Source organism: Rhododendron vialii, chromosome 2a (assembly GCF_030253575.1).
Source record: "Rhododendron vialii isolate Sample 1 chromosome 2a, ASM3025357v1".
Taxonomy (NCBI): domain Eukaryota; kingdom Viridiplantae; phylum Streptophyta; class Magnoliopsida; order Ericales; family Ericaceae; genus Rhododendron; species Rhododendron vialii.
The window spans coordinates 45,036,105-45,108,193 of record NC_080558.1 but is presented as its reverse complement, the minus strand read 5'-3'; the positions used below and the strand labels follow the sequence as shown (position 1 = coordinate 45,108,193).

The window sequence follows — 72,089 nt, the reverse complement described above, 5'->3', positions numbered from 1 at the left end:
AGTAAGAGTAATTGAACAAAACTTCTAATAAAAATTAAAAGGAGAAAGAAATTCAGAACCAAACTCTGCTCGCCAGCCCCCGTCCTTTTCTTCTCCTTTTCCACGGCAGGTGCTAGAATAACCTAAAGTCAATTGGGTAAAGTGTTTATATTGGAATTGAAAACCTTTATCACATAAAGGCCCTTGAACTTCAAGAAATAATAAATGAACCACTCGATTTTGGATCATTTCGCATTTTAACCCTAAACTTCTTTAAAATCTTCTTTTTATCCAAAGTCTCAGACAACGGGCTCGAACAACCTATAAACAACAAAAGAACAAAATAAAAATCAATTAACCAAAATAAATGACTAACAAATATAGTTTGGAGGGCCAAAATATGTATATTTTGGCACTTATCAGCATGAAAAAAAATTTGTGGGTTTGTTTGTGGGATTTTTAGGCTTTTTAGTTTTTGTTCATATTCAATTTTTTCATGCAGGCTTATTTGTGAGATTTTTAGGCTTTTTAATTTTTGTTTATATTTGAATTTTTTTCGTATTTGCTAGTTTTGCATTAAATTTTTATGAATTATTAGTTTGTCCCAATGAGAGGAATCAAAAGAGTATAAAATTATTACTTTTACCCCAAATATTAAATTTCTCAAAATATTTGATAAAAGTCTTTAACTTTTTACTTTTTTCAATTCCTCTTATCAAGATAAACCAATAATTCACAAGAGTTTGACAGAAAATTAAAAAATATGAATCTTTTTAAATAAGGACAAAATCTCAAAGTGAAACGAGCACAAAGTGTAAAGATGTTTGTATTTTATATTTTATAAATGAGAGAGGTAAAGAGTCTAGTGATGGTAGTATAGATATTGTAAAAAGTATAGTACAATGACATCACCTTCTCCATCCATTTTCTAACGGGCAGGTAACGGCGGGGGGGTCTCTTGATATTGTCAGGTAAAAGAGGGAAGGACAGTGTCATTTTAGAAACCTCAGGGGAGGTTTCTGTTCGTGTCAGAAACCTCAGGGGAGGTCAGTGAAATTTGCCCTTTTTTTTTTAAACGTGTAAACTGAAACACACTATCCTCTGCAACTTTGACAATCCGTACTTGAAATTATATGATGAGTTACTTGAATGATGGAAAAAGCAAAAACAAGTCAACTTCAGAAATTCTCAAAAAACAAAAAAGATAAGGAAGAGAAAAGATGTAGTCCCGCTACACACAGTAGATCTGTGCACAGATTTCGTTGTGGGACCCACCACGGGTCCCACACAAATCATCCGAGTCGTTCATTAAATGTAAAATATTTTTTCAAGGGTCCCGGTAAAAAATAAACTCAATCTGATACCTATATATGCTTCATCCAACCATCTAACTTTTCATTCAGATTTATGGATAATGAAAAGTTATATGGTTGAATCGAGCACCTATAAGTATCGGATTGAGCTTATTTTTTTAAGGGACCCTTGAAAAAATGTTGTACATTTAATGAACGGCTCGAATAATTTGTATGAAATCCGTGATGAGCCCCACAATAACATCTGTGCACAGATCAGCTGTGTGTGTAGACTTTCTGGAAAAGATGTGCGAAAAATCTATGAGTACCGACCATTGGGGGAGAGAAAACGTACCGACGGCCGCCGGCGGGCCGTCTCCGGCCACCGGACGGCCGATCCGAGCCGTTCAAAAATGTGTGTACATATATACACGAAAAAAGGGTGCTTTGATCAAGCACCCTAAACACCTCGGATGCCCTTGATTCCCGCGTTGACCCCCTCGGTTTTATTTTTTAGAATTTTTGAACGGCTCGGATCGGCCGTCCGGTGGCCGGAGACGGCCCGCCGGCGGCCGTCGGTACGTTTTCCCTCCCCGTGGTCGGTACATATAGCAACACTCAAAGATGTGCTATAGCATTTGCAACTGGAGTGCATCGGTACATGACTCCACCACCATCTGCACAAAGGGTTGTTTGGTATAGGTTTTGAAGGAGGTTTTGGAGTAATGAGTTGAAAGAGGTTTTGGAGTAGATAGGAAGACCGGGGGTGGTAGGTGGAGAGAAATTTTTAAGGAACTGTGCAGAAAGTGAGACAGAGGTTCTAGGAACCCAAACCAAGAGAACAAAGCCTAATTAAGAGACACAAACAGTATATGTGGAGTTCAATGCTGGGGTTCAAGTCTCCGGAACGAGTGATTATTCAATGCCCCAGGCCCCAGGGGCGTTACCAAGTGATGCCCCAACTATCTATCTATCACGCATTTATGTGGGCTTCATACACTTTGTGGTCCAGACCACATAAATGTGTGATGAAGAGAAAGTTTAGGCACCATGTGGCAATATTCCAAGAGCATTGAACAAATTTTCCAACCGTAGGGGGCTAAACACACTCTTTGGTCCACGAAATGGAATCTTAGCTAGGGGCAGGGGATTGGGGATCACACATGTTTTTTTATCGGCAATCGGGGATCACGCATGCACAATCAAGAGACACAAACACAAAGATATGTGTGGTTTCCCCTTCGTTATGGGTACATCGACGAAAAGATTATCGGTTTTCACTATTCGGAAAACTAAATTTATACGAGGAAACTCTTCAAACTCTATCACCCTCTGGTTTTCACTCTCTTTTCCACGCATCTCTCAGTCAATACAAGCATATATAGAGAGAGCAGGAGAGGGAAATTATTTCAACGCATTCTCTGGCGATTGGATGGCCAAATCCGGCACTAGATTCGGTGCCTAATTCTAGGGTTGTCGGCAGCTGATCTTGGGTCCATGGGTTACTCTCAATGGGGCCTGTCTCTCAAAAATGGGGGAAAATCCAACACTAGGGCCCCGACATATGTGCATGAGCTCGGCAATACTCCCCGCTGGAGTGCTGGATATGTGAAGTGAACTATCAACATATGCGTTATATTGTACCAAGAAAAGAGCACATGACTTACAAAAACATAGGAGGGGCGTCAGAAGGCTTTCTGGCATTTGGCCTTGTCAACAGTAAATAAAAGTTTCAATTTCTTAACCAACATAGAGACTGGTCAGTAAGAAATGTAATACAAATAAAAGACATTTAGATCGCGCAGCAATTATCAGTTCCGGGTTTCTATGAACAGATTGGTGAGAACATAAATACGTAAATTAGTATAATTGTTATAGCACAAAGATACTACTCTCCCCGCCTCGATGTACCCTTTTGAGTTTCTAATATAGTACTCTCTTTTTGCTGAGGAAAAAAAATAAAAAACACTGCAAAATCCCTTTGATTCATTTCTCACCCAACAGATTTTGCCAAACCTTGTCCAACATAACAAATCTTCATGGTGAATCCTCATCTATGGCATTTCAGGTTTTCTATTAAGATTAGGTATTCTTATTTTGTCTAGCTATCTGTCATACCATGCACAGTAGAACTAGTGTCTTACTCACAGTCACAAGAGAGTTTGGCATTTAATGGTCCTAAACTGCATCAAGTTAATCTAATACCTAGTATTCGTGCCCAAATTTCAGACATCGTGTTGCACTTCTATTTTTGCAAACTTTGCTAACTATACAATAATACTAGTAACTTCAGAAATTTTATCTGATCTGACACTTGACTTCTATTAGTACATTTACGTCTCGACAAACACTTCCCAGGTTTTACATGAAAGTTTTCCATCTCTCCCATTCTGCAAACACTCTTACAGGATGTTGGCGTTTCCAACCACTAAATAATACGATACCCCAGAACGTCCAGATGATCTGAGGCACTTCCAAACCCACGCATCCCCCAACCCCAGTGTGCACAGGTTGTACTCATCTTTTCCTTTGCGCAAAAATTCATACCAAAGAGTACTAAGTAAACAAGTTCAGCGCATGCAGCCGAAGAGGATGTTAGGCTTGATGGAGATTTTACTGTGAAAAAAGTGGCTTTAGCGGATTACATTACCAGAATCTATCTACAAAGTGGCATCTTATGATGTATGGAAATAATCAGTTATAATTCCATGAATGTTACGCAAAGCACTTACCGTTGTCCCCACAAAACGGACACTACACTTTCCTTGAGCTTTCTTCATTCTCAGAGACGCTTGAATTGAAATTGTGGGGAGATAGCTGTATCTGGCCATCAAGCAGGGAAACAAATCATCAACAGGAAAGTGTTATCAAGGGAACTAGCAACAATGGTGAAATTGTTATTTGAAACTTGAAATTACTATTTCAAAGATTCCAGTGTATGTGTGCGTTTGTGCCAAGTAAGGGTTTAAACAACGCTGCACAGATGACAAGCATGGTCAACATGTTCAACCCTTCCATACATCTGTGTAGAATGAACCACAAGATGCAAAGAAATTTCGAGACCTTTCAACTAACAGAGAAAATTTGGGTAAAATTTTGAAGTATCTTTCTTTCTGCGACCTGTGGGAAGATATACTTTGGAGCTTGACTGCTTGAGATTCACTGTTCAAGTAAATCAATTTGTTTTACCAACAAACAACAAAAGGGCAAACATCCTATCTCTTTCTGTGTTGAGAAGGGTTAACTTGTATCTTGCAACACAAAGGCATCATCTACTGAAAGTGACAAAATGCTGCCTTGGCAAGGAGCTCATGGCTTTTGTTTCAATGTTGCTCTCAGTCCCGCCCAAACCAATACATATTCAAGTAGCTAATCATGTTCAGTTTGGCTAGACACAGCTTTAAGCCTTGAAAGAAATACAATTGATGCACTATCAAATCTATGCATGATGCAGAAGTCTTCCGCTTACAATAGATTTTAAGCAATTTTACCTGAGGAGACCGTTAACCATGTAGCATATCAGAAACTCAAACAGAGACACTCCAAAGTCCAAACGTTTGAGCCACATGCTGAGGCATCTAAATACAAATATAGATAACTCTACAAAACTGTTTTGGCTGTGTATTAATGAAAGGACGACAAAGGTATTATACCTTAATGTAACTCGTCAATAAGAAAAACCTAGCTAACAAATTTCACGTAGAACCATTTTGTGGATTATATAAAGTAGTGTGGTTAGGCTCATCCAAACAAATTGGGGCAAGTGGGACCTGAAATGAATAGAATATATCAATGAACCAATAAAAAAGGAGCAACCTAGTACTCCAGTGATCATTTAAATAACATCAAGACAGTTCTATATCACTTCATATGCCAAACCGAAAAGATAACAGAACAAGGAAAGACAAAAAACATAATAAGCCACCTTTATAATTTCCAGTAACCAATTCACAAACTTGAACATTTGCTTTAAACGTTAAATAAACATCAGAACGGGCTGCAATGCCGTTCTACAAATCATTTTTCTCCAACCATTGTCATTAGATAATTCAGCTTTCAGTGCAACGAAACTGCAGCTATGTACATTTTCTTCAAAGAAATGTAAAGAAAAGGCTTGTGCTTTTAACAGAACACTATACATAACACAACAAAACAAGATTACATATACTGACAATGAGGTGAATGCTTCAAACCATCTTCATGGCTTAAGATCTCTACCTCTCTGAAAACAATCCATCCATCATATATATATATATATATATATATATATATATATATATATATATATATATATATATATATATGATGTAGGCTCCAATTTTACCCCATTTCTTTAACACCCATGGACAGATGAAGCCCTAGATACTAGAAACAACAAAACAAAATTGCAAAATAAGTCAGACCCATTTGCTCTATATGAAAGCAGACCCATTGCCATTACATAATTCAACTTTATGTGCAATGAAAGCTGCTATGTACATTTTCTACAAAAGAGAGAGAACATAAAAGGCTTGTGGTTTTCTTTTAACAAATACATAACAAAACAGAACAAGATTACAATTAACAAAAAATGCAGTGAATGCTTCAGACCATCTTCATGGCTTAAGCTGTTTTACTTCTCTAGATGTGATGTAGGCTCCATTTTACCCGTTTGCCCTCAACAACCATGGACACATGATGCCCTAGAAACTACAAACTTCAAAAACAACAAACGAAAATTGCAAAACAAATCAGACCCATTAGCTCTATATGTACAAAGAGCAATTACCACAACTCAAATTTGGAAAATAAATCCGACCCATTTGCTCTATATGTACAAAGAGCAATTACCCAATTCAATATGAAATTGGAGTGTTCAATTTACCAACTTGCTCAAGCACGTCAAGCACCTCAGCCCTGCTCCTCACAATCCTATGAAACACCTCCCTCACTTGTAACTGCAACGGCACCAAACCCTCCTCCATCCTCCGGCAAACCTCCGCCATCTCTGCCACCATCCCCGCAACCTCCTCCGCCGCCTCCTCCCCCACCGGAAACTTAAAAGACTCTGCGAATTCAACCAACGATAAAGAAACCCTCTCCATCCTCTGCACCTCCTCCAGCAACCCACAACACCCTTTCTTCTCCTTCTTCTTCCACTCCTCCCCGATCTTCTCCTGCAGCCCAATCACCGGCCCGGCCCAGCTCAGATTCTTCTGGACCGGAAAATGCGCCGTCAGCCCGGCCCTCTCCTGGCACGGCACCGCCGCCACCAACGCCCACGCCACGAAAACCAAAACCGTACTTATAATATAAACCGGCAAGGCCAACCCAGTTGGCTCGCCTCCCCGTGGCGCCACCAGATTGGCTGACATCGCCTGCACCTGTTGAGAATATAAATAATGAAGTCAGCCTCTATCTAATCGCTTAAGCTTTTAGATCAATTTTTGAAAATATAAATAATCAAGTCAGCCTCAATTTAACAGCTTTAAGTTTTTAAGATGGGTTGATGGCTAAGAATCTAACAATACCTGTTTCGCCGCGGACCACGACCTCGCCACGCTCCACTTCCCGCCCCCAGCCGCGGCGGCTTTTTTCGCGCGTCCGAAGGACCAATTCCTCTCCGTGGATTTCCCGTGGTGATTGTTACTATTACTGTTATTACTGTTATTTTCCTTGTCGTCGTAGGCCATGGAGGTTAAGAGCGAGGTGAGGGCTTTCTTGGCGCGCCTGACGTGGCCTTCTGTGATCGGGTTCTGGTTGAGGGCGGTGACGGCGATTTCGGCGAGGCTCTGCCAGGTCCGGACGAGGTCGAGGCCGTGGGTGACGGCATTGCAGATGTCGAGGGCCTTGACGCCGCGGTCGAGGAGGTCGGGGATGAGGCGGTCCAAGGGGGGTTTGGCGAACTGGGCCGGGTCGCGGCCCATGACGAGGACGGCCTTGAACTCGGCCTCGCAGCAGAGGAAGGCGTCGAGGAGGTTTCGGAGCCAGGCGATGGAGAGGAGGGGGGAGGAGGAGAGAGAGGGGGAGGAGAGAGATGGGGAGGAAGGGGAGGGGGGTTGCTGGAGGAGGTCGGAGAAGCGGTCGGCGACGTGTTTCTGGAAGAGGTCGAGGTCCTCGAGCTCCTGCTCGTGGTTGTTGTCCATGGAGACCACCTGGTTGCGGCGGATGCTGATGCGGTTCAGGAATGAACCCTGGTTGTCCGTCGCCGGCATAATTGATGCTGATTTTCTAGAGAGAGAGAGAGAGAGAGAGAGAAAGGAAAAGTTGCAATTGGAGAAAGAGAGAGAGAGAGAGAGAATGTGGGAAGAAGAAGAAAATGAAAGGTGTAAAGGCAGGGGGGTCAGTTTTGGCAGTTATGTATACGTCGTTATTATTGGATCAGATGGGAATAAAAGTAGGTTTGCGGGAAAAAAAAAAATGGTAAATTTTACTGACATCTCTGAGATTTGCTTTAATGACAGATATTCCTTTCGGTTTGTTGGTTTCGATATTCATTTCATTGATACCCAATAGAGAATGGTTGGATGAAACATGGGATGAAATTAGCCAAAAGTGTCTTGTATTGATAAATTTACCCTTTCAATCATAAAATAAATAACAAAAAGATCACATCTGTTCAAAATGTAATAAATTTGTCATTTATGCGCAAAAAGAAAAAAGGTTCTTTCGAACAATAAAAGATGGAGTACATAATTTCTTATAAATTTTACCCTTTATGATGCCAAAATAAGGGAGACTTGATAGTCTCTTATGGTACTTTTTATTGTCAGAACGAGTGAATCTTCATCATGTATTTGGACAAGCTATTGTCGATTTGGGAAAGTGGTGAAATGCACATAGAAACCACAAGGAATGAGTTGAGTTTTGTTCACTCTCCACTTAAGAGAGTGAACATATCTTCCTTCCTACTGAATTGAAATGGTGTGGATCCCACCACAAAGTGATGTCATGCTTATCAAAAAGTGCATTGTATGGTAAGCATGATATCACTTTGTGGTAGAGTCCACACTATTTCAACCAATAAGAGAAAGGGTAATGTTTCACCTTCTTTTAAGGAGGGTAAACAAAATTGCACTCGCAAAAAGTTCATTGTAATTTCTCATAAGTAAGGGAGGTTCATCATTAAGACAAACCTCGGGGATGTTAGTAAAATATACCCAATTAACGGAGCAATGGATGGTCATAAGCTTGTGAAGAACAATACAGACTTCCTTCTTCTTTTTTATAGCCGGATATCCAGGTCAGTTTGCACATACTTCAATTAATTATGGGATCTTGAAGGTAACAACAGGGCATGACCTCCAGTGGTCCTAAGGTTTGGAATGTTTAACTTCTATAAGAATATAACGTATAACCTCATGGAAGAGCACTTATTGCTTTTTGATAACCACTTGGCCAAATTTTTTAGAATTTTAATTTTGCTTAGCAAAAAGAATTGTACTAATCAATGCAAATGATTATAAAGATTAAACGGAGCAGTGGCACTCCAACCGAAAGCCACTCAAGACCAAACAAGTACGGTAAAATGCCAACTAAAACAACTAGAGAAAACCAATTTCTTGGAGTTTACCTTCTCCCTTCCTTGTCTTGGAGTCTTGGACGATGTCTTTGTTTCTTTTTCTAAAGGTAGAAAACTATAAAAAAAATAAAAATAATTATTATTAGATTATCCATACAGAATATTCATAATTATGTGACACTGAGATTAAACAGTTGTTTTTTAGAAAGGCCGATTAAACAATTGTGAGCCACAAAATTGAATAGTACGGAGTATTTTGGTCCGGTCTAGTTTCTCACCTGGAGTATATCTTTTCTGGGATTGGACCGTACCGTTGGATTTTTGGGGTCCCTTTTCATGATTGCTTAACGGAATCTTAGTCCCAAAATAATGAGTCGTTCCAAGTGTAGAATTGAGACCGATATAGCACAATAATCAATAAAATCAGAGTCAAATCTACAAAGACGGCGATGTGTGCTGACAAAAACTCTGATTATTACTGTTTAAACTGGTTCTTAGATGCCATCCCTTGCGTTTGATTGCTGAGGTTAACTAAATTTAAGAAATTGTTTGGTTTTTAAATAATTAAAAAGGAGGTACGATAGCAGAGTTCATAATACTCGCAATCAGTCCTGGACTTGCTCCATTTGGTGTTCTTAAAAACGTTTGACTTCAGAGAGAAAAAGCTACCTCGGAAGATGCGAACCTTTATGGGCGCCGTTTACCCATGCGAGCGGAGAACAAGTTTTGGTCCCTCGTTCCCCCATTCACATGGGCTCCTACGCTGCCTAGGTTCGTCCAACGGAAGTAGTTTACTAACCTAAAATTGCCTTTTCATTTTTATTTCAAACACAGGAGCAAAATGTGTCCGACCTCATGTCCGACCTGGCCACGGTGTGTTAATCACCTCGCGACTCTATCTATACGATTAATCACTCATCATTAAGCAAGACACAAAAGAAAACCTAATTTAAAACATGCTTCTGAAAATGAAATAAACAAAAGATATAAATTAAACAAGTACCAACGAACAACTTTAATGAATAACAAAAATCAGTACGAGTTACCGAAGTGCGAGTACTTGAACAAAATGTAAGAAACATTCGGCAGCCTAACGACGTAGAGAAAGTTTAACTTCCCTAATGCTAGGAAACTTCAACTAGCTCTCAGGTGAATTGAACGAAAGTTCTGAATGAATTGAGAAGTAGAGAGGTAAAGGGTTTATATAGAGTGAATTCATGGAGGAAAAACGTTGAGTTTTCGATGTGAGATTGCAGAAAAATACAAAAAAAAACACAAAAATCGAGGCGGCGGGGCAAAACGGTGCCGTAGCCGACACACAAAGGCCGGCCAGACCTTATGGGGAAGCTGGCCCGACCCCGGTCCAATTTATTGGGCTCCGGGCAAGCCTCCCTTGGTGCTTGCCCAGTTTGGGTCCATTTCGATGCGTTCCGGGTTGATTTCGGGCTAAAAACAGCAACGATTCTTCCCATGGCGACGTGTAACTCGGCCTCAAGGGCTCGCAATCCAACCGTGGCGCTAAATCTGCCTTATTTCCTGCGAAACTAAAAAGGACACAAAAAACAAAACAAAGTACGGCATCAAGCGAAAAATGAGATAAAAGGCACCTCTAATACGCTAACTTGCCCTACTTAGGCGCTCATATCTACGATATTGCGCGCCTATCAATGATCAAATCATTTTATTATTGAATCCCTTGAGACAATCAGGCATGTCAAAAATTACGTTGATTGAATATCAAATAGTATATTTTCGAGTACATTTATGTTAAAACAACAATAACCAAAAAAAATTAGAATAGACGTTGAACTAGGGAACTCAAATTAGAATTAGTTAGGGTGAGTTGAAGCAATATTTTTTTAATCTTCAGACTAATGTCTAAATATCACTTGTTTTCGCTAAAAATAACAAAAATACGATTTAATCCATTCAAATAAGTGCTATCCATTCTTGTGGGGTTCATAAGATACTTTAATTTACCTCAAATTTAAATAGCCCATCGCCAGTGGAAAGTTGGAGTGGTCTTTATGTATTAGTTGATATGTTTTTACAATGGCAGAAACACCTTGAGGCTCCATTTTTTCTAAATTTTTGTCTAAAATTTTTTTTACTAATTTTTATTTCTCATTACTTTTTGTTTAGATTTTCTTCATAATTTTTGAGGGTAACCATTCATCTCGACGAGATGAATAAGAAAAAATATAAAAAATGTGAACTGATGTCGAAAAAATATAAAAATGTGAACTGATGTCGAAAAAATTTCGTATAAAACGATACTTTAAACCAAAAAGACACTTGTTTCGTATTTTTTTTTCGTTTTTAGTGAACTTTTGTTTTCTTTTAGTCATAATTATTTTACTTTTTAAACTCATCAAGAGACAGATAATTAATAAAAAAATATAATGCAAATCTAGCAAAATTTCAAAAAAGACGAACAAAGCACAAAAAAAACAAAAAAGTTAAAGAGCATGAAGCCTGAGTCATAAAAACTATAATCAATGTGCCCATGAGTGCGCAACTCAGGGGTTTTTCTTGGGGAGCACAAGTGTTATACGGTGGAAAGTGGAAACCCAAAAGGGTGATAACCTACAAATTCATGGCCGTGTTTACAAGCTTTTTGGTTTCTCGTGGGAGGTTTCAAGCTCTTTGGTTTTTCCCCTGTCAATGAGCTTTCAATCGGAGAGTGCTATAAAATCACTTTTGTTGGAACCATGGAGGGACAGAAAAATTCTCTCTCAATTTTGTTGGTCTTTTAGAATTTGGATATGGGTGTATAACTCTCTGGTAGTATACATATCACCAGAGCACGCTGGATTCGTGGGATTCTGTCAAGCAAGCTCTCAAGGAGGTAGAACGCCTTTGCCGATCCGATGTCGCTACCTTAAGGTAACTCGAAATTGAACTTCCGTTGCGTCAATTTCTAACAAAAACCAAAGAAAACAAGTCACTTACAAAAATAAATAAAGAGATTTGAGTAATCAACTCAAGCTTATTTCATAACCCGATAAAAATAAGCTCCCGTATTAGTCAAGACTAAATAACTTATTACCAACATCGGTATAACATGCACCAACATCACCCCAATTAGCGTTTGCGCCATAGTAGTCAAAACTCACGACTTTGGAGTTTGCTCATTCCTAATATCATAAGTTCAAAACCTCTTTGGAGCTTTAGTCTAATTTTAACTGGGATCCCTAAAAGTGAGTGGTGAAATTGATACCCAAAAATTTGTCGACGTACGTTTATGCTGACTCGAACACCTGAGTTATCAAAAAACGTGAATGCACCAACATCATCTTTGGTCTTACCGTAATATTCCGCAATGACGGAGTTGAATGACTTCAAAAAAAATTCTCCACTTTAGCCATATGTTCGGCTTGACTCCTTCAAAAGTCTCACATAATCAGACAAAAATCTCTTCTTTGTATATTCTTGTAGGAGTATTTTATAGAGTGAAAATAATCATGAAAGCCAAAATGAACATGGAATTTTATCGAAAAACTATTTGTGCCTTTTTGACCGGAGTCGCCATTGGCCCATTTTGATTCCCCATAGATATTTAACGCGTAGGCATAGACTTTCATATGAAACTGGGATAGAAGAGGTGATGGTGTCCCACTCCGGTCAGTTTTCAATTTTTCGACTATTTTTCAAGCACACTTTGATAATTAGCTTCATTCATGTTTTAGATATCGGTGAGAACATTAATTTTGTCAAAAATTATGTTTATCGGACTTTAGTAGATACATGACTGGCATACGCGAAAATTGAAGAAAAGCAAAAACTAGATCCAAAAACATATTGAATCGGAACCCAGTGTTTGATTTTCTTCAATTTTCACATGTGTAAGTCATGTATCTACTAAAGTCCGATGAACATAATTTTTGGCAAGATTGTAATATTCTCGTCAAGCTCTACAAAATGAACGAAGCGGCCAGTCATCAAAATGTGCTTGGGAAATGGTCGGAAATTGAAAACGAACCAGAAGAGGACACCACCACCCTCCTATCCCGTTTCATACAAAAGTTTCTCAAACTTTTGATGCTAACAAGTGACAACAGTACTACCTCATCGCCGGCCATCCATCTCCCCGTTATGGGAGTATAAATTTTCTAAATTTTTTGTTATGCCATTTTACGTCAAGAAGCATGCCCTTAGCGTCACACATATTTTTATAAGACATTTCATCACATTTTTGTAAACAAAGTCTAAGTTTCATCGCGTGCTCAGACCTCTAAAATATAATTGTAGCTTTCCATTTGTTCGTTATATATACTCTATTTTTACTACGCTACTAATTTTAAGTCAAGAGGCATTGACTTTAGAATCACATAATTTTTATAGACATTTCATCATGTTGTCAGGACGAAAGTTTAATAAGCATCATCGCGCGAGTGCTCTAACCTCTAAAAAATAATTGTAGCTCTCTCAATCAACTATCAATACTTGAACCCGGTTATGGACCGAAAATTTTCAAGTTCCTTTTTTTAACAGAGGAGAAATCCGAGTAACAAAGACTAAAAATCAGGTCACCTCCATTTGAAAATATGTGAGGTTTTTCTTTGTTACCATTTGCTGATCTGCTAATCCATTTTGTTGGCGAATGCAATGGGTGGAGACCTTTTCATTTACATTTTACCGATCGTTGCATTTTTTTATTCCTATGAATTGACTTTAACTCAACTCAACTGTGAGAAATCGAAGTTTTTCTTTAAAAAATTTTAACATTTGAAATTTAATTTTTTAATTTTTTTTATAATACATAGTGTCCCAAACTAACTTACGGTCAGATATCAATTTATAAGTACCTTGGTGAAAGAAAGGGAAAGCCGATCTTTCCGACAAGTTGAATCCCTTTGACGATGACTACTAGGATCCATAAGATCTCAACACTTTAATAGGAACACGCAAAAAACACGCATGGAGACTTGTACAGTAGCTCCTTTTCTTTCTTTTTTTCCTTTTTCTCCCGGACCACTAGAGGTGTCTTGGCCAGCTTACGTGTATTTCGACTAATTTCATTCCCGGTCCTGTAAAAAGTAGACCATCCACATCGGAAATGAGAGATTCAAAAAAGATTACGTTCTTACCGCGGACTGACTCTGAGAATTGAATCTCTAGTCAATTATGTAGATAGCAAACTCACTAATCCAATCGAACTAGTTAGGTTTTCCTCCGGTTTATCACTGTTTTGGTTGGCGTCTTACCGTTCTTTTCAAAGGTCTTGGGTGGCTTATGCCGATGTGTCATTGTTCCGTTTAATCTTTGTAACTGTTTAAAAAGATTAATACTCCCTCCGTTACTTTTTAAGTGTTCAGCTTCGTAACTCCAACTTATTAAACAGATATCATCATTATACATTCCATATCAACTTTTACCTCTACTTTTCCTACTCACCCTCCACAGAGACATCATCATTATATTTTTACTTACTAACTTTTCAAAATAAATCTACTTTTAGGAGCAAAATAAAAAATATACCAAATTTTATCTACCAACTTTACAAAATGAACACTTATTTAGGAACAATTCAAAATAAAATATTGGACTCTAAAAAAAAGGACGGAAGAAGTATAAAAAGTCACATACTATATAGGAGTATGTATGACGTTTCTTCATGTGAGTGGACATCATCTTGATTCATAGAATCAATCTTGTGTCTTGTCTGTCTCTCCATTTCAATGGATAGGATAACAAAGATTAAACGGAGTAATGTCACTCGGTAGAAAAGCCACTCAAGACGAAAAAATGTCACCCAAGACTAAAAAATGACGGGAAGATGTCAACCAAAACAACAAGAAAAGCCAGAAAGCCATCCAAAACAGCTAGAGAAAACCAATTTCTTGGTATATCTTTTCTGAGATTGGACCGTACCGTTGGATTTTGGGGTCCCTTTTCATGATTGAGTGACGGAATTCTAGTATTAAAATAATGAATTGCTCTAAGCGTAGGGTTGAGATTGACGTAACACAATATTTGATAAGACCGGAGAGTCAAATCCACAAAGGCGGTGATATGTGCTGACAAAAACTCACGTTAAATTAACTCAAGCTTATTTCATAACCCGATAAAAATAAGGTCTCATATTAGTCAAGACTAGATTACTAAGGGGGTGTTTGGGAGCTTACTTTTTAGCTTTTCATTTTTAACTTTTTAGCTTTTTGGCTTTTTGAATTAATGGTCAGAATGTATTTTGCAACATGAGTAGTGTTTGGGAGATATGGATGAAAATGAATTATGGGTTGATTTTTTACTATGTTGCCCTTAGTTATTTATTGTGAAATAATATGTGTAAATAATGGTTTAAATTTCTTGTTAGCAACTGGGTTTCTCGGAGAAACAGAGAACATGTCCCCATCTTCCATTTCACCTTCCTCCCACCCCCTAAAAACCCTAATTTCATATTTTCCCTTCTTTTTATCCAAATGGGATTCTTTCGAATAACTTCGAAATGAACCCTACTTTTGTTTAATGGGTTCGAATGAGACGTGGAGAAACAGTTCAATCCTTCGAATCAAACCCTTGTCCCCTTCCCAGCTCTGTTTTCGTTCCCTTCTTCAACTAGGTTTTGTGGAATTATCCCAAAACATTGAAGGTATTGATGTCTTTTCACGTGGTTGTGCCAGAAAATGGGAAAATGGGAATGGGAAAAGCTCCTCCGGAGCCCTTTTTGCCTTTTGCTCTCCATCTTCAAATTTGGAAAATGGGTTTTCAAATAATGGGTTTTGGAGACAGCCGGCCAAACAACTAAAGTGGAAAAATAAGAACTGAAAAATGGGAAAATGAGGGATCCAAACACCCCCTAATTACCAACATCGGTATAACATGCACCAACATGACCCCAAGTGTTGGGCATAGTAGTCAAAACTTGCGAAATTGGAATTTGCTCATTCTTAAGGTCACAAGTTCAAAACCTCTTTGGAGCTTTAGTCTAACTTTAACTGGGATCCCTAAAAATGAGTGGTGAAATTGATACCCAAAAATTTGTCGAGATACATTTATGCTAACACAAACACCTGAGTTATCAAAAAGTGTGCATGCACCAACATCTTCTTTGGTCTCCCAGTAATATTCTGCAATGAGCTCAAAAAAATTTCACCACTTTAGCCATATGTTCTGCTTGACTCCTTCAAATATTGTCTCACAGAATCAGACAAAAATCTCTTCTTTGTATATTCTTGAAGGAGTATTTTATAGAGTGAAAATAATCAAAGCCAAAATGAACATTGAATGTTTTCGAAAAACTATTTTTGCCTTTTTGACCGGAGTCGCCATTGGCCAATTTTGATTCCCCATAGATATATAACGCGTAGGCATAGACTTTTATATGAAACGGGGATAGAAGAGATGGTGGTGTCCCACTCCGGTTCGTTTTCAATTTTTCGGTTATTTTTTAAGCACACTTTGATAATCAGCTCCATTCATTTTTGTAGATATCGGTGAGAACATTAAATTTTGCCAAAAATTTGTTCATCGGAATTTAGTAGATACATGACCGGAACACGCGAAAATTGAAGAAAAGCAAAGACTAGATCCAAAAACATATTGAATCGGAACCCAGTTTTTGCTTTTCTTTTATTTTCAAGTGTACCGGTCATGTATCTACTAAAGTCCGATAAACATGATTTTTGGCAAGATTGTAATATTCTCGTCAAGCTCTACAAAATGAACGAAGTGGCCAATTATCAAAATGTGCTCGGGAAATGGTCGGAAATTGAAAACGAACCAGAGGAGGACAACACCACCGCTCCTATCCCGTTTCACACAAAAGTTTCTCAGACTTTTGATGCTGACAAGTGACAACAGTACTACCTTATCGCCGGCCGTCCATCTCCTCATTATGGTAGTATAAATTTTGCTAAATTTTTTGTTACACCATTTTACATCAAGAAGCATGCCCTTAGCGTCACACAATTTTTTATAAGACATTTCATCACATTTTTGTAAACAAAGTCTAAGTTTCATCGCGTGCTCAGACCTCGATCTAAAATATAATTGTAACTTTCCATCTGTTCGTTATATATATTTTTATTACGCCGCTAATTTTACGTCAAGAGGCATTGACTTCATGAGAGTCACATAATTTTTACAAGACATTTCATCACGTTGTCTGGACCAAAGTTTAAAAGCACCATCGCGTGCTCTATCCTCTAAAAAATAATTATAGCTCCGTCAATTAACTATCAATACTCGAACCCGGATATTGACTGAAAAATTTCAAGTTCCTTTTTTTTAACAGAGGAGAAAATCCGAGTAACGTAGACTAAAAATCAGGTCACCTCCATTTGTAATATGTGAGATTTTTCTTTGTTACTATTTGCTGATCTGCTAATCTATTTTGTTGGCGTATGCAATGGGTGGAGACCTTTATATTTACATTTTATCTAGTGGTGGCAAATGAGCGGGTTAAAATGGGTTGCGGGTTAAATATGGACAGGTCAAATAGTAAACGGGTTGAATATGGGTCAAGCAAAATCCGACCCGACATGGTTCCTTATCCGTGATATCTTTTTTTTTTTGAACTTCTTTATTTTTTTAAAAAAAATTATGAGTTTCGATCAAAAAAATTTACTTTTCCGATTCCTCTCAACAAGACAAATCAATAAGTTACAAAAATTTGAAGCAATATTAACAAATATGAAAATCTTATTTGCGGACCATTCCGTAAAGAAGGTTTTACGGAGACCAATCGCAAATGTCCAAAGTGTCTTTGGATGGTCCGGATTGAAAATCAATTATTACCGGTTATAATTGAAAACGAATCTCAACTATTAATTACGCGAATAGATGACTGAGATTGCGCCATATCCAACCCAATCCGACCCATTTTACTTGGAATAAACCAAAATTAGCTTCCCTAGGTACCTAATTTTCCTACGTGTCGTCCTCGTCCCCCACCGTCTTTCCCCATCCTCCTGGCCTCCACCTAGAATTCCTCCTCTCTCCCTCTCTCCTCCCTTTCTTATTAGCTTCCCCTGTTTCTCTCTCAAACACCAATTTTCAAATAGCCATACCATGTTACTAATGGCTGTTCGTGACTCTCTGCTTTTTGAAGTTGTACTCCCAATCATAAATGTTGCCTGGGAAATAAGCTGCCTATTTGATGCTCCAATTTGGGTCTTTTAAATTCAATTCATATTGAACTCATTTTTAATCCACCTAAATCCATACAAATATGGGTTGATATTGGTTCAACCTATTATATAATATATGAGCAGGTTGGGTTGAGTTTGGTTATAAGTGGACGGATTACAAAATATGGGCTAGAATTGTCACCTCTAATTTTATCCATCGTTGCAATTTTTTATTTCTATGAATAGATTTTAACTCAGCTCAACTGTGAGAAATCGAAGTTTTTTTATTTTAAATTTAACATTTGAAATCGAATTTTTTAAATTTTTTTTATAATGTATAGTGTCTCAAGTCAGTTTACGCTCAGATATCAATTTAAGGTCCCGTTTCGCAACGCGAAATAAGAACTTATTTTTTAAGAAGACAATTTCAAGCTCAAAAATGATAAGTTTATTAAAATCTAAAAATATGCAATATGGATCTTGTTTAAAAAATTTCATTGAGATCTTTAATACGGTGCAGAAAAAATTAAAAAATTATTTTTTATTTACATTATTTTTTAGTTTGAAAATATAAAATAAATACTTATTTTTTAAAAAAGTGTTTTGAAACAGGCTCTAAGTCTCTTTGGTGAATGATATGAAAAATTGATCTTTCCTGACAAGTTGAATCCCTTTGACAATGACTACCACTGTTTGTGATGTTGATGCTGGAGTATTTTGTTTGGATCCATTCTCAACAATTTAACACGCAAAAAAACACGCATGGAGACTTGTAGCGCCTTTTTTTTTTTTTTTTGTCCTTTTTCTCCCTGACCATTAGATGTGTCTTGGCTAGCTTACGTGCATTTCGACTAATTTCATTTTCGGTCCTGTAAAAAGTAGACCATCCACATCGGAACTGAGAGATTCAAAAAACATTACTTTCTTACCACGCACTGACTCCGAGAATCGAATCTCTGGCCAATTATGTAGAGAGCAAACTCACTAACCAACCGGACTGGTTAGGTTTTCCTCTGGTTTTCTGCTGTTTTGGTTGGAGTCTTGTCGTTCTTTTTCGGTGGTCTTGGGTGACAGCTTATGCCGGTGTGCCATTGTTCCATTTAATCTTTGTAATAGTTTATAAAGATTAATACTCCCGCCATCACTTTTTAAGTATCCAGCTTCGTAATTCCAACTTATTAAGCAGACATCATCATTACACATTTCACGTTAACTTTTATCTCTATTTTTCCTACTCATCATTTATGGAGACACCATCATTATACTTTTATTTACCAACTTTTCAAAATGAATTTACTTTTAGAAGCAAAATGAAAAATGTACCAAATTTTACCTACCAACTTTATAAAATAAACGCTTATTAAAAAACAACTCAAAATAAAATACTGAACTCAAAAAAAAAGAAAAAGGACGGAAGGAGTATGAATGGAATCATACTATATAGGAGTATCTATGACGTTTCTTCATGCGAGTGGACATCATCTTGATTCTATGAATCAATCATGTGTCTTGTCCGCCTCTCCATTTCTAAAAGTGTTTTCTTTTTCCGTACTCCAATATATTGATTATGCGATGAGCAAAGACTTTTGTAATATGATCATATGATCAGCTGAGACTTTCTAATACTAGAAGATTCATGCGTGAGATCACATGTTGCGTACATGTGATGTAATACGACAAAAGTACAACGAGAGTTTGGACAAAATTAATTATTTTCTTAAAAACAATGTGCTTTTTAAGAGTTTAGATGCAAATGTTTGGATATAGATCCGGTACTCGCAAAAAAAAAAGGGCCACATATGTATTCGGAATCATTTGATGCACGGAAGTTTCATGTAATTCGCATGGTACATAAACACATTAAACAATTAGAAGAGGAACTTTTTGTTCACGCTTATCCTGGGGGTGAGGGTACTTTTAAGTTTTCTCCACAGTCGGCGAGGTGTGTTGTGGGTTCTGATTCGGTAATCAGGTCCATTTATATTGTATGATTTGATTTGATATGAGATCGATGACGCGAAAATTTAGCTCAATCAAGAGCAGAAGTACTTAATCGAAAAGTCTAATTCTTGGGTTTAGAAGTGGATAGAGCAAAATGTGCTCCACACATTCCGACGTACATTTGGCGTACCCATTTTGGTGTACTGCGATGGGGTGGCGATCCATCATTGCTGCACAAGAACAAACGCTCGACCCCGCAGCAGACGGACCAAGTCAAAAGTTATAAACTTGCCAAAAAAAAGTCAAAAGTTATAAAGGTCAAGATTGTGAACTGTTTCTTTTTCTTTTTTTGAGCTGCTTGTGAAGTGTTTGGATACAGAAATGTTTGTGTCCTAAGAGCATCCCCATTTGGGTCTCTACAATTTTTTTTGTTATATGAAAAAAAATGTTAAAACTGGGGTCCAACAATTAGGGAAATTGACGGCCAATGACGTGTTTTTGATAATTAATACCCGCCAAGGATATTTTCAGCATTAACAAATGTTCTCAGTATGTCATTGGCGGGTATTAATTATCAAAACACGTCATGAGCAGTTTATTTTCCCCAAAAATTATAAAGGGGCAAACCCAGTGCACGAGGCTTCCGCCACCACAGTTGATGTACGCTACCTTACCCCTGCAACACAGTCGTACCCGAGGGTTAGTGTGTATCATTGATTGTGTCTAAAACATAGGCCTAACATTAATTATTTTATACAGGATACAAGACTGGATGACTAAAAAACCTTGACAAATTAAGAAAACTTGCATAACAATTACCAAGACTAACTAGAAAACATGAATAATAATCTTGACTAAATAAGGACATATAGTAATAAAGGGGAGTGATTTTGGCATTCCCCAAATTGATAACCGCACTCTCAAAGGGGAGTGCCAAAATCCATCCCTATATGAAATTGATTTTGATACTCCCCTGGAGAGTGTGATTATAAATTTGGGGAGTGCCAAAATCAATTCCCATAATGAAGAAACTTGGAAAGCATGGTAACGGAACATTTTTCTGATATTACGCTAACATTTGTATTGTGCAGTACTTGGAGGATTGATAGGGCATCCACATTTCGTTTTGTTATGGTGCTTTGTACTTTTCATCATTTTAACCTTTGGTTGATAATTTTTTTTTCGCCGTTCAAAAAAAAATAAAAAAAATACAGGGTTTGCTTAAGTCGTTGATGGGCTCAACAGCCTCAACCTCAACATGGTTTGCTTACAAACTCTACTGCAATTCTGCCACAAAGTAGGGCACCTAAACTGAAAAACACCCAGTTGGGCCCAATGGACTTTCGTTTTGGAAAGCCCATTGAGATAAGTAGTTAAAGAAGTAAACTTTGTTTCTAAAATGACTCATCCCAGAAGGTGTCCTAGTAGAAGGATGAAAGCACTACAAAAGGCACATGTTTGTGAACAAACATTTTGTACTAAATTTCTATCTGTATGCCACCATTCAACCAAAATCAAGTTAAAAGGAGATGGCATGTCTCTAGTCCAATTCAATTGACATTTCTCGGAATGTGGTTTGCGGATATATATATAGTCTCCTTCTCCTAAGGACCACCTTAACTTAATAAAATAAGGACCTCCCTTTCCCGATAGAATTTCGATGATCCAAGCCGCTCAATCTGTTCAGAACGTGATTTTAAGGGTACCCTCATTAATCAACAAAAAAAAATGACCGGAAGGGCTTCATCCGAGCAGTTTTTGTTTATATTTTATCAAACGGTTCAAATAAAAACTGCTCGGATGAAGCCCTTCCCGGTCATTTTTTTTGCTAATTCCTCGCGGGTACTCTTAAAATCACGTTCTGAAAACATTAAGCGGCTCGGATCATTGAAATTCGAACGGAAAATGGGAGAAAATGACTGTATATGTGTGTGTGTGTGTGTGTGTGTGTGTGTGTGTGTATATATATATATAGTCAGTCTTAAATGAGAGAGTCTTTATTTTAGTTAAAATGCGGACCTTCTCATTTCTCCCATTTTTCGATCGAATTTCGATGATCCGAGTGGCTCAATGTGTTTAGAACGTGATTTTAAGGGTACTCGCGAGAAATCAGCAAAAAAAAAATACCAGGAAGGGCTTCATCCGAGCAGTTTTTGTTTGAACCGTTCGATAAAAAACAAACAAAAACTGCTTGGATGAAGCCTTTCCCGGTCATTGTTTTTGCTGATTTCTCGCGAGTATCCTTAAAATCATGTTCTGAACACATTGAGTGGCTCGGATTATCGAAATTCAATCAAGAAAGGGAGGTCCGCATTTTATTAAAATGAGGTGGTTCTTATGGGAGACGGACAATATATATATATATAGCAAAAGTAACAATTTTCTTAAGAGGGAAGGGGAAAAGGGAATACCAACCAAGGGTTGGAATATACATCTAGATGGGACAAGTCTGTTCACACCTATATGGGCAAAGTCCATTACATCTGATGGCCTAAAACCTAGATAATACAAATAAAGCCCAATAACATTAGATAGCCAAAAGTCCAAATCTTACAATTAAGCACTAGAAAATAAACTTAACCCACCAAAGTGGGCTAGGCCCAGCCCCAAAAAAACCCAAAACAAATTGTGTACAAGATTAGGGTTTGCAGATCCCTCTTATTAGGGAAAATGATGGCCCAAGACATTTTTTGATAATTAATACATGCCAAGGACAATCTAAGAACATTTGTTAATGCTGAAAATGTCGTTGGCGGATATTAATTATCAAAACACGTCATTGGCCATCATTTTCCCATCTTATTATGGCTTTATCCCAACAATCGTAACTACTTACTGTATCTTTTATGCATCTTTTTGTGTAGATCAAATCGTCACAAGAATCTAAATGATTCGATAATAGTACGTACATACACAACTTCATACGGGGACCCTTTCATTTTTTATTTTGCATGACCTTCACTTGTCTGATTATTAGCCTGTTTCTTAGATAACATTTTCAGTTCTCATGCACATGTAGCGCTTTTCTTTTTATGGATAATCAGGTGTCCGGCCATCTTATGTGCACCTCGAGTACTAATACTGCATGTGTAGCTCTTTGCCGGATACCAACTCGTATAGTTTATCATAGCAAACGGTCTTGGATCGATCCACTGATGAACCGAAATTGCTTCCAAAATTTAAGTTCTTTGCTATTTGGTTTCAAAATGTTCACTCAATTCCACAGCTAAGCCTACAATTAATCCACCAAAAAAACTTATGAAGACTATTTAAACTCCCCGAGAAAAAACTCAAACTTCACATTTGGAAAATATGGTTTTAGTTCTTCTTCTGTATTAATTAATCAGAAATGATATTGGTACCGACCAATATCATACCGACGGCCGTGCTGGGCCGTCTCTGGCCACCGGACGATCGATCCGAGCCCTCCAAAAATTCTATAAAAAAAAAATCGAGTGGGCTTGCGCGGGAATCAACGGCATAAGACGTGCGTAGGTGTTCGATCCAAACATCAACGGCATATGTTTAGATTGAGCACCTACGCACGTCGGATGCCGTTCCCGCGCGGGCCTACTCAATTTTTTTTTAGAATTTTTGGAGCGCTCGGATCGGCCGTCCGGTAGCCGGAGACGACTTGGCGCGACCGTCGGTACAGATAGCAGTACTCTTAATTAATCAATTGTACATATTCTCATACTATCGCTTTTTGGAAACCAATTCAGGCCGTGCTCAGTGGTCGGGAGTGTTGCATGAAAAATTGGTTCCCAAGAAATGTGAAGTAAAGAAAAATGATATTTATTTTCTTGTTTGGATTTTCTTGACAAGAAATTTTGCAAAAAATTAAACAAGAATTTCTTTCTTTTGACAAGATTTACTTTGCAGAAAAGTGTTTGAAGTAAGAAAATTGAAATTACGGGTCTTACAACTTTCCAGATAATTAACACAAAAAAAAGGTTACCGAAAATTTGATTTTCCCATCTTTTTTGGTGTGCGTGTGCGTGTGTGTGTGTGTGTGTGGGGGGGGGGGGGGGGGGGGGGGGGGGGGGGGGGCGCTAAAGGCAAATCGTATGTACACTGAATAGAACAAAATACAAAATACTATGTAAAAAAAGCAAACAGCAAATTGAATAGAACAAAACCTAGTACTACAAAACTTCCTTGCTCTGAAGCACGAAAGAGGAAATCTTATGTGTTGTTTAGTATAAGCTGCCAATTTACCATAAAGAAAGATAGTGCGATCGGGTCAGACTTTTTAGCCAAAATGGGGATCCCGGGTGCAGAGCGGTTGCTCCGACCATTTATCTCGGTAATCAATGACTTGGATCTTTGTCAAGCAATTGACGGCTTAGATTTGTATACGCTTAGATTCAATCCGAGTTGTCTGTGCCGAAATAAATGGTCATATAAATCGCTTGACACTGCTTTATAAGAATACCGCTCAGCAGCATCCCTATGAGCACGCTTAGTTTCGCGGGAGCGAAAAGAGATTTGAAAATGATCACAATCATGTGCCAGGAAGAGTCATCATCCTACAATAGTACTACTATTTGGTGTAGACGATCCACCATAGGAAAAGTCATCCTGGTACCTTGATCGTTTGAGGGTTTTGAGGAAGGTTTTTAAAAGTAATAACTAAAGACATAAAAAAAATTTATTGAAACCGTACTCAGAGGTCTTGAGATTCTAAACAAACAAGCTCAGGTCGGAATAGGGGGTTGTGTCTTGTGTGTTTGTATCGCTTTGTAGATGGTTATTGGGAGCGGTTTTGTGGGTTTTTTGGAGTATCTTTTTATACAACTGTGCTATTCACACAGACGATCATGTACACAGATCACGCACAGATTTTTGTGTGGGGCCCACTACGGGTCCCACATAAACAATTCGAGTCGTTCATGAAATGTAAAACATGTTTTAGAGAGTCCCTGCGAAAAATCAGCTCAATCCAATTATTTAACTTTTCATTCGGATTTCAAGATAATGAAAAGTTAGATAATTGGATCGAGCATCTATAGGTATTGGATTGAGCTGATTTAAAGCGAGAGATCTTGACAAACTGTTTTACATTTAATAAACGGCTTGAATTTTTTATGTGGAACCCGTAATGAGCCCCACACAAAAATCTGTGCGCGTGCATATCATCTGTGTCCACAGACTTATTGCTTTTTATATTGACATCTTGCCAATCCCGGTTTGTTATTTTCTAGTATTTGGGTTCTAGCGGGATATAATCTTCGACGCGAGAGTTTGCCATTCTTGGTTTGCTTCTTATCCCATTGTGACGTCTCTGCTTAGGGGGTGTTCGGACAAATAAGCCAAAGTGGCTTATTTTTTGTCCTTATTCAAATTTTTTTTTCGTCTTTATTCAAAAAAAATTGAATTTCGGTCAAAATTTTTTACTTTTTAGATTCCTCTTGTCGTGAGGATGCAATAATCTCCAAAAAAAATGACAATAAGCCAAGTGATATGAAATGACAATAATCTATGCGCGTGAGGATGCAATAATCTCCAAAAAAATGACAATAAGCCAAGAGATCTTGACAAACTGTTTTACATTTAATGAACGGCTTGGATTTTTTATGTGAAACCCGTAATGAGCCCCAAACAAAAATCTGTGCGCGTGCATATCATCTGTGTCCACAGACTTATTGCTTTTTATATTGACATCTTGCCAATCCCGGTTTGTTATTTTCTAGTATTTGGGTTCTAGCGTGATATAATCTTCCACGCGAGAGTTGGCCATTCTTGGTTTGCTTCTTATCCCATTGTGACGTCTCTGCTTAGTGTTCTCTCAGTATTTGTAATTTGATTTCAAAAATTAATAAATTATTCTTTTCCTTAAAAAAATTCCTCAATAAAAAACCGTTAAAAACCATTAGGGAGTCAATTTTGACAATTAGTATTTTATACCTGCTCTAATTGCCATATTGTTATGCTGGTAATGAATAATCTAATTACAAGAGTATAATATAAGGGAATTGATTTTCATGCTCCCCTTTTTATAATTCACACTCTTTTTTTTTGTCTTTATCCACTTGAATTATTATCTTACCATTTATTCAATACACTTATTCACACATGCAAAGACAATATTGTAAATTCATGTGGATATAAAAAGAAAAAAGGGAGTGTGTATGGCTAAAATGGGAGTGTGAAAATCATTTTCCTAATATAATTAATCACACGAACAAAATTATCTCCTCTTCTTCTTCTTCTTATTTTTTGGTGTCAAAAAGTGAGAAGAATTTTATTCATCTGATAGGCGGAGGAGCCTAAACATCAGAGAGATGCAAATCCCATGGGGATAAAATGAACGTCCACAGGCCGGACATGCCATTGAAAATGGCTTTTTGAGCACAACAGTGTGCAGCTATATTACACTCACATTTAATAAAACCAAAATCACATGAATTGAATGATTTCTTCAAGACTAAGCAATCATGAATAACCACTATTATGTCGGAGGGAGGGTCTAGATCATCATCGCATTTCTTCACAATCGCCTCTGCATCCAATTCAATATGCACCTTAGGACATTGTAGAGCAATTCTCAAATTCAACCCATCTCAAATGTCCAAAGCCTCCGCAAATTATCTCCTTTGATGCCGTCACTTTTTCCACTTTCCATCCAACATATCCATTAATAATTATTAAACCCATGTGAGGATTAGGGCCTTTAAGCTAGCAATAGCCTAGAGCTAGAAAAAGGGGCTCAAGATGATTGACTTAAGATATCAGAACTTCTAATGAAGGGAAAAAGGGCCCATTTCATTTCATGATTAATTAAAGGATAGGGGGGTGTGTAGAATTTTGTCAACAAAATTGCTATTAGAAGAAATAGCATGAAGTCAATCATAGAACCTCATTGAAGTGGAAAGGGGTTGGTTATTTTTAATAGAAAGATTAATTAATTCGAAGGATCAATCTCACAGCTCACGTACGGAAATTCAGATAAAGTCGAGATTAAATCCTTTATGGTCTGACCCAACACAAAAATTAATACCATATGAGTGAGAGTACTCAAACCTGATAGGTTTCATGAGATCCCTAATTGTACGGTAACTCCAATGCGGCAAACCCAGGAGGTTAAAAGAGGTTAGGGTAGAGAGGTTCCATCAAAGTGTTAATTATAACTTAACCAACAAAGGAAAAGTCCCAATATGTTGTCTTCCTAATCAAATTAAATTAGTTTCCAATTAATCTTATGGGGTGGGGTCAATTGGGACTCCATTTGCTCCCCCTTAAAGCTAAGTCTAATCATTTCTCCTTTTCAATTCCTCCCAAGAGTCTCTTTTCCTGTTGAAATAATTTTTTTTCCCGATGGTCACAGGTGTCTGGGTCAGGTTACGCATATCTCGACTATTCTTCTCTCCGGTTCGGTCACGAATCAAGATGATGGATTTGATGGCACGAAGGCGTGGATGGCTGGCGAATTCACAAGAATTTTATTCTCTTGCGATCTGGTCCCAAAAAATTGTCAAATTTCAAACTCAGAATATCTAGATTTACATCATATCCATGTTACAACTGAACTAGCCCTAGATTGAAATGATTTAATTGTGCTTACATTACTTTCAAAGTTAGATTGCGATCTAGCAAAGCAAGCTAGAGTCACTCCAATATATCTTCACATCAATGTGGTGGATGATTTGTATCAATCAACGGACAAACTTCATAATCAACAATTTTTCTACGTAGAGGATCATGTATGACTCTATGTTTGACTCCACTACTCACAACACTAACGAAAATATACTTAACATTTGTTTCTTATTTAGGTAAAACCATTTAAATGTATTTTACTAATGAACATCATTTCAATAATTGAGACTCTATAACCACCACCCACATAGACACCGAATGGGGATGTTGCCGAGCATTTCCTGCAAAACAAGTGCAGAGCGGCCAATCGGACCGTTCATCTTAGTAATCGCCGGCTCGGAATTTAACCGAACAATGGACAGTTCAAATTTGTATGCGTCTGAGCTGTCCGTGCCAAAATGAACGGCCGGATCGACTGCTCAGCATTGTTCTACAGGGAGATGCTCGACAGCATCCCCTGTCCACACAGACACATACTTGCACAATCGTAAGTATATATATGTGTCTACATGTTTCTTCATCCGTTCTATTTTTGTTTGTCTTGTTATGAAAATCCCACCAATTTTCGAACTAAAAAAGAGGTATTTCATTGACAATTTTTTTCAAATTTTTAAGTCTCAGTTAGTTCTTGAAAAACTTCAAGAAGTAAAGGACGTGGATACTTGTGAGATTTGAAAACCGAGAGTACTTACTTGCAAGCTAGCATAGTTGTCTGAGTACTCAGATAAGTTCATCTAGACTCTACCTAATTATCTAGATCGAGGGTTCAACTCTTGACCACCGCTAAATCCATATACAATAACTCTTTAGTGTGTGCTAATTGTATGAATTCCTTGTCTTTTTCTTCTCAGACAAATTAACTACTTCTATCGACAAATAATGAAACCCAGTACCCCAATTGTTAGGAAGAGCATGACTTAAGTCACATAATGCGCGTGTGCGAGACCGCGTGAAAACATCTTTCGAAACATTCCAAACTATTAAAATTCGCAAAATGAGGAGCGTGAAGCAATGATTGAAGCAGGAGCCGAACTGCAGATCGAATTCTAGCTACTGAAGAGATCTGAACGTCCTAATAATATAAGATAATCGAGTTTATGGGAGTTAATTAACTATAAGCATTTTAAATGCTGTAGACAGTTGAGTTCAATGACAAATAATGGCAAGAACAACAATAATTAGGTCTGAAGACCCGATCGATCAATGATTAGGAAGAACAATTAATGAAAACCAAAACTCTGCTAAAATATTATTGTATGGATGATATTGGATAAATACTGTACACTATTATAAAGAGATGTTGTTGAATAAATGGCCATTAATTGCCTCGTTGAGTTCTCACACATACTGATAAATCGAGAATGCTGAGAGCACCGATCACGGTGCGCGTACATACGGCGTAGTACCACACGGCGCCGATGTACGCGTATGTATGCACCATGGTCGGTACCAATATTGGTGCTCTTGATAAATACCGGGTCCCATACGGTGATATGTATGCTGTATGTACGCACCATGGCTGGTACCAATAGTGGCGCTCTTGAGAAATACTCTACTGGAGTATTACCTTTTTGTTGGTAAAAAAGAGAGAGTTAAAGTTGGTAGAAATTACAGAAAGTCTAATGGTACAGATTTTAAATCTGTACTAGTGGGTATAAATTCATTTTGGGTTTAAAAAAAATGATCGGAGCTGCTCTTTTTGTTTAAAATACTTTGCTTATGGTCATTGCAAAAAACAAGCTCAATCCGATACCGGTAAAAGTATTTACGAAACAACTAAACTTTGCTCTAGAATTCAGCCTTGAATTTTGGGACAAAGTTGAACGTTTTATAGGTGCCTTAATCGATATTGGATTGAGCTTATTTTTCATAAGAGCTGTAAATAAAGTATTTTAAACAAAATAAGCGGTTCCGATAATTTTTTTGAGACTCAAAACAGGACAAAAAAAGGTTTGTACACAATGGTACATAATTTATATCTGTACCAGTAGCACCGTTGTAGAAATTATGATGAACTAGGAGACAATGTACGTCCAAGAATTTAATACACAATATCTGATTGGTAGTATAATTATTCAGTGAGACATAATTATCAGGCCTGATTAGGCCCCATTCCACTTTCTCCCAAATTTTTTTTTTCAAAAAGAAGGTAATTTTAAATTCAAATATAACGGAAATGATGAAAAGATAATTTTTCAATTTTTTTGCACCGTTTAAAAGATCTCAATGAGATCTATGAAACAAAATCCATATTGAAAGAAAAATTATTTACATAAACACATAATTTTTAACCTTAAAATTATCTTTTTTTTTATTTTTTATTTTAGAAAGTGGAACGACCCTAAGGTCTAGAATCCATATCTAACGGGCTTATCAACAACCTACTATTACATTGAATGTATGACGTCAAAAACATGCTACTACTTTTTAAGAGCAACAACACGAGCAGAGCTAAAGAGAAGATTTTGGTAAAATAGCTATACAAACTTTGAAAAACCATGCTACACCAGAGTAGCAAAGCCCCAAGGTAAAATACATTTGTTGTTTTGGTTCGGCAAAAATACCTATCAACTGTAGCTATGTATACATAAACAAATATTATTCTTCCTCTCTCTTCTCTCTATAACTCCTTCATTCTCTCTCTACCCCTCTCTCTATCTTTCCCTTTTAGTATATTTTATAACGATAAAGAGGTGTAATAGAGAAAATTAGTGTGGAGTTGAGAGAAATTTGAGTAGGTAAAATAGAAAAAATAGATTATTGGGTAGGTAAAATATATTTCACTGGTGTACATGCTCTAACACGTTTTGGCCCTCATGATCCCCCTCTGATTGGGAGATGCTTGTTGGTAAAGCGAAGATATGATGTGATGAGTGGCATAACCTCGGATATTCTTTGTTCCGGTTTCTTCGCTGCTTTATGCTTGTACTTTCAATTTCCGTGTTTGTGAATTTATTCATTTAAAACATTTTTCAAACACGTTTTGGCCCTCATGCTCGCGCTCTTATTGGTAGATGCTGCCAAGGTGTTTGGTACAAGTGCAGAGCGCATTTGAACCGTCTAAACGTGTTTTTAGTCTGAATTGAAAAACAAAGTTTCCGAGAATAAAGTTATTGTTGTTCTTGCTTTTTTTAGAGAGAGAGAGAGAGAGAGAGAGAGAGAGTTATTAATACATAAAATAATTGCTCACAAACATTTACTCGATCAATGTTTGTGCCAAGTTACTGTAAGCTGGAACAGAACCAGGATTTTATCTTAGTTGTGACGAACATTGTAGTAAAGAAGAAGAAGAAAGAGGCCACAATATGCATATTTATTGACTTTAGGAAAAAAAATTAAATAACAGACTATAAACTATAATGAATGATGTTTGTCATATGTATGTACAATACCAAGAAATTAATTTTAATTTAATCTATCTAGTATCTACTAAAGTAAGACATCTTCACATGTAACGCTCTTTTCATGATGTCGTTAAAAGCATGTATGATAAAATCGGCATCTTAGTCTTTTTATCGCGCTTTCTAATTAAACCGTAGTCTATATGGAGGCTTTAATAAAGTCCCCATTTTCAATCACGCTTTTGACCTGTGATAAAAACTCAAGAAAAGACCGGCCGGTATGAAAAGCAATAAACGAGATTATTAAATATACCTATTTCATGATGTATTTGATTAACTAAAATTCTCTTTTATCTATTCTGATGTATATGTTCTCATAAGTTCCATTTTAATATCATAGTTGATAAAGTGATAGAAACTCTCCAATAGAACTCACCGTGGCGGGCCTAATCTTGGAGGACCAATCCTAGCGCCCATTTGCGGGAGTTTTAATTAAAATCAGGTCAAAGCTCTATACAGACTGATCCTGAAAGATTTGATAGCACCTGAGAGATTTCAAACGTGTGACTTAGGAGGAGGTTTTCCCCATTGGTCTCTCGGTTTCTTGTAAACAACCAACAAAGGTTGATCAGAGTACGCCATGCATAAATGGAAGCATAGTACTACTACTACTACTACTACGTACTACATGTCTACGTAGACCAAAAACATATCAAAGTTAATGTGGTGTGAGATGAAATGTCATTTTAGGGTTAGATGGAAATATGGGTCCCATATAAGGCCCTCTCATGAGGTTTAATTGTTGGGTCCACTTACTACCCCTTTTTTTGGTAATGCAAGGTGTTCAGAGCTGGTTTATGCACGCCTCAAACGAATTCCTACAATTTCTCTTACAGCCATTTCACATGCGCTAACTTCAAAAATAGCTGGCAAAGAGAATTGAACCTGAAACTTTAGGAGAAAGCAAATCCTTAAGTCCCGGGCCAATTTGTCCACTTACTACTTCCCTGAACATTTATAAAGGGCTGCAGATTCACCAACATTTTTCTCAACAAATTACCTGTTCTCCATTCAAACAAAAGAGGAAGAGAACAAATAACTTGGTAGAATGGGACACCACTCTTGTTGCAATCAGCAGAAAGTGAAGAGAGGGCTTTGGTCACCTGAAGAAGATGAAAAACTCAATAGGCACATCACTAATCATGGCCATGGCTGTTGGAGTGAAGTCCCTGATAAAGCTGGTTGTCCATCTGATCATATATATCTTCTGTATCTCCAAATTTATTTGCACATCCCTATATTGTGGTGAAAAATGTGTATGAATCTCATGAAATCTGTTTTCGGTTTTTCTTTTTTGGATTCGCTAGGGTTACAAAGATGCGGTAAGAGCTGTCGTCTGAGATGGATCAATTACTTGAGACCTGACATTCGAAGAGGGAGGTTTACACCGGAGGAAGAGAAGTTGATTATCAGCCTTCATGGTGCAGTTGGCAACAGGTTTTGAGTTATTTTATGTCACATAGTTTTTTCCCCATTCCAAATAGACCCATTAAATCACCCTCCTTTTTTTTTTTTTGGGCAAAAAGGAGTTTACTTATCATGGAAAAGAGTTAAAATGATTAAAAAGAGCATGATCCATTGAGTCATCTTAGAAAGTGTTTGGTTCGGCGGAATAATATTGGGAAGAAACAGAATGGTCATTTATCAACCTCCCAAATGGAATGACAATTCTTCTATCTAAGTCGATATAATTAATGACTTTATTGAAAACGTACATTCTGTCATTCTTGTATATCATACCTATTTTTGAAATGAGAATTCTGAGAGAGTAATCGTTTCATTCCAACTTCATTCTAGTAAACCTAACATTTCCTTTGGGCATGATCATTAGTCGAGGTACTTACATGTAAGTTGGTTCGGACACCTAAATTATAAAAAATAATATATCCTTATGTTGAGTGCTTCTGCAAGCAACTGGAAGAACTAATTATTGATCCCATAATTGAGTCCTCAAAATTAATTAACTTAGGAATGAAGTTAATGGTACAAGGTTCAAGAGCACATGCATGTTTGTTTAGTAGGTGGAGGGCAAGTCCACTGTCCAAGTAGTTCCTAGGGTTGAGTCATAAAACATTTTTGGCAGATGAAAAAACATTGCAACTGAAGAGTACATTATTGTCACATCTTGACATTTTGCTTCTTTTTGATTACTCCTAATAGCTAAGACTATGGGCTATAGTTCAACCCCAAGAGCTTGGCCGGGTGGTCTAGGCTTGTGACTTAAGCATTCGCTTCTTCCTAAATTCTTAGGTTAGATTTTTATAGCTAAGATATCTAGGCCAGTTTACCCGCATCTCAATCAATTCTAGGGGTCCAATCCCACTGGCTAGTTGCGGGTAAGCCAATTAAAGTCGAAGCAAAGCTCCATATGTACTGACTAACACCTGTAAGGTTTCGAACTTGAAACCTTAGAAGAGAGCAAATGTTTAAGTCAAGGCATTGACTACTACCCGGTTAACCACTTGGGGTTAAGAATGAAGCTTAACCACTCAACACTTCGGTCTTCAAACTCTTAAACATGCATGATTGTCTTGTAGATGGGCTCACATTGCAAGTCACCTGCCAGGGAGAACAGACAATGAAATCAAGAACTACTGGAATTCTTGGATAAAAAAGAAGATCCGAAAGCCAACAGCACCTTCAACAGCTAACAGACCCGGTGCCGAACGTCGTCCCGAATTCGGTTACCCGGGAAACCAAGTGGATTTCCTAAACCAAAACTTGGCAACAACAAAGCAACCACCCCCTCAAGATGCCCCATTTTCCACTCCTAGCCCACTGTTTATGTTTGACAATGGTTCCGTACTCGAGGGGATTAGAATCTCGGACGGTAACGAAAGAGCAGATCTTTTTCATCACCAACCGATGGAATCGAATCCCGAAACTTGGAATATGAATCAAATACAAGAAGTTCCGGTGTTTCCCCCTCTGGACACGAATTACTTGCCGCCGTTGATGGAGAGCATGGTGCCCATGCAAGTGCAGGCTTCGAGTATGAATGAGCAAAGGGAGAAGATGGAGTTGGAGTGCTTGAAAAGACAAGAGTTGAATGAATGGATTGTTGAAGTTGAATCCCAACAGTGCCCAAAATTTCCATTTTGGGACCATTTTGATCATCAAGGACCACTGGTTGGAGAGGAAGTTCTTGCACCAACTTCATCAAACCTCGAAACCATATTATCTTCTTATCCTTCTTTAAAAGGTATATAAGTGTGATTGCTATTTCAGAATCTTATTTTTTTATTTTTAAAAAACACCAACACTCATCTTTTTTTCATGTTTTATTTATTTCCAAATAAAATCTGGTTTTCAACAGTTTGAAATGGAAAAATGCTAATAACAGCCCAATGGGTTGTCAATAAGACATGAAAATGACGGAAAACCCCCGTAAGTTTCTATTCATTAAAGGCCTTGGAAAGCATTAAAAGTGTTTGGAAAACCGTGATTTTTTCAGTCTTCTTGTCTTATTGACAACTCAGTTGATAGTCAATATATAGCATGAAAGTTTGGAATAATCTTTTTAAGTGTGTTTTCTTAGGACTGGGTTTCCTCCAAAAGCATCCTCACAAATAAGCTTCAAAATCCATTACCAAAGTGAGTTTTTGCAAAAGGTTCTCAATAATTGATTCTGAAATAGAATATGCACATGACGAAACGTCGATGGTGTACCGAACCAGAGTGTCTGTTCTGAATATCGATGTCTCAAGCTATTGAAAACAGATTGTTTGTTTGATTTGTAGAGCTTCTTAACTTCCTTCATACTTTGAGTTATGAGTGATGAAATGAGAGAAAACGCAATGGGAGCATGCATGCAGTGTTAGTTTCCTGGTCTATTGAAACAGAAAAGAAAGGGATGTTTGACTAGAGAGAGAGAGAGAGAGAGAGAGAGAGAGAGAGAGAGAGAGAGAGAGAGAGAGAGATATGTGTTCTGCTCTTTTACTGTGTTTGTCATGGAGCTGAATAAATGGAATAGATCCCCCATTAACTTTTCCAGTTCTGCAAGGCTAATTTGATTCCTTGTACTTCTTGATCCTGCCATGCCTGGAAAAATTGAAAACTAGGAAATTATCGGAAAGGGAGATGACTATGAAATGCGAGAAATTTTTGGGGGCCGAGCAAGTACCACGTGGCGGTCTCCGACACAATCTCAACCGTCCAAATATATTTAAACGGCTTAGATTTATTCTCTCTATCTCCCTTCACCCCACCACATACTTTGTGGTTGAGAGAAAGTTGAGGCAATATCCCGAGGACATCAATTGACAGCCTTGCCAATGAAAATGACAAAAAAAATCACATACTTCAGTACACTTTATATACTTTCAAAATACACTCTCACATATTTCTATATACTTTTCACATGTTTCAATACACCTGGTAAATCTTGACAGAAGCCAAGTGAGCTCTTTTAGCAAATATCTTTGATTTCAATAGCATGCATGCATGGGTTGGAGTGTATTATTGGGGATTCTATTATTGGTTGCTGACCAATATACCCTTATCCTTGATGATTATATGATACAACATTAAAAAAAAAACAAGGAATAGACCATTTAAAGAAGTATACTGTTTTTGGGGAGTCTATTATTTGGATTTCTCTTTCAAAAAGTATACTGTTTTTTTCCTTCATTTTTGTTTCCACCATTTAAAGAAAGCAAGGGGGATTACTTATCCTGCCAGGTGTCACAATATTAACCTAACAATAGGCCTCAGGATATGTAATTACACCACAAGGAAGTAAAGTCATGGCCATCGATCAAACATATCAAGAGGCAAATGATAAATGGAATACCACATAGCAGAACCACTAGTGAGGGTATTGCCGGATTATCATGTGTCATTGCTTACGTGATGTTCTGGTTAGACTTGTTAATAGACCATTCGATCCGAATATCACAGAACTTGAACCCATCTGATTTTTTGAATTATCAGAACTTGATCCAAATCTGACTTTCGGAATTCGCCCAGAATGACGGATTCATGTAACATAGCGTAACGCTTCTCTATCCATTCAAGAGAGTGTCAAAGTACTTCACGAAGGTTTTTAGTTCTCCTCATGATTCAGTGGTTTGAATCAAAACTGCCTCAAATCTTCACAAAATCTAGTACAGAAATATGGAGGACCAGTTCAATATGGTTTTCAAAACAATTCAACCCCGAGTCGCTACCATAATCGTTGATGGCGTCTATTATTTCGAAGTTACTGTCTCTGTTACGGCTTCTCTGATTAGTTCCCGCATTCCATTCAAAACCTCATAACTTGTTTCACTCTCCGCGTAGCTCGTATCAGCCACGCTAAACCTATGCATTTCTCCTTTCACCTCTACACTGCTCCACCCTTCTCCTCTTTTGAGCTCCTCCGATCTCCTCTCCTCTGCTCTTGCCTTTGCTGCCTCTTCCCACATTCCAACACTCGCGTATACATTCAATATAGCAACTCTCCATACATTGCTATTTGGATCCAATGCGGAGAGTTTGGTTGCTGCTTTATCGGCTATTTCAACATTCTTGAAGAGTGCACAAGCACCCAATAGAACTCCCCACACATCAGGGCCCGGTTTTATCTCTATGAAAGCTTTTGCTTCCTCTAGTCTCCCTGACCTGCCCAAGAGATCAACCATACAAGCGAAATGTTCCATTCTCTGATCAACTCCGTATTCTGTTTTCATGCATTCAAAATTTTCAAAACCTTCTTCTATCAACCCTGAATGAGAACAGGCAGAAAGAATGCTACCGAATGTGATTTCATTTGGCTTGTAGAGGAGCCACTTTGTGCATATATTGCCAAAGGTTAGGTCTGTCTCCAATCATCCCCCGCCCATACCCCCAATAATTGGAGACTAGATGGGTTATGTTATGTTGTTGTTGTTGTTGTTGTATTCATTCCATATGCTGCAATCAATGAATTCCAAGAACCCAGATCTCTTATGGGCATCTCTTCAAACATCTGTTCCGCTAAGTCAAGCCTGCCGGATTTTCCATACATATCCACCAAAGAATTTTGAACAAAAACGTCAGAAATCATGCCTGCTCTCATAGTATAACCATGAATCACTTGACCAAGCCGTTCAGATGCCAAGTTTGATCATGCCTTAATCGATGCAAGCATTGTGATAAAATCAGGAAAGATGTTAGTTATCTTGTGCCCCATAAGTGTGAATATCAGTAAGAAGCTTTAGTACTTCACTAGGTCGTTCACTCTTCACAAGGCCTGTCGCTAAAGTATTCCAACTAGTTATATCTTTGAACTTCATCATTCTGAAAAACTGAAAAGCAAAAGCAAGTTGACCACTTTCGCCATACATGTCCAAAAGTGAGTTTTCTACACAGATGCTAGGGAAAAATCCATGTTTAATCAAGTATCCATGGATCTCTTCTCCAAGCATGAAAGAGCCAGAATGGGCACAACCCTGAAGAAGAGCTGCCATGGTCTCTGGTCTAAGGAACCAACCTTCACCAGCAAAACAGAAGTCGCAAAAAAGTCGTACAGCTTCTTTGAAGTAATTGTTGTTATTATACATCTCAACTAGAGAATTCATCACAAGAGCATTTCAACACCATTCTGTTTTCATAACCAGTCCATGTACCCATTGAATAACACGATATTGACGAATCGAAGAGCATGCCATTAACATGCTCAAAACAGTTACCACATTTGGCTGCACCCCATCTTCTTGCATTTGGAAGAACAAAACAGGAGCTCTCTCCATCATTCCATTTCCAACATGGCCGGAAATGACTGTAGTCCAAGAAACCACATCTCTGCCACTAAATCTATACAACACTTCTTCAGCACTCCCTAGCAGCCCGGATTTTGCATATGCATTTATCAGAGAATTTTGGAAAAACTCATCTCTATCATACCCGTATTTTATCGCGAAACCGTGAATAATCTCAACGAGTTTCAAGTCACATTTCCAGGCGCAAGCCTGTAAAAGCACACATAATGTGTATTCATTAGGAGGCAATGATTGTAACATCTGCTGAAAAATAATAGAACTTCATCTACGAATCCCTTTTGGCTATAACCCGACATCATCGACGTCCAAGACGCAACAGTTCTGTGAGGCATATCGTCGAACACTTTTGCTGCATACTCTATTTGGTCACATTTCGTATACATGTCAAGAAGGGAGTTGTTAATCAAGCTATCAGAATCAAGCCCTGATTTCAGTATCTTGGCGTGAACGCAAGAACCCAGTTTTGAGTTTCTTTTGGTTGTGCACAAACGCAGGGAAGATATTGCATCAGAATAAAGGGTTTCACTTTGTGAAAGATGATGAGGTTTTGGGGGGTTGTTTTCGTATCAACTAGCAAATCTTGGGTATTGTGGATTAGGGGAGAGGGTGACTTCAGAGAATTCAAAGGAAGAGTGGACTTTATGAGTGGCCAAATTGAGGTGCTTTAGAGATTTGGCATGGTGGATAAGCCTCAGTCCTAACTTATCCTCATTGAGGAGAACTCAAAAATACTAAATATTCTACTTGTTAAACGAATCAAACTACTCGAGAGTCCGAGCTCGTATTTCTTTATTAAAAGTTTGTTAAAGATTGGTTTGCTATATAAACAAACCAAATTTGAACATGTTTATGTTTTTAAAGCTCGTTAAGATTTCAAGTCAAACTTAAATAAACTATTACTTGGCTCATTTGGATTCGGCTTATTATGTATAAGAAATTTCAATGTTGAGATAGACTCGTGTTTGGCTTGATTGAAGTTCGTTTGAGATCAACTCATCTCATAAACAAGCTAAGTTCGAACATATTTTAAATCTTGTTAAGTTGTCAAATCAAGCTTGATCAACTACCTGTTTGGCTCGTTTGACTTGTTTATCGCCCCTAGTCTCACTAATGTCAAGTATCTATGCGTGAGCCTGAGAGTCAAAGTATCATTTAAAATACCTCAAACTACCAAATTTCGTGCAAGTAAGAATTGAGAGCAGAAACAAACAATCAAGCCGGAGAATGTGTGAGCTTGGTGAGAGAAGTTCAGATGTTCTGTTTTTTTTTTTTTTTGGAAGACTAAAAAATTTTACTATACAAAGATTACATGAAAAGTTCGGATGTTCTGTTAAGAAATATATGGAGCACATATGCATCTACTTTTATAACCGGGTGTCCGAACTCAATTAGCCACACCTCAATTATTTCTGGGGTCCTACAGCTGATGATCGGACAAATTTTCACTGGCCCGCATTTCCTTTTCCATTTTACTTGATGTCATGCTTCCACTCGACTAACCCTTTGAGATTTAGCGCACATGTGGATTTGGAGCACAAATTAAGATTGTGACCAATGAACAACCTGAATCCATGTCATGATTCATGATGTGTCGCATTTTTCAATTATATCTAGAGAGTACTTTTGACTTTACATGATATTAATGGCAAAATAAGATCATTTTGGATGAGAATTTTGCTACGCAGTAAATTTCTTAGCATTATTACCCAGAAGAATAAACCAAAGAACAACAAATTACTTATTGTTCTCCATATTGTTTTGTTGGTTTTGCAGTTTGGGAACTCATTCTCTGGTCAAATTTCAAAATACTGTGGTAACCAAGTTAAGACCCAATCAGTTTACCAAACAAATCATGTTAATTGAACAACAAAATTCTTGTTAAGAACTTCATCTTCTTGAAGCAAAAATCTCAAATTCAGCTGAATCTGCAAATTCCTGAAGCCATTTCCAGCCATCCATATATAAGTCCGTATCCTTTATCGAAGTAGTAGTATCGATTTTATCATTGCTCTAGAGGAAACAGGTTTCCAAACAAAGCAAACAATTAAGGACATAGCCATGCCTCATAAATATTTACTTCTGTAGGAACAAGTCTGAACTTCTACATTCTCTATCGGCAGACATTCCGTCGGAAAATTACATTCTGCAAACTGTCCTTGGTCAGGCAAGAGGTCACATGGCTTAGGAACGACACCACTAGTAATCCCAGAAACATCAGAACAATTCCACGGAATTTTCTTCGACGTCTTAGAAATCTCAATGGTCACATTAGATATACAAATTCCTGTGAATGGATCACCGGATATTCCCTGCAACCTAGCAGCCATTGTCACATTCTCAGCAACCATATCGCGGTAATTGATATTCTCTATAACAGGAATTGCATTGGGATCGTAGTTATTATCGGGATGGGACCCATAATCTCCAGTCATCCAAAAAGCCCATTTCATGGTTTTCATAGTCATTCCTCTCACGTATATGTCCTTCACGTACCCTCCTCTTCCGACTGCAGTTTTGATCCTTACTCCTGATTCTGACTTGATGGCTAGGATGTCTTCGGCCCTTACATCCTGGATCCCACCCGACATTTCGCTTCCTAGTGCAATCACTGCACTAAATGGGGAAATGCACGTGAGCCGTTTGATTACGAGTTGTTTCGTTGGCATACCGAAAGCTATTCCGTACTCATCCCAGCCACTCTTTACAGCTACACAATCATCTCCGGATACAATGTAACAGTCTTCAATTCGGGTATTTAAGCACGAGTCTGAAGATCAACAGAGCATAAAAAGCAGATAATAAGCAGAATGTTTCTATTTGATCCCACACTTTTGCATACAGCTTGTAAGATAATTGTATCCTTTGTGTTGGGTTAGCAGCTTTCGATAATATTTTCTGGATATATTTTCCAAAAGCACAGAACTTGTTGTTTGGCGAATTTCAAAACTTGTTTCCTTCCAAAATTTTGAAAATATTATCAATAAGCAAAACATCAAATGACTCATATTCAGAAGAATATTTTATCTGCGAGACTAATTCTGAAAAGAACCAGCAAATGGGCTTAAGTTTCTGTAAACTTGCCTGGATTGATACCATCAGTGTTTGGAGAAGTGACTGGTGCAAGAATTGTAAGTCCTTGAACAATGACATTGCTGGAAATGCGAAATGCGGATATTACACTAGGTTTCGGAGAGTGTGATAGTTCATGAAGCTAAACGAAGACAAGGAGTGAAAACTCAAAAACGTGATAGGCCGAGTGGAAGAACCTGCTATAAACTGGATGAACATTCCATGATGGCGAATTAACCAAAGTAAGATTGGAAATTTGAATGTTATCCGAGTACATGATCTCAATCAGGTAAGGCCGGGTGTATTGTAGCTCTCCCTTATGGAACTTGTCCCACCAGAGAGCACCTTGGCCATCAATGGTGCCATTCTCCCCTGAAATCAAAACATTGTCACCAAATTTATTTATCAGATCAACATCAGTCAGAATTGCGGTGTGTGTTTTTAATAGTTTTAGCAACTCAAACATGCAATTTTTTTTGTTCTTGGTACCTGTTATAATAACATCAGTGAGGTTGGTTCCAAAGATAAGACTGATGTATCTTCCACCGGCAGTGTCCCTTCCTCGGCCATAGGAGGGTAGGGGATCAATCACAGCCCAATCGTCCACGTCCTAAACCAATTGAAGAAGGTTGGAAATCATCAGCATACACGTTAACATTTGTTATGAAATTTCCCTTCTTGATTGTTTGGATTTTCTGCATAGATGCATTTTGTTCTAAATTGGTCATGCTTCAGAGTCAGACAAAACATGCCCTCTCTTTGGAAACCTCTACTTGTGTTCCACTTCCTCTGGATGGTTGTATCACATATTGTTAAGGGCACAGAAGATTCATACTCATTTTCCCTTTAGCACTTGCAATTCTAAGAAGTACGGAATACGGATACTTAAAAGAAGGCGGCATGTCTGTGTCCCACACTCCTTGGACACTCCTGCACACATGCCCAATACTCTTTTTTTTTTTCTTGCCCATTTTTAAAATTAAAATCTTAATTTGGAAACGTGTGCGACACTCTTTCTGCAATGTGCCCAACACTTCTTTGGTGTCTAACAAAGGAAAAAAAATGCGATTGGCACTTTGTGAAAAGTCTGGCCCGATGTATTCGGCTATTAGCGTGAACAAACTCTGAAAATTCTGGCCCGATGTGACTCTATGAGACGATAGTTAGATGAAATTTTTGTGCGAACAAACTTGGTAAAGAAAACAAGTCGGGTATTTAAATATGAACAGATTGTTTGTGTGAACAAACTTGGTAAAAAAAATTTGTCTGACTACCATCTCATCGAGTCACATTGGGCCAGACTTTTCAGAGTTTGTTCACACTTGCTAACACATAACTGTCAAGACTACGATATATAAAGTTGGGAAACTGTGTGTGTCAGTGTGTGTACAACAAGTATATGTCCCGATTTACATACTATACAAGACACTCAAGTTATGAAGAACCTAGAGTGACATGGAAAATAAGAATTCCTTAAATAATAGGGCATTGGCACAGTCAGGAATCCTTAATGCATCTTCGAGAAATTCCAAGTGATTTGAAATATTATTATTTGTAAAAGTTTTATATAATCGTATCCAACTATCCCGACGCGTCTATGTCCTATATTTCAGAGAAAAAAATGTATCAGCATGTTCGTGTCGTGTCATTTTTTATATCCTGTGTCCGTATCTATAAGGACCGTACTTCTTAGAAATTGCCATAAATGCAGGCACAAAGCAAGGAATAAGGTTAGACAAAGGAGTGGAAACAATCCCGACGTGTCTATGTCCTATATTTCAGAGAAAAAACGTATCAGCATATTCATGTCGTGTCATTTTTTATATCCCGTATCCGTAAGGACCGTACTTCTTAGAAATTGCCCTAAGTGCAGGCACAAAACAAGGAATAAGGTTCGACTCTCTTTGGACCCGTGTTCTTAAAAGTCATTACCGTTCTACCACTGCAAGGTGCTCTAGGCCTTCCACCACTTGGAAGGGTATTCAAACGGGTAGAAAATTTTTCGAAAAGGGTACTCGTACCCGTTTGGGTAATGGGCTATCCACGTCTTTCTGGGGTGATAATTAGACTGGGAATGGATCTCTCCGCTCTCATATTGAGGGGCCACTGCATGCCCATGAATATGATCTTAAGGTTAAAGATTGCTGGGCTAACTTCAATTGGCACTTTGGCAATATTCCCTTTGACTTTCCTGATACTATCCCCACCTCCATCCTCAAAACCACGTTCCAGTGGTATAATACTACACCTGACCGCATCATTTGGAACCTGACTCCTAATGGGGAGTTTCACTAGTTCGTTGGCCCACACTCTTCTCTCTTTCACGGTCCCTAACAACATTGACCACAAGTGGAAGTGGTTTTTGGCGCCTTCCTTGTTCATACCGCATCCAACATTTCGTTTGTCTGGCTTCCCAAGATTGCCTCCAAACTTGAAATAACCTTTTCACTCGTCATATCACCAATCACCAATTTGTGAGTGGTGCCCCTCTGCTATGGAAACAGCCTCCCACATTCTCCGTGACTGTCATCGTGCTGTGAGTATTTGGACTGCCGTCCATTTCCCCATGGGAAATCTCTCGGACGATCCGTTCACTTGGATTTTTAGCAACTCTAAGGTTAAGGGAAGCCACCGCTCGGGAACTCCTTGGAATATCATCTTCCTCTTTGGTCTTTGGCATATTTGGAATGACAGAAACAAATGCCTCGTTGACTATAATTCCAACTCGAATTGGGCCGACCCTACTTCAATTGCCAGCTCCATTGTGAGCAAATCTCTGGAATGGTACTTCTTGGTTCGGCAACATCCTTCTGGCCAAAAAAGAACTGTCACCATTATAGCGAGCTCTAGCTTGATGGCAGAAGTTCTAGCCTTGCGTGATGGACTTCTGTTGGGAAAAGCAGAGGGTGTGCGGAATTTGGAAATAGAAACTGATGCTCAAGGAGTTTTCCAGCTCTTGCAGGATAATCAAATAGCAAATCATCCACTTGGTAATATTTTACTGGATTGCAGGTCTCTCATGGAGGAGCTTGAAGCGGTGTCGATCAAGCACATCTACCAGGAAGCAAACCGTTGTGCGGATGAATTGGCAAGTGACGCACCTATTTCGGTGGGAGATTTTTATATCTACCCTTGTATTCCTAATTGTATTGTTAATCTACTTTATGCGGATTTGATAGGGGTTGTATACCCCCGGATTGTAAATGCTATTTAGTTTTTAATGCAACTTTCAGTTACCCAAAATAAAAAAGGAGTGGAAACAAGCACCATCACTCCTAAGGCAAAAAGGAGGGAATATGGGTAGGAGACTTAAGCAGGAGTATGTCCATGTACATATCTACAGTCAGATTACATAATTGAATCAGTGACTATGGAAATGAGGTTGTCAAAAGCACGCAATCTACCATCATTCTTGTGCTGTTAGCTCGATGAACTACCTTGGAATCGAATTAAAACCTATTGACTAAAATCCGTATCATACAGTTTTAGCCTGTTGTCCATCGCAAATGTCATCCACCAAAATGTTTGGACCTAGAAATCCTCGTAGCCATGTTTTGTAACAGACACGGAAATCCTCTTAGCCATGCTTTGCAACAGAACATGATCCTGACTCTACGGAACATAAAAGACCAGAAAATCCTATGCGTGGATAAGGACATGTCACATGTGGCTACTCCCATGATCACTGCTTTACCATTTTCTTTTGGTTAGGTCACATGATCACTACTCAAATCCTGCCACACAGTCTTTTGGTTTGTTCTGTATGTTATGCTTCAGCTGCAATATCCTGTGTAGCTAGTTACCCCTAAAAAATATCCTGTGTAGCTTATCCCTGTTATTCTTCTTTCTTGCCACAAATTAGGCTGCGTTTGGATCATGAATTGGGGGTCAAAAAAAATGATAGGGAAACCCAAAGAAACAAATTTAGATTCTTCACTTCACGAATCTCTCACAAATCCACAATCCGAACACAGCCTGATATCGGTCCTAAAGGTCAAAACAAAATGCCAGCAGTTACAGTTGAATTGCAAGAATCATCAGAAAATCACTCTTGAACAACGAAGTTCAATTTTCAAGCTGGTTGTTATATTTTAGGAACCATACTATTTTTTTTTTCCACCTGCCCTACAATTTGACAAATCTGTGAACCAAAGGTTCAAGCTTTTTAAAATTAGTCCTCTTGTTCTTTGAACCCTTTGGGTGCTTGTTGTTCGTAATTATCATGTGCTTAGGCTTGGGATTTTTTTTATCAAATTGGTGAATGTATATTTTTATTGTCCTCTTCTCCTGGGTTTTAGCCTTTGGACTCTCATGAGTCATGTGTTTCTCTTCTTTATCTATGAAGTTCTTGTTTTCTTGAAACCAAAAAACCAAAAAAGACCCCTCTTGCTGATGTTTAGCATGTGGCTTAGACAGTTTACTGAAAGAAGGTAAATGAAAATTCACTCTTGACTCGTGGAGAATCAAACCTGTGAAGCAAGAAGAACAGCATCCTTATCAAGATAGAGAGTGAAATGACTGGTGAGATTGAAGCTTCCTGTCAACCAATTTCCAGGAGGCACAAAGAGTTGCGAGCCACCGTCGGATTCAAACTGGCTCAGATGGGTTATCGCCGCCCTGAAAGCCTCTGTATTCAGTGTTGTTCCATCCCCAACACCACCAAAATCCGTCAATGATGCACTGTGAGCTCTGCAACTCATAGCTGAGTACTCGAAGTAGTGGTGCACCTGAGCTTTCCGACCATCAACACTGAGCGAACTCAACAAAACCAGAAGCAGAAGTACTGAAAGTAACTCAAATGCCTGTAATATCAAAGAACCAAATTATTGCAAAACACCCTTGAAATTTTAAGAAGTAGTACATAATGTGAGTACTCAAATAAGACTAATCCATGTACCAGTGGAAACACTAATCTTCCTAGGTTGTAGTATTAGGACAAATCTAAGAAAAGTGATTGTAAGGCTTGATGGTTTATTGGTTAGGCAACAGTTTGAATAACAAATGATAAGATACCTGAAAGTAACTTAAATACCTGTAATATCAAAGAACCAAATTATTCTAAAGCACCCTTCTTGGGAATTTGTAAGAAGTTGTGTATAATGCGATTTTTTGTATATATACGTAACCCCTTTAACAATGGAATCAACCAATCTTCCTGTCATGTGAATTAGAAGAAATTCATGAAAAGTGACTAAGGAAATCAGGCTTCGCCAAGAGGCCTTGGGCCTAACGGCATTAGGGTGCGCTTAAGTGTTTGGAGAAAGGCGGTCGTGAGTTCAACTCCTCCACTAAGGTGTTAATCTAACTATTCTAACAATACTGACTTTCGCCCATAAAATAAAGAGAAGAAAAGGAAATTAGGCTTCATGTTTAAGAAGGTTAGGCAACAGCCTTATCAAAAAAAGGTTAGGCAACCGCTTGAAGAAGAAATGATCAAAATATTGGAAGAGAAGAGAGTTACTTGAGTTCTTGTTGATAACTCCATCGAACCCAGTTGGGAATTTGCTTTGTTTGGAGTCTAACAGAGGCATTTCCACAAATATATAGAGTGCAGGACTTGTGCATAATGTGGCCACCACTTCTCTTTTCTTTTTTCCCTTACTTTACGCTATTATTCGCCTGCCAAGAATTGTGGGCAAAGGGAAAGCAAGAAAAAATACAGTTGAAAATCCAAGTACACAAGTTGGGTTTGTCAATTGCCACACTCCACATATTAAACTCCCCCTCTGCCCCTGGCTCCTGTTCTTCTATGACATTGACAAGCACATGCAGGTGAACTCTGTTAACAGGATGGTAAAAAATCGGGAACACAGCTTCTTCCAACTCCGAAAAGACTTATTAAAAAAAATCTTACATAAAAGAAACAAAAAGTCTAGAAACTCAACATTAAAACACAATCCGGATACAACTGTGTCAAGACCAGTTCGATACATGTTTAGAATATAATTGTGTCCAAAACCGTTCGTTGTACACACTCGTGACTGGAGTTGTATTCCTGACATTACTCCAGAGAAACTTCATCTTTTACTGATAAGGACAACAATGATAAGATTTATGCAGCAGTTGAATTGGCCTAATTCCCTCCCCAGTCAAAAAGTTGTACAGGAATTTTTACCAGTGTTTAACCATCCCTAAATTTTCTTCTAGCAAAATTTCTTTACAAAAAGAAGAGGGTGGGGCAAAAAATGCCAAAAAAGTAAAATAAAATAAAAGGATTTTATGATGGGCTGATGAGGCACTCTTTAACATGTGATGTTCCCCATAGAGGTATTTGGGCTTCGTCCATTGGGTGCTCTTGATTGGTTTCTTGTCAATCATAGATTTTGGGTCTCGGATTGAGTAGATGATTGTTTTTTGAGCATGATGCTATTTTCTTACTTCTATTAGTCTTGTATCAATTTTAAGATTAATAAAAAAAATTTTGCTGTTCAAAATAAATATTTAGAGAGATTTTTTTTTGAATAACCAGATGTCCGTGCTAACTTATTTACATTTCGATTAATTTTGGGACCCTAAAGAAAACGACTGGACATAACCTCCCAGAGGCCAGGATTTCGAATGTTTTGATGTTCGTGGTAATGACTTAAAAATATTTAGAGAGTTGAAGGTATGGTTGACTCAATGTTGGCCACAACTTTAGAAGAAAAAGCATTCCCACTATTAGATTTCGACAAGTAATGTATCTTGCCTTTTATTTTGGCAGGTTTTCTTAATGCACATTATCTTCACTTCCTTATGATCACGTATCTTACCATACCTGACCCTTTGGAAATCCTACCTGCTCCTAAAACACCAGTGGTGCACGACTCAGACGGCAACCCTCTTTGGTATGGTTTATCAATCGGAAATGCGTACACAGACACCGACTAAAGATTCGACCACAAATTGCTTCGCAGCCATCAAACGTCGATTGAAAATACAATGGCGCATGCCTGTGAGATTTTCATTCTCAAAATTAGTTAGGATCACTGGAGATTTTATTCGATCGTTAACTTTAGACTCCGAAATTAGCTACGGTGCTCGTAAACTGACCGATAGTAAAAACTAAAAAGAACAAACATCTTGATACAGAAGCTACACAAGTTTAGTCATCTGAATGTTGTGGCCGATAATCCAGTGGAATGTAGTTGGTGAGGGTCCCCGTAGTCACGATCCCTTTGTCAGACTTGCACGCCTGTTATATCCCGTGACCACCTCTCTCTCTCTCTCTCTCTCTTTCTCTCTCTCTCTCTCTCCTCTTCAATCACGGGAGCTCGTTAAGTTGATACTTGAAAGCTTTTTTTTTGTTGATCCGGTTGATAATTGAAAGCTGAGGGCCCTTTAAAGAAGGGGGCAGCCCCTGTCCGGTCTTCAAAAGTGTCCAGACCGGTCCAGTTTATCCAGTCTACCTCTCAGATCTGTAACTTTACGATCACGTGTATAAAAAATAAATTTAATCTGATATCGATAGATATATTAAAAAATTGATTAAAGTCGATGATGTAAGTTTAAAATCATATTTTTTTTGAACGGCGAAGTTTAAAATCATATTAATTGTCTAAGTGTTACGGATTTTTTTTTTCTATACCTGCCGATGTTCGATCAAATTGAGATGTTACACATAGGGCTGGGAATTTCCGACACGAATACGACACGAAATTAGCAGGTACACGAAACACGAATATGACATGATACGATAACACGAAAAGGGAAACAGGTCAGGTTAGGATTGAGAGAATTATGACACAACACGACACGAATACGACACAACACGACACGAGAATTTATGAAATGACACGATAACACTACACGAACCCGATACAAAGTTAGCGAGTTAGGATCGGCTATTCCTGACATGAAAATATGAATATGACACAACACAATAACACGAAAAGTTAAACAGGTCGGATTAAGATTGAAAGAATTCTAACACGAACACGACACAACACAATGCCCACCCCTAATTACACACATGACACATGTTCTTGAGGGATCAGACCTAAGGGATGAAAGGTTTGGATCTTTAATTCTTTAGGGACCCGCAATAAATCCCAAAAAATTGAGTTTGGATCTTAATTTTTTTTTTTCATGTTCCGCAAATGAACTATTCGAATACCAGGTACGAGAGTATGGGAGGATACGTGTGGAGGGATGAGGTGTGGAGAGGAGTTATCTGAATTTAATATTCATGCACATTCGGGTTCATCCACGTGGGAAAAAGAACGACAAAGGGTCCTCTCCACGTACTTGAGTTCATGTGTTGTTAGGCCATTTTATGAGTTCTTTCGGGAAGTACTTTAGTGATCACAACCGTTTATAAGTTCATGTTAATCGGACGTCGATGAATAGGATTTTAAAACACTTGTGTCTGAAAAAAAAGAAAAAGAAAAAGTCGCGCACTAATCATGACGGAGTTAGGTAAGCATACTTTGATATCTTCTTTGAATTTGGCCAGACTAAATAAATAAACGGTTTATTTGTGTCTTTTGTAATCTCCCTTTTACACAACAAAATTGTCTACGTTTGTTATTCGTCTCAAATAAAAGAATTGAAAGAGAAAAAATTTCGACCGATACCTTGAAAATATTGTTAAAAGAAAAAAAAAAACCAAAAAAAAAATTTGTTTTCGGTTTTGTCGGTGTTTTCTAAACTTTTCCATTATCGGCTGTTGGTCTCGTTAAACAAATCATAAATGTAAAAACAAAAAAAACAAAAAAGTGACAGAAAAAATTATAAATAAGATGAAAATACACTAGTGATAAAAAAAGAAAAAGAAAAGAAGAAGATGAAAATATACTAGCTACAAAAAAAAATGAGTACGACAGTCCAAAATCTAAAGTAATTGAGCTTAAAGATACCGAGGTGGTAGTTCAAGTGATTGGACCAGCTAACATAAGGATGCTCTGTCCCACTGGTAATTGAGTTCGATACTTAAGATCAAATGGCCGGAATAGGAGACTCCAATTTAACTTGTATTTTGATGGGAGTTTGGTGACGGAGCAAACAACTTGGTGATGAATTAATATTTTCTTCCCAGCCGGGTTAGCTGTGATTTAAGTCTAAACATTCTAAGTCAGGTAGGTTCCCGAGTTGATCAGAGGGCCGCTACATTGGTTCAATCCAGCCCACCGTTTTACTAATCAGAAAAACAAAAGCCAGCTTAAACACACATTCAAAGGCCTACTCGGGGCAGGCCCATTTAGCCCAAATCTGATCTAGTGTCGGGAGATTCATTGGGAGGCAGTAAAAGGCCTAAGGTGGAAACGGCCCATTTATCCCAAGCCCAGTCCAGCCACTCTCCTTTTTTTTTTTTTTGGAGTAACATAAGAACAGCCCTATAGCCAAGCCACTATATGAACCCGACTGTGCAGCTCAAATCTTCGGAAGAGCTTGCGTGGGCACACCAGTCACGCTCTCCACTTACTGCAGGATACTCACCTGGTTGAGAATCAAATCTTAGACCTCGAAAAGTACTCTTAAAATTTGGGCATTCGTCTGTATCACTAGGGCTGTTTACCTTGATGTTGATAGGGATTCAATTACGAAAGGACGTGACTCGTTTGATTTGATTGATTAATTTCCTTGAAAGCAAAAGGTGCTGCTTGGTTCGTCTAAATCAAGTGATAAACATACAATACATTTAAATAAAATACTTATTTTAAGTAATGGAACGCACCCTAAATAAATTACAATAGAATTTAGAATTATAGGAAGGATAAACATTACATTCGGTGTTCTAACCTAGGTTACATGGAAGTTACAACTAATTATTTGAATGAGTAATCTAATAATTAATTACCAAAACAACATCATCTTTATCCTTTACACCGGGCATTGCCACACAGTCTATCGACTCTTTTATAACTACACATTCATGTAGGGCTCATACTAAATATTACTGGTTTTACGGTCGGTCCCATATAGTACTGTAGAACAATAAACTTTTATAGTGCTTTGTAGTTGATATCATATCACTTTCTTTCCCCTCTACAATATTGCTTACATGGGAGAAAAGGGTTTCTTACCATTTTGAGTGTAGTGTATTTTTCTTTCTTTGATGTTGGTGGTATGAGTTTTGTGTGAGGTATTGTACCTCGTTGTCGTTGGCCTTTGTAAGAAGTTTGGGGTAGGTTTTTCCTCGTCAGAGCATTTCCGCATGGTTGGCAATTCTCTCTCCTTGTTCAAGAAAAAATATGTCCTTTGATGTTCTCTCTTGGTTATCAATAAAGTTTTTAAACTTTTGGAGGAAAAAAAAAGTCAGCATTTTTCAATGTCTAATTAATGCATTTAGTTAGGAATAGTCACTTTGTTTGGTTCTCCTCTCAAAAATAATTTCTCCAAAATTTTTGACTGTTTCGTCATCCATGTTTTTTCGTTTTTAGTGATTTTTTGTCAAATTTTTTTACTTATTTTATACTTTTGGATGTACATAGCGTATCTCTATTCAAAAAGTAAAAGAGTTTGTTAAAATATTAAAAAAAATTTACGAAAGACGAAAAAATAAGCAAACCTATAGAGCTTTTTTATCTCAAAAATAAATCTCAAAACTCCAAACATACAGGTCACATTTTGTCTACCACTATATACATTGCCAGATAGGTATAAAATGGTTGTAAACCACAATTTCCAAAGACCAATGCAATATTCGGATGAGTTTTTGAGAAGTTTTTTATGAGAGTAATGATTGGAAGTCAGAATAATGAGTGGAGAGAGAAATGAGAATAATAATTTGAGATAGGGGTAATGAGTAGAGAGAAATGATTAAAAGTAAGGGCAATGAGTATTTTTTGAGTTGGAAAAAAATTTCTAAATCTTGATCCAAACAAGGCACAAAGCTCGGAAGCCCCAAGGATTAGACGGTTGGTTAGTGTGGAATTGCTCCCTACACAGTTGATTAAGATTCGATTTTTGAGATTAAGTCGTAAAAGAAAATTTTCTTTTGAATCTCTTAATCCCGGCATGAATGACATGTCTTTGACCGGATCAGGAAATGATCGAAATAATCAAGATGCGCGTCCCGAAAACCCCGGAACCAAAATTTTAAGAAAAAAAAAGAAGCTCGGAAGCACTAACCCGACATTGCGTAGCTGCCGTGATTGTAAACCACGGAAACCTCATCTGTATGCCAGCTACTTAACTCAACACTAGCCCCCACCAAAAAACAAAAAACAAAAACCACTTCACAAAGACATTGTATCAATTTTCTTATTTCCTCAAAAAAAAAAAATCAATTTCCTTATTTACTAACCATATGCATGGAAATTGTACTAGCTAGGAAAATGGACTGATCTACGGCTTTTGCATACTCTTGCAAATTGGGAGAAAAAACACTTAACGTGTCCTTACATTACATTCAGGGCTGATGAACGATTCGAACGAGTGAATTAGTGAATTAATCTAATTTGGTTTGAGTACGTAATGACCTTCAAAAATGTATTTAAACTTGAATTATTTATATATATCAGTCAACCTGATATCAAACTAGCTTTAATTAAAAATGTTTTCAAACTTGATTAGTAATTTAGATTACAAGTGAATTTCAAATGACCTTTTTCCGAGTCAAATACGTGTGAAAAGCTCGAGTTGTTTGATCCATTTATCATCTCTACATACAACAAAATTGTAGCTAGTGAGGATATAAAGGAGCTGCCATGCATGATGCAATCCACATTGTATACATAGAGGAGAATACTAGTGTTCTGGGTGAACCACTAAGAGACAAGCGGGATCAGTTGACCTCACTTCCTTTGAATTTTCAATTATATTTCGAACCCAATATTGCTATTTTGATCCCACAATAGAACTCAAAATTTGCTCCGAGCTAGCCATTATATATTCTTCTATCTTTTGACGACATATACCAAAAATTGTGGCTCCACCTCCTGCTAGTGTTTTACTTCTTTTTGAGCATGTGAATATCTAAAAGTTAAGTTATTTTTGGGATGAAATAAATTGTTTTATACCAATCTCGTTAATTCCTTTGTTTTTTTCTCTTCAATATGAGATCTGTTGCCGTTACCTCTCAGTAGAGGTTTAATGATTCAGGACATGGAATGTCATCACTGTAACACAGATAGATTAATCTCGTGTATAAAATCAACATTTATTTATACATTTAGTGAGAACAACTCTAATTATTAGATAGTATGGCATACAAATATACTCTTATTTGGGATTGTATGGCGCCATGCATTCTCTTGAATCACCTTGAACTAGTAACATTTTTCATAGGATCGGAATTCGCACATGTATATATAGAGTTCATAATATTCTCTTAAAAGTTCATAATATCAAGACCAAAACTCGTATAATACAAATGTTATGATTTTATGCGCTAATGTTATTTATTAGTTTCAAACACAATTTATAGTTGTGAATTCAATATCGATCAATGCACGAATCATTATGCAAATTAAGTATTATGGATTCAAGGTGGATATCATGAATTTATGTACAAATGGTATGGATTTCGATACGAAAGTATAAATTCAAGACTGATGTTTTAAATTTAAATCTAAATGTTTTAAATTTCTACACAATGGGGTTATATTGTACTATCATTTTTCCACTGATGATTATATTTGTACACATGCCAAATAGTTCACATATATATGAAGATTTGTGTATATGAGGAGGATTCAGCCAACTGACTTAGCTAATTAATTTGATTTAGAAGAAAAGAAAACGAGGAGGATGTTTTTACATAATGTGGTTTCTGGAACCCGACAAAAAATCTCCTAAGCGCGATAGGGAAAACTATGTACACAGTTTTAACAGCCTTAGTAAAGCGTTTGCTAGCACCCAATCTTGGCCGACCAGTGCTGTCAACTCTCCCCGCACGATTATCTGTACGTCTTAATTCCTCTAAATCTTGTTGTTCCCCAATCTTGGCTTATTAGCGCTGTCAACTTCCCCCCACGGTTATCTGTACGTTTTGATTCCTCTAAATCTTGTTGTTCCCCAATCTTGGCCAACCAACGCTGTTAACTTCCCCCCACGATTATCGATATGTATGTCTTGATTCCTCTAATCTTGTTGTTCTTTCTCTCTCCTACTCTGTATTGGCTCGACGCCTCAACTGGGGTTTATTTTGTACAACCCGATAATTCGAAAATGTTGTCCAAATGAGCTAAAGTATTTTTCCACTTTTATTTTTCTTTCCTTTTTTCCCGTTATTTTTGGTTTATTATCCATATTTTAATTTGTGGATCAGCTTTGTTTGTACCAAACCCAGGAGTCAGGAACGATGAACGCTGACAATTGCAGAAACACTTTAATCTGCACAACGAAAGCTTTTCTACAAAATAAAAGTAAAAGATCTATTTATGGAGAATTCGTCATTCTCTTTTCTTTTTTTTAATTGGCAAAAAAAAAGTAACAATTTTTTTTTTTTTTTTTTTGTTATTCTCTTCCTCTAGTACGTCCTGAATTCATTTGATCCACTAAAATTTAAAATAACGATCGTCTCTTCAATCAAAGGACTCCAACATAAACGAGTAATTACGGATCAAAAAAAAAAAAAACATAAACGAGTAATTATTTATTCAGCTTTCCCAGAATACCATGTGGCCTCACCTATATGGTAGGATCTTAATCATTTACTTAGCGACAAATCATGTGGTAGACACATTACCATTCGCTTTTAGCAGGTGGTTAAAAGACAAGGGGCTTTGTGTGACGGCAATCTTTTTTATTTGCGGAGAGTATCACATGATATTATAGGAGTATTCAATAATTGACCAACATAAACATACTAAAATATTGTACTTTCATAAGTTTTTGTCTTTTTTTGTTATCATAGGCTTTTCGTAAGTACAGTAATTGCCTGAAAATTTTAGGAGCTTTATATAAACAAAATTTTCATAATACCAATTTTCTTAACCACATTTTGGGAATGATCAATAGTAAAACGAGCTTATCATAGTCAAGTGTTCAATTAATTTACTTTTTCCGATAAAAAAAAAATAACTTCATGATCATCAAAAAATAAAGGCAAAAAAAACAAAACCAGGAGACTTTACAACCTGCACAGAGAGAGAGAGAGAGAGAGAGAGAGAGAGAGAGAGAGAGAGAGGTTCCCATATTCTGCAGTTTCAACAATTAAAAAAGACTGAGTGCAAAAGGAAAAACATCAAAGAAGAATTAAATTCAACATCCAACTCCCTAATTGTTAGTGCAAAAGGTTTGTAAAGGGAGAGAATAATTAAATTAAACTGGAAAGCATTGGTTTATTGCCCTAGTAGTCTTTCCACATTTGGTAACAGGAAGGAGAGAGAGAGAGAGAGAGAGAGAGAGAGAGAGAGAGAGAGAGAGAGAGAGAGAGAGAGAGAGAGAGAGAGAGAGAGAGAGAGCATACTGTGTGTGCTGGCATATGAAATTTCCAGATTCAACCAATTAAGTGCATAAGGAATAAATTATGGAAAATTAAATACACTAGAGTGGCAAGCAAAAAGGAACCAACTCATTTTTAATTCAACAAGGGTTTTAAATGGGGAGCACAATCAAACTAAAATGGAAAGCATTAGTTTATTTCTTAACAATCTTTCCAAATTTGGAAGAAAATAAACAAAAATAAAATAAAATAGAACAGACCCCATAAGTTTCCAGATTTTGAAGAAAATAGACAATAAAAAATAAAATAGAACAGACCCCATAAGTTTCCAGATTTGGAAGAAAATAGACAATATAAAAATTAAACAGATCCCATCATGGAATAAACAATCTAATTGAAATTACACACAATGACTTACAGAAACCTCCATTTCTTATTTTATGTAGTAATAAAAAGGATCATTCGTTTATAATCCGGGGAAGATAACGAAGAACCGGTAACAAGAGAACTTACCGATCGAACTCAAGCAATACAGAAAAATGAAGTGCTCGGATTAAGATTCGAACCGTCGATTGTCAAGATAAACGGCCGGATCGGCCAGTCGGCACCGCTACCAAGCACCTTCGCTCGGCAGCATCTCCCAATCCCAGAAATATACACATAAATCCTCAAGTCTGATCACACCCATATGAGAATCAGCTAAACACCATTAAAATACCACAACAGACCTTGCTGGCTAGTTGCTAGTGAATCAAACACCCATTACCACAAAACCACAAACCCAAAGAAATCCAATACCAGAGGGGAAAACATGAGTCCCTTATTCTTAGTTAAACCCTATTTTGGGGATAGGTAATTTGAGAAAACAAACATCACTTTTGATCTCCAAACAAGTACCCAAGAGAAGAATCTCCACCAGGAACAGACTTCACTTTTGTCGATGGACGACCCTAAAAAATAAAAAATAAAACCCATTAAGTTAATCAACAGTCACTTTATTGATAACGCAAAATATAACGTTTGAGAAAAGTTCAGTTTTTTTTTTCTTTCTAAAAATGTAAAATTATGTGATTAAAACATTCACTTACAGTTATGAAGTTTCCAGAATTCTGCCCTTGTGCTCTGGGATAGTTGTTGGAGTCGGACACGTCGTCGGTGCTTTGCTTTCCGGGAGGAGAAGGCTTTTCCGGCTGCTTTTCCGGTGGGGTTTCGATCCCATACGGAGGTATGCAGACTGCTGAAGGTGAGGGTGGAGGTGGGGTTTTCTGCTCATCAGACCCAAAGAGATACCCCAAAGAACTTTGCCCACCACCAAAGCTTCCACCTCTACTCATGTTCTCTTTAAACTGTTTTTGAGAAGCAATTAGGGAAGTGGATTTGGTGGGTTGAGATTAGGACTACAAATATATAGGGTTAATCAAGAACTAAACATGTACAGTGTACACCCCAATGGACCGAGTATTTGGCGGACCAATCTTACCATCCTCGTACTAGTCAGATGCTCAATCAAAGTCGAGAAAGACTCATATGGACCGAATTGATAGGACGCAGCTGGGGTCAAATCAAACTAATATATCATATAGGGTTAACCAAGAAGTAAACATGTACGGTGTCCACCCAATGGATTGAGTATTTGGGAGGACCAATCTTTCCATCCTTGTACTAGTTGGGTACTTAATCAAAGTCGAGAAAGACTCATATGAACCAAAATTGATAAGACGTAGCTGGAGTCAAATCAAACTAAAGGCTTTGAAATACTTAGCTATCATGTGACTACCACTGCGCCACTCCGGTCATATGGTCACGCGTCCATATATAGTTGGACATCCATAGATGTTCATGACTAAACACAGTGCTAGTGGTACTGGTGCATTAGGAGTATCCAATGCATAGTTACAGGCATGGACATACATGTCTATGTGGTACTCTACATGAAACCCTAGGGCTTTGGTCATGCTGATGTCATTTATTTGTTGTAATCACATAGATTGTACTTAGAATTGTGGCTTATTCCACATTTGTGCATCAAGAATCGAATTTGACTATACCAGATTGGGACATCATCAATACATATATTTCGTACTATTAACATGCAATCAGCCTAATATTTCGAGAAAAAAAAATTGCTCGGGCAGTAAATTTGCTCAAGATCAGTAAGATACACAATTAAAATCTAGCTCGAAAAGTCAGTAAATTAGTGTTTTGAAAGTGTGTCTGTAGTATTGGTCAATCTAGCTTCTTTTTCAGTGTAACTATGCCTCATATCACATTTCTCTGCAGCACTTCAGAGGGGAAAGAAAACTTAGGCCACTTGAATATAACAAATGCTAGGCGTGTGTGCTATTACAAAATAAAAAAGACTTAATTTCAAGAACACCTCCTCGATCAACTATCACGTTTTGTCAACATCAATCACTCCCTAAAGTAACCAATCAACATCAACCCTTCAACTTTCATTTGCAATCAACTTCACCCCCTTCGTCGAAATCTGTTAACAGATATTAATATTTTGGACGAAAAGTTGATAAGTTAGACTGAAAATGAAATTCTAACCCTAAAATGCCCTTCACATTGGTGGGAGAGTTAAGCCTTGGGGTATTTATATATAACCCTTACCAATCCCTTTTTCCGCTTTCTCTGTTCCTACCCAACCCTGATTTCTCCCCTTCTCCCTTAACTCCATACCAGATCTATCCCTTCTCCCTCAACTCCATACCCAGTTCTTCTTTCTCTCATCTCATCTCATCTCCTCTCCTCTCCTCCACACATATGCACAGGGCCGGCTGAGAATAGAAGCACAAGAAGCATGTGCTTTAGGCCCCCAAAATTTTTAGAGGGCCCCCAAAATTCTAGGACCCCTGTACACACACACACACACACACACACACACATATATAGAGTTAGGTTTCGGTGAGGGATCCCTCATTTTATTAAAATGCAGGACTCCCCTTCCCGATTGAATTTCGATGATCCGAGCCGCTCAAAGTGATCAGAACGTGATTTTAAGGGTCCCTGTGAGAAATCAGCAAAAAAATGACCGGGAAGGGCTTCATCCGAGCAGTTTTCATTGAACGGTTCAAAAAAAATTGCTCGGATGACGCCCTTCCCGGTCATTTTTTTTGCTGATTTCTCTCGGGGACCCTTAAAATTACGTTCTGCACACATTGAACGGTTCGGATTTTCAAAATTTGATCGAAAAATGAAAGTCCTTCATTTTGTTAAAATGAGGGATCCCTCACTTGAAAATTCCTCTATATGTATATATATATATATATATATGTATATATATATATATGTATGTATATATGTATGTATGCATGTATTGATGGGAGAGATTCATTTTCAGAATTAAAAGTCTTGAAGGATGTTTTGCCAAAAGATACAATAAGGTCAATTGATGTGTTAAATTACTTGAAGACAATGGATGGTTGTTTCCCGAATGAGTTTATCAAAAAATTTCTCAAGAAAAATTAAATAAATTGGCTATATTGTCCATCGAGAAGGAGTTGGTGAAGCAGTTTGACTATGGAGACTTAATTAGTACGTTTGCAGCAAAAAGTATGAGAATACTAATTTTTAAATGATGAATTTTGATATATATTATAATGGTTGCGTTTTTTTGGGATAACTATATGCTTATATTTTGTAATGGTAAATCTTTTGTAATGGTTTTTTTATGAAACTCTTTGTAGACCAACTTGTCTATGAAAAATATAGGGAGGCCTTATTCAAAGACTTCGCTTCCGACCTCCAAAACTTATGAGCCGGCCCTGGGTATGCACCCAACCCCAACCCAGAAATTCGAATTCCCCTTCTCATACACCATGGGTTTAGGGTTCGATCAGTTGGATTTAGAGTTTCAAACAAGTGCTCTGTCGATCAGTTGGGTTTAGGGTTTGGATTGCCTGGGTTTAGGGTATAGTAGACTTTTACCTCTTTTCCGTCCAAAATATTAACGTCTGTTAATAGATTTGGGCAGAGGGGGTGATGTTGATTGATTTTTTACTAGAGGGGATGATGTTGACAAAACGTGATTGTTAAGGGGGTGTTCTTGAAATTAAGCCAAATCAAAAAGACAAAGGTCCTACTTTAGGAGCGTTTATTCCAAAAGCTAAGAGGCATTTGACCCAACGATATCAGGGGTGCACTTAAGTGCTAGAAAAATGAGGTTAAAAATTCAACTTCTCATCCAAATTGCTAATTTAATTATTCTAACAATACTGACTTCCGGCGATAAAAAAAAAAAAGTGTTTAATTCGATAAGAAAAAATAAGTTGGTTTTTATGTCAATATCAGGTAGGTTGAATAATTTCAAACATGTGGTAAGTATTGGGTCCTCAAGCAATCAGTATCAATTTATACTCTGTGGACAATCAATCAAATTAATGTGACATTTTATTTGCTATTATTGGTTACTTTGGCTAGAAATGTGACCCCATGACTCTATTTAGCCACCAAATTTGTTTAGTAGTCATGATTCCCTAGGGTTTGATCAAGTGTGGGTATAACAAAGTAACTAAAAGGGTTTGCTCCTATGAGGTAATATTTCAAGCCTTAAGGCCACCGAAGGTTTGTCTGGTTGTTAAATTTGGAACCTCAGACTTGATCGAGGTGTTTGCAAGCTGGTCTAGGTATCCGCTTATATTTAAAAAACAAAAAAGTTTTTGTAGCCACCTGTGATCCTACTTAACAAAAAGTGCGTAATAAGAACCATGATGATCTAAGCTGTACTGTGACCATGATATAGCTATCGTCAAATCACAATGACCTTTTCTGGATACCAAATTATTTTAAGGAGAAAAACTTTTTAACGGGGTCTCTTGTAAATAAAGTTTACTGTGGTCAATCTTAGCCGTTCTAAAATGTTTTAGACGATTCGGATTAAAAACAATCTATTAACGGTAATAAATTATCTTACCGTTAATAGATTATCTTTAATCTAAATTGTCCAAAATACTTTTTGACGGATGAAATTATGCGGCTCCGTCGTGAATGAGTTTCTCTCTATTTTAAGATAAGATAGCAAAGAGCAATGGCCAAATGAAGTTAAGCACGATATACTTTTTTAAGATGAAAAAAGAGAGGGCAATAGTTGTGTTGCAGTTGGAGTTGGACCCATCAAATTATGACTCGTAATCTTCACACAGAAATAGTTAAGGACAAGGGTTTAAACTAGATTTGTTTAGATAGCGATGGTTAGGAACTACCGACATGAGTGCGGGATGCCAACTCTGTTGGGATTCTCTTGTTGTGTTGTGACGTTTTACGCTTTGAATTCTTGTAATTTTTTTTTGTTAAAATTAAACTCGGATGGAGCATCGATCTCAGTGTAACTCAACACAGTCGGCAACATGAGGCCTTATTCGGAATTATCATAGGAATTGGGTGGCAAGTTACTGTCGGAAATAGTTTGGCTGGTGAGTTATTGGGGTTGCAACAAGCGGCTAGATAGTCTCTGGCTTCCGAATCTAGAAATTGATCAAGACAGACTCTATGGTTATGGTCCATTGATTTACTATTTTACTGGCTAAACCATGTGACGAAACACACCAACTCGCTGATTGCAGGTACCTTTTGCAGCAACTGGAAGTGACGGGGTGATGCATATATAGCTATCATGAAGGAAATGCTTGTGAGGATCGGTTAGCAAACTTGGGTTTTCAAATGGATGTTAGGTTTCATTGATTAGATAGTATGCCTAATGTTGTTTCCATTCAATTAAAAACGGAGTCAATCACGTCACCTCATCAAATCATACTTCAACGGTTATCCGGACTACAGGGTGTTGGTTAAGATGAGAAACATAGATTGTATAATATATAATCCTTCTCTAACATTCTACATGTGTTTTCAAATGACACGAGTCCTTGTATACTTTTTCACAAATTTCTGTGGACTTGTTTTATGTACAAAGATTTAGACTAGTGATGACGGCCTAGGTTTATAGATTTGTTATGTTTGATATCTTTAATTAATCGACGTACCCATCAGCAGATTAAATAAATCAATCCCAAAAATGAAAAAGCAAACAATCACAAAACACAACGATATACGTGGAACCCCAAAACGGGTCAAAACCACGGGAAAGAATCAAAACACTATACTTATTGTGTAGTTACAAGAAAACTTAGTTACGATTATAAATCCTCACTAATCGCTGTAGGTTCTACTTGTCGAATCCTCATTCACCACACTAAGCGTGCTTGACCGCCTCCACCTTAAATTCACAAGCCTTCTGTTTGCTTCCCAGAGATCTACCGAAGGATTTTGTATTGCGTAGATTCTCACCTTAGTGCTTTTCTCATATGTTGAAGAAGATAATAAAACTCTTGGAGATCTTCAATAAGCCACAATGATCCATAGATGTAAGTTAATCTCCAAGCATAATCAGGAAACCATTAATTCTAAGGTTTTCTCTTCACAAGACGATATATTATGGCTGCTCTAGTAGCCCTAGAAGTGAAGAAAACGTGTCTTTATATAATTTACGAAAATCGATTGACTACCCAATCAATCGGTCTGTCTAGTTCCAAGTCATGACTAAAACAAGTCATGAGCAGGTACCGATTGATGGGCCGATTGAATGGTCGATCAAGCTGGGTAATCTGTTTGTTTCCGATTGATCTGTTCGCTGAAGATTCCTACATTTGGTCATTCGAATCACTGATCACTCTCAATTACATGAACATGACTCCTTTGTACTCTATTCCTTGTCAATCAAAAGAGAGCGTCGCTTTTTGGAGCCAACAGCAGTCACAACAGACATTATTTTTCTCTTCCAAAGTTGTTTCCAGAGAGGCAATATTAACCTAACATGGAATCATGCATAATTACTGTATGGTTTGATGTATTAAAATGCAGTTTCTTCTAATTTCGTACAGATTGTTAATTTTAAAAGTTATGAATACGTACTGAATCAGAAGTCAGGCATATATATATAGTCCCCACATGAGTTAAGCTTTTGCAGCATTTGATGGAGAAAACTATGATGCCTAAGGGACCCTTGAAAGACATGAAAAATGAGAACACTGCAAAGCTCATCAGTGGATAGGATACAGCTGAAGTTGATCTGGTCATGAACAGTAGATTGTGTCCCAGCCAATGGAAAAAATTTTCAATGACGGGTGGGTACCACACATGGTGCTCGCTTAGCGCATTTGAGCCATCCATTGCGTTTTTGGACGGCTCGGATTTGAAAAGAAAAAAAGAAGAGAGAAAGTGTTGGGATGAGAAGAGAAGAGAGGGTTTCAATCCGAACCGTCCAAAAATATATCGGATGGTACGAATATGCTGAGCAAGTACCACATGGGATATACCCATGGCCGGCACCTGCAAAAAAATTCTAGGTTTCTCTTACGCAAGAGAAACGGTTTTCAGGATATTCATTGAAGATGATGATCAGTTTCTGTTCCTTCAATTCATCTAGTTTTGATAGTTGGGTGTCCAAAAAAACTGCATGCAACTCGACTAATTTGGAAGATGCTTACGTGCAGTTCGACTAATTTTGAAGTTCTGATCGAATACAAGGACAGCTAGACAAACCTGTCTCCGATGATGTTTTACTGATTTGAACCAACGAGCTTGGAAAATCAGCTTTTGTTGAGAATTCAAGCTGACAATGCCACCTCAGGCCTCGGGATGGCACTTGCTTTTATTGGAAAGTACTGAAGAAGAACATTAATAACCTTTTACAGTAATTTCTTTGTGCTGATACATATGAGGATGTCTTGTGCTCGTGCCTCATTCATCAAGCCAATGGATACTGATAAGTTAGAGTGGATAAGGGAAGAGCGTAGTAGCGTAATTCTTCAAAATGCTATGCGTTTGGACTGTATTCGCACTGATTTTAGTGGCTTAAGGTATGTTCAGAGAAGACGTTTTCACGTTCGCACTCACATACTCGCACATGAATTACGTGACTTATGAGAAGAAAAGCGATAACTAGGAATGGCAAGCCTTATGCATACGATGTTTGATTTACCTAATATTATATATCGGGGCGGTTCTGCGGACAACTAATTAAACACCTAAAAAAACCCCAAATCTCAATCTCATAGTTTCCGATCAAATTTTTATGATCCGAACTGTTCAACATGTGCAAAATATGATTTTAAGGGTGCCCGCGAGAAATTAGCAAAATGTATAACCGGGAAGTGCTTGTTTTGAGTAATTTTAAATTAACCGTTCATCAAATCTGAGCTAAAAACTGCTCAGATCAAGCTCTTTCTAGTCTTTTTTTTTTTGCTGATTTCTCGCGGGTATCCTTAAAATTACATTCGGATCACATTGAGCTGCTCGGATCATTAAAATTTGATCGAAAACTATGAGGTATTTTTTTAGGTGTCTAATTAGTTAACCCCGAAACCGCCCCGATTATATATTCTTTAAAAAATAATGTATGTCGTCTATTTTTATTGTAGCTTTGATCAAAGGGTGTTGTTATTGTCAAAATAATTTTTGTTTGTGCCAAAATTGTAAGTACAAGGCTTTTATGCACTATTATTCTTACACAAGCAAAAACAGTTTTAGCATTATGTGATGTTATGTTGGCGTTTGAGCTATGAAATATATGTTTCGTTGCACTCTTTGCTGATCAAAAAGTGTCTTTTATTTGTTGAATCATTTGTTTTGTCCAAACAAAATACTATCACATACTTACGACACATAAAAATAGTTCATGACGATTAATTTTATTCCCAAAATAACCCTTCTTAATGGTCATGTGAGGCGCACACGACAATTTCCTGTCAAAACCTCGTAAGAACGTAAACTTGTATTCATGTCCTAAAGTTTTCTACTCTCGCTTCTCGATCTATCTATCCCTCTCTATTGATCATTACCCAAAAATCTCCATCAAAACTTAAAACAAAACTCTGTGTCGTATCGTTTGTTCGTCTGCATACATGCTTAGACACCACTCAGGAATATCAAATCATCCCGATACCATTTGAGTAAGTGGGGAATGACTCTGGCTGAATTTATTAGCGACAAAGTGCATGATTGATGAATAAGACAGCATAATTATAATGGCTGTTCTTGACTATTGCAGTTATATTTTAAATTAGTTGATTTGCATCCATTTATCTCAGTGGGTGGAAACTGAAATTTTCTAGTGGACATTTTTGAGAAGGTGGCCAACGCCACGTACCGCAACAACATATTATTTGCTTTCTGGGGTCTCCTTTTATTCGGTTTCTGTTCAATTATCCAATAATTTTTTTTGGGTTAATTAATGCAGAGTGTTTTTTGGGTTAATTAATGCAGAGTGTCTCGGGTCAGTTTGCGCGCACCTCGAAATAATTCTTACAACTTATCTCACAGCCGTTTCACACCCTTACGTGATAGCCATAAGAATTGTTGATAATGAGAATCGAACCTGAGACCGTAGAATAGAACAAATACCTAAGTTTCACTAATCACAGGCCAAGATTATTTGGCCAACCCATCCTTTATCGCTTTAACTACTGTTTTCTTCTTGTTTCTACTGTTCCCACCAATTAAAAAAATGCCCCTTTACCATTTTTTTTATTCGAATTCTTCTTGTTTCTACTGTTCCCACCAATAAAAAAAATGCTCCTTTACCAATTTTTTATTCGAATTAAATAGAATAATCGGTGTCCCTACGATATTTCTAGATCCCTCAAATGGACATTAAAGAAAATAATTCGAGAGGTAGGTCATAAGCGTCTCCGCCATAAAATCGAGAGAACAGAGAAAAGAAATAGTTGCAGCTAAAAGAGATTTATTAAAGAATCCATTTTGATTAACTTTCCTTGTTGCCTTTTCCTTAATGACTTTCCTGGACATGGGTAACTACCCTCTCCATCCCATTTTTATGATTCAGTATTTCATTTTGGGATGAATCTTAATAATTATCTATTGGAGAGAGTAAGTGCGTAAAAGTTAATAAATTTTTCATCTTGTCCTTTTAAGTAGATTTTTTTTTTGAAAAGTTAGTGGAAAAAAATGATGATGGTATTTCCATAAAGGGTGATGATGGAAATTAGAATGTTTGCGGTGTAATGACGATGCCTCTACAAAATTTGGATTTACGAAGTTAGACGCTTAAAGTGGACGGAGGGAGTACGTGATTGCTATCATTTAAGAACCTTTGCAAAAATATAAGCAAAACTAGTGATTTGGGTCATTAAAGACAGATGGGCTTGGGCCCATATGTATAGTCAATCATATGGGTCACCTAAGTTGGGCCTCCCTAACAATGAAGTCAATAATTCTATAAATAAATAAAAAAGAGAGCGGGGGCATAGGGACGGGGGGCGGGGGATTGACGGTCCATGACGTGTTTTGATAATTAATATCCGTCAAAGACATATTAAGAATATTTGTTAATGCTGAAAATGTCCTTGGCGGGTATTAATTATCAAAACACGTCATTTGCCGTTATTTTCCCAAAAAAAAAAAAAAAAAGTCTACAAATACAACTACGGAGTCATTCGAGGCATGTGACCCATGTGCATCAAACCACTCGAGACACAATTGTTTCAAGAGTTGTGTTTATAGACTTTGAGTTTGCATAAAACTAAAGTAGGGCCAGAGACTAGAGTTTATAGTTGGATAAGAGGGTGTTTGGAAGCTAATTATTTGGGGAGCAAAGTGAACCGTAATAAATGGGACCGGCTATATGCATATTCAAAAACAAAATGATGTAAAGACAAATCAACTTTCAAAAAGTAAAATTACTGATATTCAACATGATAAGATTGTCGATTTATGCATCACTATATTACTCAAAGATCACTCTTCTTGCATATTTAGCAGTAAAAAAGTAATACTATTTATGATCATAAGAATACTCTTCTCCATCACCTCCTTCCAAATGGATACAGCTAATCCATTCAAACGCTCATATGGCATGGTTGAGCAAAGATAAGATTTGATCAACTCCAATTTGAAAAAGTTTCTTTCTCTTGGTGCAGGTTGTTTTAGATGAAGGGAGGGAGGGAGGGAGGGAGTTGGGGAGGCATGCCAGCTAAATTTATTGACCTCCATTTATATGGATTTCTTGGAAAAGAAAAAGGTTTGGATTTTTTAATTTTTTTTTTCTTTGACAAAGAAGGGGATGGATTTGAATCCCTTTGGCAGGATTTGACCAAATATTAAAAATATAAACACATTCCACACGTGGTTTTTATATCATTGAATTTGGCAATTTGCAGTGGTTTTGGGAAATTTCAACTAGCTTTTCTTCTTTTGGAACCAGAACCAATGGTGAGTTTTAGAGTGGATATGACCGTTGGTGAATGCAAGGGGTCACATAATACAAGTCATGAATTTCTTCAAGATTAGCTGAGATACGCAAAAGTTGGCGAGCAGACGGGTTATCAAAATAAAAGTCATGATTTCTCTCTCATAATAAGCATATAAAATGAGTACGGCTATACAAACACACACAAAAATTGCGAAATTATTTTTCGGTTCAGCTGTCTCTATTCTTTATTCTAATTAGTTCCGTTAAAGTACATATATAAGATTTAGTACAGCATGTTATATCCGCAATTGCGAGTAGTTTGCGAGATTTGTAACTATAGTAGAATTTCGGTCAAAAAAATTTACTTTTTAGATTCCTCTTGTCGTGAGGATGCAATAATCCCCAAAAAAAATGACAATAAGCCAAGTGATACGAAAAAAATTTGAATAAAGACAAAAAATAAGCCACTGTGACTTATTTGTCCGAACGGGCCAGTCACTTCGTAAGATCGAACTGGCTTATTCATTTGGCAACACCACAAAAATACCAAGACCAGAAGCCAGTCCGAAGTGGATTTATCTGCTTTTTCAACGATTACTATAAACTAGTAAACCAAATCATCTTTGAATTCAAATCATCTACTTCCACATCCAGGCAATTATAAGCTGGCATGCCTCCCAACCCCCACCACCAATGACAGAAAAGAAGAAAAGTTTGAATATTCCTTCACTCTGTCCAGATCTATCCTTCCCTATTCGTGCCATTCCAATGAGCCACTGGTTTTGCTATATATACTCCTGAAAATTGGCTCATACCCATGTCAACTTCACTGATAAAATCCACTTTTCACATAGAGATTGAGCACAAAGTAAAAAAGTTCAGATATCAACATTCTTTCGCTACAACAATACCGAAAGAGAAAGGTGATCTTTTACTTGTGTTTATCACCATGAACAACACTCCGATCAACGGGGCTGCTGCTTCGGCAGCTGGTGAAAGCTACAGAAGCAGAAGGCCTCTGCCAAAGAGAGGGCAGATAAAGTCAAGGATGGCAGCAAATGCTTTCCATTCCATTGTTACTGTACTCTCCAGAGCCCATTCACATCACCATCACGGGCAGAAGGGGCCCTTTCATTTGTAGAATTAACATAATTTGTATGCTCAAGTTCAGAATTTTTTGTAAACATGTTACGAAGTTCAATGCTTATTTAAGTTTGGCACTATGTACTTGTGCTTGATCTGTGATAATGTTTTTTATGAAGTTACTTCTTCTAACTGTTTCCATGAATTTCAACCCTATTGCTGTGACTTACTGAGCTTTTATATAGCAGGCAAATCACACATTTTCCCTTTTTTTCATTCGTCTCAAGAAAATTTTATACCAAGTGGCAAGAGCGCAAGACTCTCTCGCTTTCACCAAAATCTGCAATGGTATAGGCTCATTTCCCTCCACTTTTTGTATACGATTTGATTATCGGGCTTGCACCACCAGGCCGGAATAGAACTTGTTATCTCATTGAGCACTTATTTATATTATTCGATGAGGATGAGGTGTTAGAGAAATGAACTAGCTAGGACTTCTTGGAAGGCTCTAGGTGTACAGGTTGTTCAGGTACGCTTTGTAGTGTAAATGACTCCTACTGTCCTTCAGTATTCTGTTGGCTTTTGGAATCCATAGTGGGGATCAAGCTAGGCCTGGTTATATAATGCAGCAGCATCCAGTTTACATCATATGAACCAAGATGGCTTGGCAACACAGCCATTTGATATTTCCAATTTAATGAGATCTCCCTGAAAACAAGGTTAAGCCATTCCGAGAATTAGGCGTGTACATTCAGGATGGAGGAGTAAATATTCTTGCGAATCGGAGAAGCACCACTAGCTACGTTGTGCTATAGAGCTCTCCAGCGTCACATGCATGTTATTGTGGAGTCCATATACTTTAGTCGCGAATTCCACAAAAACATGTGGTGCTAGAGCATGGTGTTGGCCACCACACGGCGGTGCCCAAAGAGCAGCAATAATTTTTCCATATATGGGGCTTTCTCACCGAAACCAGCACGGTTAAATCTAGCTGTCAAATTTGACGAGAACAAATTGGTAAATCTTACCAGTCAATAACCCCAAGATTTTGCTTGTGTGGTCAAGACATGAGACTTAGGAGTTTGCTCTCTCATAAGTCTCCAGTTCGACCAATCAGTATCCAATCCCCCACACAATATCCCAAGTCCTAATGAAGCCATATACCAAAAACCAAAACTACAACAACAAAAAAAAGAACAAAACCCAGAAAACCAGTCCCTGAAATCCACAGGAGAAGTGGACCTTTACTACACCTTTTTAAAAGTCAGCGCTGAACTACCCAATCATCTTCTTCTTTTTTCAACAATCACTCAACCAAATCATCTTCCATAGCCAGGCAATTATAAGCTGGCATGCCTCCCAACCTCCACCACCAATGATAGAAAAGAAAGACCGTTTGAATACTTCTTCACTCTGCCCAGATCTATCCTTCCCCATTCGTGCCATTGCAATGAGCCTCTGGTTTGCTATATATACTCCTGAAATTGGCCCAAACCCATATCAACTTCAGTAATAAATCCACTTTCTACTAGTACACAAAGAAAGGCCAGATATAAATCTTTTTTCAAACCAACTCCTCTGAAATACCTGAAAGAGAAGGTGATTTTTGCCTAAGTCGCCAACATGAACAAAGAAGATCAGTGCTGTTGCTGCTGCAGCCGTTCAAGAAGTTTCGGGAGCAGAAGGCCTTTGCCAAAGAGAGGCCAGATAAAGTCGAGGAAGGCAGCAAATGCTTTCCATTCGATTGTTGCTGCGTTCTTGAGAGCTCCTCCACATTACCCACAGTCCAGTGGGGAAGGCCATCACAAGGACACCAAAGACATCAGAAATCATTAGTTCATATAAATAAATAAATAAAACATTTTTCCTGGTTTCAATATAAATTGATTTTATTCTTCCTAAGTGTTAGTTGTATAGGTTTATTGCTTAAGCTATTTCAAACCCTCCTTTCTTCTTGTCATTAGCTCTCCCCGGACTCTTCATTAACCCCCTCCTTGGCCTTGGTCTCCTCATTCTTCTCGTTTTTCACACATTCAATGAGGGGGTGCTTCTGATGTTATTTGATGACATCAGAAGCACCTTATTGAATGTGTGGAAAAAAGAGAAGAATGAGGAGGCCAAGGCCCCAAGGAGGGAGCTAATGAGGAGTCCAGGGGAAGCTAATGATAGGAAAAGCGAGGGGGTGGCAGGGGATGCAAGTTTCTCTCCCGTGTGCATCCCCATCTTGCATATGGAGATTCAAAACATCTCACATAGACTAAAACAGAATGTAAAGGAGAAGCATAATACAAGCAATCCATTTTTATTGATGTTCTTCTTCCTTATGTCTCCTCTCTTTCTCAAAATCAAGTCATCATGTTGTCCTTGAGGTCCACCACAAGAAAGAAATTAATGATTACGGGGGTAACACAACCTACGTACAAAGGTTCTTTTATTTCTCCGAACATTTCACTTTGGTCCTCCTGATTAGTCGGTCCGTTGTGTCAGATACCGAGTTGTCAATTATTGAAACAAAAACATTTCAATTTCGATAGACGGGTTTCACAACAGAAATCAGGAGCTAGCATCTGTTATGAAAATGGATTACAACGCTTGAACAGAGGACTAGCAAGCCAATACCACGAAAAAGTGAGCACTTCATATTCACTTGCCGGATTTCACTTCCAAAACAACTGAAGAGGTGGCATAAATATAAGTTCCAATGATATGATATGAAGGTCCTGAAATATAACTGATATGATTCATATATAGCTTCATCGAGGAAGCTTTATAAAGTGTTGGTCGCGGGCCAGTATTCTACCCACGTGGGTCAAACCGTGGCGTTTGGGCCCTGCTACGTTTTAGTATAAGAAAATAAAGTTGCGCATTTACCACTATTTGCGGGTTTTGATAAGATGGTATGCGTTTGATCCTAATATAAAGGTTTTTCTCGTCTCACAATTCTAGTCTCACAAGGGAATGCTATTGAATTTTCGCGACTTATATACACTTGACAGAAGTTTTACCAAATGAATAATGAAAGCAAAGCATTTACATACCAGGAAAGAGAGTTTTTTTTTTTTTTTTTCTTTGGTAACCGAGGAACAACTCTACAGTCGAGCCATTATTGGATTCGACTGCGCAATTCAAACCTTGGGAGAGAGTAGCACAGCAACCCACCGCCATGGCCCCCCACTTAAATCATAGTTTGTCTCCAGGGAGAATCGAACCCTAGTCAGGGTTATGGGCTTGGACCGAGGCTATTTAAGGGTTTTTTCTTAAAACTTTCATTTAGGCGGGTAAAATTGACCTTTCAGCGTAATTATTATTTTAATTACTTGAAAATGAAAGGTAGTTTCTAGCTACATGAATAGCATGAAAGTGGTGTTTTTTAATGTGTGTGGAATATATGAATTTACACCCCTAAGCATCTCTATATGCCCTTGCTCAAATTTGGGTAAACAATTGAGTGCCCCCAAACCCTACCGCACGATGCCCGGGACCTCCTTTGCCCCACATATTGAAGTAGTGTTTATAAACTGTCTTTGGCTGCATTACAATGTGTGGTGGATAATGGCCTAGGGTGGTGCCCCCACGGCTACTAAATAATTTTTCTGTGTTTTTCTTAACTAAAAGAGGCCGAGCGGCTTTGTTCATTTCGGAGTCTCAAAATTTTATGGATACGTTTTTTAATAAATTTTCTCTGTATCTACTCATTACTCTCAAAAACCTTTCTTAAAATCCAAACCGAACAGAGCCGAGAGGTGTTTTAAATGTGGGTCCCTAAACATCACGGCCGTTGACGAGGTGTGCTCAATATTGGTCCCTTTTTTTTTTTGAACAGCATGCTCAATATTGGTCCCTAAACATCTAAAGCAATTGGGCCTCCATTAATGTAGCAAATGCTCTTAAAAGCCGTCCTTGCTCTAGCAACCCAAGACCTTTGAAATCTGGAAAGCCTGATATAAAAAGTCCCATTGGGCCGTTGCACCTTTTCCCTTAGTTTGGATGTAATAACAAAGACTTGAGGGGCCAGAAAAGAGCCAAAAACTCGAGCTCGGCTCGTTTAGTAAATGAGCTGAGCCGAGCTCGCGAGCTGCTTAGTTCATTTACAGCCCCACCCGTAAACGGTTACAATCTTTGGGTTTAGGGCCAGGCTAAACAGCTGGAACCCAAGTAATTTGGTTCATTTATTACCTCTATCCATAGGCTATCATTTGTCCTAAATCAAGCATATCGTATATCCAATCTATCTATTGGTTTGATGCTGAGAAAAGAATTACCAGCTTATTGAATTTGCTTGTAAAAACAGACTACCACCGGTCTACCACATGGGCTAATTAGTCAATTCAATGTCCTTTTGTCTTGTGGTTTTGATTCCTATTAAAGAATGCAGTGTGTGTAGGCCTATTATTACTCTGAGACAATGGCATAAATGCTAATTAACCCTAGCTAGCTACTGCTTCAAACAGATATGCTAGAGTTATGACCATTAATTTGAGTTCAAAAACAGGCCTACCAGTCCCAAACCAAATCTTCACAACACTACTCATTTTTGCCAACTTCTTTTTAAAGTCACAGTTTGATAAGTAGTAGTAATAAAAGTTCGAGGAATTTCAGAAGAAATAGAGTAAATAATTAGAGGAAAATAAGCATGTTGGCCTCCTCGTCTTTCTGTCTTTGAATTTGGTAATTGTAAGAAGGATCTCCCAAATATAGTAACCAGGTCGTGTTTTTGGCAATGAAAAAGTAGGGGTCAAGCACCTCTCCATACCTCTTTGTGGAGCTTACGTTTATCGCCTATCCTCTTTTATCTTTCCGAACTACCCCTTTTGATCTCCATTCACATTCAGGACTCACATAAGCATTTGAACTTTTTTTTTTTTTTTAATAATCGAATATCTGGGCCAG

The 72,089-nt window shown here is 37.7% G+C and overlaps 4 protein-coding genes and 1 pseudogene across 6 annotated transcripts; 1 reads left to right on the top strand and 4 right to left on the bottom strand.

Moving 5' to 3' along the window:
• Positions 1-5,677: 5,677 nt before the first annotated feature.
• Positions 5,678-7,575, bottom strand: LOC131314852 (protein ROH1A). The gene is made up of 2 exons (XM_058343752.1): positions 6,782-7,575; positions 5,678-6,634 (listed from the first exon to the last, which is right to left on the bottom strand). Exons 1-2 carry the CDS (start codon positions 7,463-7,465, stop codon positions 6,107-6,109), a joined length of 1,212 nt encoding a protein of 403 aa, XP_058199735.1. The 5' UTR covers positions 7,466-7,575; the 3' UTR covers positions 5,678-6,106.
• A 24,180-nt stretch (positions 7,576-31,755) lies between these two features.
• Positions 31,756-34,780, top strand: LOC131314851 (transcription factor MYB15-like). Its single transcript, XM_058343738.1, has 3 exons — positions 31,756-31,968; positions 32,095-32,224; positions 33,325-34,780. Exons 1-3 carry the CDS (start codon positions 31,836-31,838, stop codon positions 33,995-33,997), a joined length of 936 nt encoding a protein of 311 aa, XP_058199721.1. The 5' UTR covers positions 31,756-31,835; the 3' UTR covers positions 33,998-34,780.
• A 703-nt stretch (positions 34,781-35,483) lies between these two features.
• Positions 35,484-38,093, bottom strand: LOC131317593 (pentatricopeptide repeat-containing protein At3g57430, chloroplastic-like; annotated as a pseudogene).
• Positions 38,094-39,502: 1,409 nt separating this feature from the next.
• LOC131314837 (probable polygalacturonase) lies at positions 39,503-46,271 on the bottom strand. 2 transcript variants are annotated; one of them, XM_058343715.1, is made up of 6 exons: positions 46,058-46,271; positions 45,066-45,398; positions 41,086-41,206; positions 40,794-40,968; positions 40,609-40,679; positions 39,503-40,294 (listed from the first exon to the last, which is right to left on the bottom strand). In XM_058343715.1, the coding sequence occupies exons 1-6, from the start codon at positions 46,079-46,081 to the stop codon at positions 39,591-39,593; spliced, it is 1,428 nt and encodes a 475-aa protein (XP_058199698.1). In that variant the 5' UTR covers positions 46,082-46,271; the 3' UTR covers positions 39,503-39,590. The 2 variants fall into 2 exon arrangements, with proteins under 2 accessions (XP_058199698.1, XP_058199707.1); XM_058343724.1 differs by lacking the exon at positions 46,058-46,271 and adding an exon at positions 45,629-45,999.
• A 9,050-nt stretch (positions 46,272-55,321) lies between these two features.
• On the bottom strand, positions 55,322-56,682 carry LOC131314828 (protein SPIRAL1-like 5). Of its 2 annotated transcripts, XR_009196524.1 has the most exons (3): positions 55,996-56,596; positions 55,682-55,857; positions 55,322-55,639 (listed from the first exon to the last, which is right to left on the bottom strand). XR_009196524.1 is itself a non-coding variant. In XM_058343700.1 (2 exons), the coding sequence occupies exons 1-2, from the start codon at positions 56,239-56,241 to the stop codon at positions 55,780-55,782; spliced, it is 324 nt and encodes a 107-aa protein (XP_058199683.1). In that variant the 5' UTR covers positions 56,242-56,682; the 3' UTR covers positions 55,322-55,779. The 2 variants fall into 2 exon arrangements, 1 of the variants encoding a protein (XP_058199683.1); XM_058343700.1 differs by having other exon boundaries at positions 55,322-55,857; positions 55,996-56,682.
• Between the last annotated feature and the right edge of the window lie 15,407 nt (positions 56,683-72,089).

Excerpts from the sequence above, each read along its gene's own strand:
- LOC131314828 (XM_058343700.1), bottom strand. The coding sequence starts at position 56,241 with ATGAGTAGAGGTGGAAGCTTTGGTGGTGGGCAAAGTTCTTTGGGGTAT. Across the intron at positions 55,858-55,995 it reads ATTCTGGAAACTTCATAACT|GGTCGTCCATCGACAAAAGT; the intron begins GTAAGTGAATGT and ends TTTATTTTTTAG.
- LOC131314837 (XM_058343715.1), bottom strand. The coding sequence starts at position 46,081 with ATGGAGTTATCAACAAGAACTCAA. Across the intron at positions 41,207-45,065 it reads CTGTTCTTCTTGCTTCACAG|GACGTGGACGATTGGGCTGT; the intron begins GTTTGATTCTCC and ends CAATTGGTTTAG. Across the intron at positions 40,680-40,793 it reads GTTCATCCAGTTTATAGCAG|CAATGTCATTGTTCAAGGAC; the intron begins GTTCTTCCACTC and ends TCGCATTTCCAG.
- LOC131314851 (XM_058343738.1), top strand. The coding sequence starts at position 31,836 with ATGGGACACCACTCTTGTTGCAATCAGCAGAAAGTGAAGAGAGGGCTT. Across the intron at positions 31,969-32,094 it reads TGAAGTCCCTGATAAAGCTG|GGTTACAAAGATGCGGTAAG; the intron begins GTTGTCCATCTG and ends TGGATTCGCTAG. Across the intron at positions 32,225-33,324 it reads CATGGTGCAGTTGGCAACAG|ATGGGCTCACATTGCAAGTC; the intron begins GTTTTGAGTTAT and ends ATTGTCTTGTAG.
- LOC131314852 (XM_058343752.1), bottom strand. The coding sequence starts at position 7,465 with ATGCCGGCGACGGACAACCAGGGTTCATTCCTGAACCGCATCAGCATC. Across the intron at positions 6,635-6,781 it reads CGTGGTCCGCGGCGAAACAG|GTGCAGGCGATGTCAGCCAA; the intron begins GTATTGTTAGAT and ends TATTCTCAACAG.